Source organism: Centropristis striata, chromosome 12 (genome assembly GCF_030273125.1).
Source record: "Centropristis striata isolate RG_2023a ecotype Rhode Island chromosome 12, C.striata_1.0, whole genome shotgun sequence".
In the NCBI taxonomy this organism is placed as follows: Eukaryota; Metazoa; Chordata; class Actinopteri; order Perciformes; family Serranidae; genus Centropristis; species Centropristis striata.
The window spans coordinates 33,977,418-34,038,365 of record NC_081528.1 but is presented as its reverse complement, the minus strand read 5'-3'; the positions used below and the strand labels follow the sequence as shown (position 1 = coordinate 34,038,365).

The 60,948-nt window shown below is 38.2% G+C and overlaps 4 protein-coding genes across 7 annotated transcripts; 2 read left to right on the top strand and 2 right to left on the bottom strand.

The window, feature by feature from the left end:
• Positions 1 to 423: 423 nt before the first annotated feature.
• On the top strand, positions 424 to 12,454 carry tmtops3a (teleost multiple tissue opsin 3a). The gene is made up of 4 exons (XM_059346312.1): positions 424 to 1,045; positions 3,068 to 3,396; positions 10,226 to 10,459; positions 12,024 to 12,454. The coding sequence occupies exons 1-4, from the start codon at positions 655 to 657 to the stop codon at positions 12,246 to 12,248; spliced, it is 1,179 nt and encodes a 392-aa protein (XP_059202295.1). The 5' UTR covers positions 424 to 654; the 3' UTR covers positions 12,249 to 12,454.
• Positions 12,455 to 14,745: 2,291 nt separating this feature from the next.
• Positions 14,746 to 17,339, top strand: cd40lg (CD40 ligand). Its single transcript, XM_059346820.1, has 4 exons — positions 14,746 to 14,946; positions 15,609 to 15,642; positions 16,122 to 16,211; positions 16,297 to 17,339. Exons 1-4 carry the CDS (start codon positions 14,746 to 14,748, stop codon positions 16,680 to 16,682), a joined length of 711 nt encoding a protein of 236 aa, XP_059202803.1. The 3' UTR covers positions 16,683 to 17,339.
• Positions 17,340 to 20,906: 3,567 nt separating this feature from the next.
• On the bottom strand, positions 20,907 to 53,683 carry arhgef6 (Rac/Cdc42 guanine nucleotide exchange factor (GEF) 6). 2 transcript variants are annotated; one of them, XM_059345993.1, is made up of 22 exons: positions 53,238 to 53,683; positions 52,070 to 52,153; positions 50,054 to 50,138; positions 46,048 to 46,169; positions 45,235 to 45,439; positions 43,912 to 43,964; positions 42,002 to 42,096; positions 41,638 to 41,733; positions 40,773 to 40,895; positions 37,227 to 37,365; positions 36,273 to 36,332; positions 33,733 to 33,879; positions 30,818 to 30,904; positions 30,596 to 30,677; positions 28,992 to 29,107; positions 28,632 to 28,811; positions 27,271 to 27,291; positions 25,208 to 25,304; positions 23,563 to 23,661; positions 23,371 to 23,470; positions 23,029 to 23,083; positions 20,907 to 21,557 (listed from the first exon to the last, which is right to left on the bottom strand). In XM_059345993.1, the coding sequence occupies exons 1-22, from the start codon at positions 53,400 to 53,402 to the stop codon at positions 21,435 to 21,437; spliced, it is 2,334 nt and encodes a 777-aa protein (XP_059201976.1). In that variant the 5' UTR covers positions 53,403 to 53,683; the 3' UTR covers positions 20,907 to 21,434. The 2 variants fall into 2 exon arrangements, with proteins under 2 accessions (XP_059201976.1, XP_059201977.1); XM_059345994.1 differs by lacking the exon at positions 27,271 to 27,291.
• Positions 53,684 to 54,160: 477 nt separating this feature from the next.
• On the bottom strand, positions 54,161 to 60,011 carry rbmx (RNA binding motif protein X-linked). 3 transcript variants are annotated; one of them, XR_009395331.1, is made up of 10 exons: positions 59,695 to 60,006; positions 59,471 to 59,596; positions 58,337 to 58,443; positions 58,093 to 58,255; positions 57,814 to 57,957; positions 57,542 to 57,659; positions 57,037 to 57,165; positions 56,873 to 56,964; positions 54,421 to 54,513; positions 54,161 to 54,300 (listed from the first exon to the last, which is right to left on the bottom strand). XR_009395331.1 is itself a non-coding variant. In XM_059346529.1 (9 exons), the coding sequence occupies exons 2-9, from the start codon at positions 59,577 to 59,579 to the stop codon at positions 55,762 to 55,764; spliced, it is 1,179 nt and encodes a 392-aa protein (XP_059202512.1). In that variant the 5' UTR covers positions 59,580 to 59,593; positions 59,695 to 60,011; the 3' UTR covers positions 55,463 to 55,761. The 3 variants fall into 3 exon arrangements, 2 of the variants coding, with proteins under 2 accessions (XP_059202512.1, XP_059202511.1); XM_059346529.1 differs by lacking the exons at positions 54,161 to 54,300; positions 54,421 to 54,513 and adding an exon at positions 55,463 to 56,078 and having other exon boundaries at positions 59,471 to 59,593; positions 59,695 to 60,011; XM_059346528.1 differs by lacking the exons at positions 54,161 to 54,300; positions 54,421 to 54,513 and adding an exon at positions 55,463 to 56,078 and having other exon boundaries at positions 59,695 to 60,007.
• Positions 60,012 to 60,948: the final 937 nt, after the last annotated feature.

The window sequence follows — 60,948 nt, the reverse complement described above, 5'->3', positions numbered from 1 at the left end:
TGTGGTGTTTGGTCTATTGTAAGAGACGCTGTGCTGAAAAGAAAATGCTGAACAGGTGTGAAACTTCCTTTGTTGGTGACTTACTTTGTGCTCAGTTGAACCAGGAGAAAGTCTGGCAATGAATATAAAACGCAAAGCTTTATCGTGCAACCAAAGTTTGTATTTCTGGAGCGGAACATCCTGAACAATTCTCTCCAGTACGACTGGAAAATTATAACTTCATTTTGGACAATCACTTTATCTGACCTATATCTGCAATGAAAAGCCATTTAAAGTCGGTGTAACTATGCAAATTAGATTCACTTCTCATAGTGAGCTCAGCACAACGCCTTGAAAGGCACTGAAGTTGCTGCTGGAAAGCAATAAATTTTGGGGATTTACTGTATTTACACAAAAGATCAAAAAGACTCATTATAATAACTGGAGGGATTCTGAGGAAGGAAAAAAAAAAAAGGAAAGACAAAGAGTGGGAGTTTGTGCGCGGCAGAGAGGAGGGGGTGGGGGTATGTACATACATTATAGGGGTGCAGGTATAAGATGTCCAGAGGGCACACTCAACTCTCTTCACACTTCAATAACTGTCCTTTACCGGCCCTCACAGCGTGTCAAGCTGCAGTATAGTGGACTGTGCAGGACTTCTCTCCTCTCTCTGCCATGGTGGTCCACATACGCGGCTGCAATTTCAGCTCGACGGACAGCTCCGGCTCTCTCTCCGGCTCTGACCTCAGCACCGTCGCCACTCTGCGGGACTCCCCGGCGTCCCAGAGCCCCGGCGGGCTGAGCCGGAGCGGCCACACGGTGGTGGCAGTATGCCTCGGCTTCATCTTCGTCGCGGGGATCCTCAACAACTTCGTCGCTCTGCTCATCTTCGCCAAGTTCCGCTGCCTGTGGACGCCCATCAATGTGATCCTGCTGAACATCAGCCTGAGCGACATCCTGGTGTGCGTCTTCGGCACACCCTTCAGTTTCGCTGCCAGTCTGCACGGCAGATGGCTGATTGGAGAGTACGGCTGCAAGTGGTACGGCTTCGCCAACTCCCTCTTTGGTGAGTGACATTTGTGGCGATGGCTGAAACAGTATGCATTAACTTTTTGTCTGTTTTATTTAGTTTCACATCCACTTGTGTTGAGTGTAGCAAGTTTAATGATGAATTCAGAAAGTGAAAGGCTGATGGGATAAGTTTTGGGGGAATTTGTGGTGGTTGTGGGCAGTGGGTTTTTAGGGGGAGATAGCAGGACAACAATAAATGCCACATATGTGTATAAGCATTTATAATATTAATGTATGGCTTTCCGAAGTTACTCTGCACCTTATGCATGGAATATGCGCCAGAAAGAATGGAAATTAACTGAATTTGTTTCTTTGAGCACTTTTAAATCCAAACTAAGAGTTATTGAGGCCAATTCCATAACATGCACTTGTTTCTCATGACGTGTTTAAGGTCTGTATGTTATGTAAATATGTAACTGTATTCTGTGTTTGCTGCCTCTTGGCCAGGGCTCCCTTGAAAAAGAGGTTCTTAATCTCAATGGGATATTCCCTGGTTAAATAAAGGTTAAATAAAAAATAATAATAATAAAAAGTCAATTTCCCTGCTCAATTATGTGCCAGAAGTTGTTGCAGAAATTCTTGGGTTGATACCATTCGTTACACACATGTGCTGCTGAATTAAGTATTAAATGTATATAATGATCAAAAAACCCACCACAATATAACATCAATACACCAAGACCTGAAGGAACACCATGAAAAAAATCCATGCTGTTATTTGGTTTCAAAAAATTAAAGCATTGGACAAATTGACATTTTTACTTGAGGTATGAAAAAGTCAGGAATCACCAACTCTTTTTGAGGGAAACATGAATGTGTCATGTCAAAATACAGTAGTTGTTGAGACATCTACTCAGATTTAAACCTTATGGTGAACAGGAAAACAAAAGTCAGCAGGATTCAGTGTGTAGGAACTAGGAATGTTTGTATAAATATTAAAAGCCAAGGTCCAAATGATTGCTGAGGTATTTCAGTCAGTACAGAGTGATGTTGGCGCCCACTAAGCCACACTCTCTCTTTAAGCAAAAGGAATGACAGCTATTGCACAGCATGTGGAATGTGTTGGACGTTTTCCTTCAAGGTCTCTAGGCCTTTAAAGTTTTGTCTCAATCAAAGAATAAAGAAACAGTTTGTCACAAACAAGCCGACGAGCTGCACCAAGATGCTTTTCAGAAAGGTCCTGTCCGTCAGTAATATATGATCACAACATGCTTATGATGCTCACATACACTGTAGAAATTATTATGGAAAATCTCCTACCTGTAGTGCTAATAAAAGTCTAGATTACATTACATTACATGTCATTTAGCTGACGCTTTTGTCCAAAGCGACTTACAATAAGTGCATTCAACCTGATGGTACTAGACATAGACCACAGGAATCAAGTAAGTAAGATTAGAGTAGAGTATTAGTTAGAGCAGTCATTCTCAACCTTGGGGTCCCGACCCCAATTGGGGTCGCGTGATGATTTCGGGGGGGGCGCCAAATCATTTTGGAAAAAATCGAAATGCACAAAATGAATATTAAATTACATAATTTCAGACAGGGAGATCTTTTAGTTGTTGTCTGCTTCATTATTTATTTATTTTTTGGTCATTTTGTGTCTTTTTTGATCATTTTGTGTCTTTTTTTGGTCATTTTGTGTCTTTTTTGGTCATTTTGTGTCATTTTTTGGTCAATTTGTGTCTTTTTTTTATTACTTTGTGTCTCTCGCAGGTCGCGGACAACATGCATGTTAAATTGGGGGTCGCGACTCAAAAAGGTTGAGTACCACTGAGTTAGAGTATATCTGCCTGCTCTCCAGTATAATTAAACTAGATGGCACTTTGCGTTTTTGCACCAAACCTTTGAAAAATGTCTCTTTGAGGAAAACATAACCCAGTTACTCAAGGAAATGCACAGACCTTGGTGTGAGCAGTTTCATGTAGAAACTATGCAAGAGAATAGTTCAGGATGTGTGACTGTAAGAATTGCATTCTGATAACTTGTCATATATTTTTCTGTCTTCTCCATTAAGGGATTGTATCCCTGGTGTCCTTGTCTATTCTTTCCTATGAGCGCTACACCACAGTGCTGCGCTCCTCGCAGGTCGACATCTCAGACTTCAGAAAGGCCTGGCTCTGTGTCGGAGGCTCCTGGCTCTACTCGCTCTTCTGGACCACACCACCCTTACTGGGTTGGAGCAGCTACGGGCCGGAGGGGCCCGGTACCACCTGCTCCGTCCAGTGGCACCTCCGCTCACCCACCAGCGTCTCATATGTGTTGTGTCTCTTCATCTTCTGTCTGCTGCTGCCACTCCTGCTCATGGTCTACTCTTATGGCCGGATCCTGGTGGCAATCAAGAGGGTGAGTCCATACTACACTGTGAAAAAAGAAAAATAATAGCTACTCAATAAAATTGAGGCAACAGATTGCATGCAATAGTATTAATTAAATCTAACTATGTTACAAGTTGAGTTAATAATAACAGGAAGTGCCTGTCAATTAAAAACGGACTAATTCTATTGTGTTGGATTCATTCAAAATTCTCTTGATTTAGAATTACATACACATAAAGATTATATTTAATGTGGTCAAAATAAGTAGATTATATCTCAAACATTTTTATGTTAAAGTTACTTAAACAACTGCCTCAAAATCAAGGACGCATTTATATTTAATACATTTTATCAAATATATTAAGTAAAATGAAATGACTACTAAATTATTTATTACAGTATAATGTAGACCACTAAGTTCCTCCACAAATTCACTGACAGAGCAAGCAAACATGTAAAAACCTTATATAACTATAGAGCACATTTCAGTCGAGCCAGAAGCACAAGGGGCTGCAAAATGTGTGAGCTACCACTAACGTTGCAGCCACAAATATTATGTGGAAAGTGTAAAAGTACAAAATTAAAACAGACACATAAAGTTAAATAAAGTATTTTTTACCTCTTTCCCTGAATTGATTGTGACAATGTGATTTATTCTTGATAGATAGTGTTTATTTTCTCAAAACTTTATTAAACAGTCTCTTCCAAACATATCACAATGAAAATTAAACCACATTAACAGAGGATTAACATTAACATTAACCTTAAAACATTTTTCGATCCCCAGTTACTCCAACCAAGTATAGAAAAAAATAAAAGTACATATAAGTAGAAAAATAGTAGAAAAATAGCATAATATTACTGTTGACTTACTAAATTAACAAAATTTAAATGATCAGGATCAGAATAATTCAAATATGTTTGTTAAAACTAATTAAACAAGTAGGAATAAAAGAAAAAATATAAAATTAAATAAAGTAGTAATTCAGACCAATAGTAAAAGCTAAAAACTAATGTTTTCAGTTAAGTTTTAAAAGACGATAGTGTTGGAGCACATCTGATATGATTAGAAAATGTTGCAGAGGTTTGCAGAATAAAAGCTAAGACAGTTTTACTAGTTTTCATGGAGACACATGGGAATAACAGATTAACTGATGACACAAAACATGCATCACTTAAAAGACAACACATATAATGAAGACCCATTGTTTCTGTGGGTTTTTGTATGTGTGTATTCATTAAAAACGTACATTATTCCTTATTCATGTGTAAGTGAGAATGGGAACACACATCTGTAACAGCTCACAGGAGAAAGTCACTGAACAGCAGATGGCGGCTCAGACGTAGATCTATATTTAGATACCTGTGTCATTCATATGCAAACAGTTCGTCTTTAAGCGGCAGTAAGGAAATGTTCTTTCAATTATGTTACTTTTTCACAGTAAATTTTCCCTTTAGAATTCATGTGTTCCCATCCGTTGGCTTGTCCTGCTTTTTTTCTGCAGCATGATTTTCCCGCTGAAATAAATTCATTGCATTTGAAGAGTTTATTTGCAAAAAGAGATAAAAGGGCATTCTTGAAATGAATACACTGACACCAACTGGATTAATTTTCCCTTAAAAATTGTTTTAAAAAATCGTAAAAATGTTTACATTTCTTCTTGCAACAGCCCAAAAGCAATTTGATCAATATTCCCTGCATTGAACAAAAATAACTGGTAACACTTTACAATAACCATCATTTATAAATGGTAAACAGAAAATGATAAGAATATTAATGTTGAACTATAATTCATAAATGCCAAAAATAATAGATGGTATATTAATGTCAGTTGATAGTTACTTTACCATTAACAAACAATGACATTATAATTATTAGTTTATTAATAGTTTTGCACTCATTTTAACATTTTTAACACCATATTCAGTGTGTTAATGATTTTAAAATCATTCATATACCTTGAAGAAATTGGTTTAAAACATTTAACGATTAAATATGTATGTAAATGTTTATAAACAATCTATAAACATCACTTAGATGGTTATTGTAAAGTGTTACCAAATAACTAAATTAAAACAGAGATATTCTGCTTCTGCAACTCTTGTATTGCAAACATGAACAAAGGTTCAGTACAAAGCACGGATTGCATGCATGGAGCTGTAATTTTCTCTGGACAATGTGCTCAAAGTGCAGCCTTCCACCGTGTCCATCTGCTCTGAAGCCTTAATAGCTGTGCTGAAGTGAGCTCTATTGTGGCTCTTCCGCTGTTAAGGTGGTCTTAGAACATAAGATCATGGCTCAGGAGGTTGAGTGACGGTCATATGTTGTCGAGGTAATTTCAAGGAGCATCAGGTCAGTTAATCCTAGAATCTGTGTTTACAGTCTTACAATAAATGTATTCAGCAGGGGAAGAGACGGGGGCATCTGTAAAGAGCATGGGGTTGGTTCTTGGCCCCTTTAGTTTGCAGTGACTCATCTTTATCTGGGGCTTACATAAACCTGCCAGTCACACAGATAATTGACAATTAAGGGCCCCCAATTGGTGCTGCAGCCCTCTGTGTACTTTGAAGCGACTACGTCTATCAATGAATCACCCAGAAGTTATTTTTAGATTGTGGAAGCAACCCGTTACTATTGGATACCTGCTCTTTTTTTTTTTGTAAGCACCCGAGGGAGTCAGAGCGGAGAGCTTTGCAGACTTGATTACTGTGCAGGTGAATGGGGGGCTCAACCGCGCAGCAGTCTCCCTGAGATCCGCCCCTCAGGCTTTTATTAGAAACTGAGCAATCAGTCTGCGGAGCCTCTGCTGGCCTCTCGCTGGTGGCTTAAAGTGACACATCAGAGGGAGCGATGACATTTATAACAACAGTATCTGTGCGGCTTAAGCTTGGATTTTTTTCTCTACGCATGAACGCATTTTGATTCAATTCACAATTATGTCTATAAAGCACCCACACTCTCCAGATTAACTGTTCCAGACACATTACATAACAGAATTATATAATTTGAAAACTCTTATTTCTGTTTATTTATTTGAGCTCAGTTATAGAGCACTCCTCAGACTGATTTATCAAAAGTAAGACACTGGAATTTGTGGCCTACGGCAAAATTTTGTCAAGTGACAAGGAACAAAATCCACATAGAACTGTTTGTGTTTGGTTGGAAGTTAGTTGTGAATTAAGTTATTTGTATAACCCTCACCCTGTTCTTTTTTTTCTAAACCATAACCAAGTGTCGATAACTAAGCAAATAGTTCTTTTTCACAATGTGCAATGTTTAAATCAGTCACTAATCATGTTTTGCAGGATATCATACCAGTTCTAGTGCATTACTTTTCACAGGAAATCATGAAAAGCCATTCATAAGAACACGTTTTTAATCCCTGACTCCCTATTGTATTTATATAAAGATTTCTATATTATCCTGACGGTGGTTGGCTACATCAACACATTGTCATCTGAGCTAGTCAAATACCATCGATTTGGCACGGCCTCGGCTCTGACACTGACGTGGAATGGCTACCTTTAGTCAATTTAAGCTCTTCACTAAGATTAGGGTAAAAGAACATGGTTGGGTTTAATAAAAAACTGCTTCTACACTTAACTGCTCAACGCATCACGCAGGTTGATTCCTGATAACAACAGTGAATTTTAATTTTTCTCATACAACACTGGTCCCCTGGGTCAAAGTCCAGGATTTGTTTCACCCTGCAGCAGTCCTTCACACTCTACGTATTACGTCCGTTACTCTAGGTGTCGAATATTAACGCAGATGGGTTTACATTACAGTGAACAGAAAGCCCAGTGTGTCTCACACACACATTAAAGGGTGCTTGTGTGTCGGTATCTGACAAGTTGGGAGTGAGACCAGGTGGCGGCATTAGACAGATCATCTGTGAAAAAGAAAAGTTCCCCTGCTACTCCTGCAGGAAAACAACCGACTGTCAGTCGTGTCAATGTCTGCTTATGAACTCAAAACAAAAATAGAAAAGTTGGGTGAACTCAAAATTTCAAGGCAACAAACTTCGATAAAATTTTATGTTGGACCATTAAACTAAATATTTTAAGTTTTGTTCTTGAGTTTGCTCAACTCTGAATTCAGATTTTTGTCAACTCAACTGTAAGTTGTACTAACTTAGAATTTTACATTATAACTTATAATAACTTTTAATCCTTACTTATGCTAACTTCTGCAATGTGCTGAATTGGCACGATTGTAACGCCGCTATGAAATGTCAGCTAATGTTGTGACTAAAATTTTGACTTAGCATTGATACGCTAATGGCTACTCGTGTAGCTGTAACAAGCAGCGCCGCTAGCATCAGTTAGCCGCTAGCTTTCGCTAATGACCGAATTTCACCGCTTTCCCGCATTTCACAACAAAGAAATAAGAGTTAGCAGAACTATTGTCCCTTGTTGTGAACCTAAACTTAAAGATATAAGTAACAACAACTCACAAACTTGTTTTTGAGCAGACAACTGGCTTCCTTTGTTGTGCTAACTTACATTATTGCCCTAAATGTCTTAGTGTTCCTGCGGCTGTATAAGGAAAAAACAAAGACTCTCACACACAAACTGCAGTTATGTGCGCAGAAATCTGACTGTTATAGTCTCTAAAATGGGACAGAATTATGTGTTAAGTTGTGCTGGTGTGATCGAGCTATCGTGCCTCTCGGGTTTATTCTGTGGTGTTTTATTCCAAACAGAACAAAAGTTCAACCATGCAGAAATCATGGCTAATTGAGTGTTGTCAGAATAAGTATTGCATGATAAGGCTTTGAGGCGGGAGAGAAACAACGGTGGTGCCCTAATACCACACAAGGTGAAGTGTAATTGAGTGTGAGAAGGGCAGGATTTTCTCCTCTGGAAGGCCGACACGCTCATTTATTCATGAAGCGCCACGATGAGCGTCACAGTGGTAATTACACAAGACTGTGACCACAGGGGTATGAAATCAATACTGAGGAGGTGACAATCCCCACAGATGAGATGCCGCTCTAACCACTTAGCTTATGCTACATGAGGAAAAAGCAGCAGGACGATGTAATGGAACAGGCCGTACGGTGGCCACGCTGCTCTCGGCCAAACTTCAATCATGTAGGAGTTTTTTTTCTGAATGTTTCTATGGTTACTGTAACATGAACATCACTGCGTCATACACATTGGATATATTCTTCTGATCACAGTTCACTGCAGAGACATAAATACATATTTTTCTTCCTACCCGTAGTGCGATTAGATAATTTTGGTGCTGGAGATATTGGCCGTAGAGATGTCTGAGACTATTGAAGTGTACAGCACTTCACTTGTGGTGCTCAGAGGATCAAAAACTGCATTTGAAAACTCAACAGCAATGTCTTTTTCCTGAAATCAGCAACCTAAAGGTTAGAAAAGTGAGCTTGTGACCTGAAGGTCGCCTGTTCAATCCCTGCAGGGGCCCTTTAAGCAAGGTCCTTAAACCCAAAATGTTCCAGTGTAGGTGGTAAGTTCCCAGCAGACAAAAGATATTCCATGCAAATTAATGTTTAACTGTGTGAATGTAACTACCACAAATGAGGTGGAGTTAATTTTATGTGAAATAAATAAATGTAGAATAAAAAACGAAATCATATCCCAGTTGAATCTCCCTAAAATCATCAAAATTGATAAATAGTACCAAAGGAATGACATATAGACATAGTTAAAATGAGTCATAATTTGCCTTCCACTTCTTCAACCCCTTATAGGGGAAATAACCATATATAGTAACTTCAGCAGACATCATAATGGGGTCCTCATGCCTCTCTGTGAGGTCGTAAAACCACATGGATTTCTCCCAGCCAATCAGCAAAGATCAGGCTTGTCACGGATAGTGACACCATGGCATCTGACCAATCAGTATAATAATAATAATAATAATAATGGTAATGCTTTATAATAAGGTCCTTAATAACCATTAATTAACAAGTAATAAGGCATTGTTCTCGCTTTAGATCCGGTAGTTGCAAAAAGCATAGTTAACTTATAGTTAACTTATAATAGATGAGCAATAAAGTATATTTTAATATCAATAAGCAAACAAAATAAGATTAATAAAGGCATGGCAAAGACATAATGGGTGGGTCATGGGTGTTTGTAATGCCATTATTAACACTTATATAAGCTTATAAACACATAATAATGTTAATAAGCATCTTGTAAGGACTTACAAGGGCCTTATTACTTGTTAATTAATGGTTATTACAAGGACCTTAATATAGCATCCATGCTTCCTACTTGACTGTCTTCTTCCTTCCTGCCTTTTCTGCTCCTGCCGTTGTGCATATCTTTAGGTAAGAGACAAAACCATCCAGGAAAGCATTTGAGGACTTATTAGATGGCAAAACACTGCACAGTGTTTTCTATACTATGAGGAAGCATTTTACAACTTTGAAAGGGTAAATAGCAGAAATGCTGTATTCAGATTATAAATGAATCCACCAGGAATTAACGCTTGCACGCCGTATTGTACTGGGTGATGTTGCACTGTGTTGCAGCAAAACAACTTTTTCCAGGATGATACTACACTTGAATGGGCGAGAAAACTGTGTTTTTACGCTGTTACATTTTTGCATATGTGTAATCTTAATAGTTTAACCATATAGATCTGTTAATCCTTTAGTCCAATCAAGGAGAGATGTTACCATAATAATAACTCAATTGACCTTGATTTGCAAAATTACAATGAAACATTTTTGAAAAAAAAGTCTTGTATTATCCTCCAATAAAATGTTCAATTTCCAGGTATTTCAATGAGTGCCCTATAAAGGGATACCTATAGTATTTAAGTCAACATTAGGTAAAATGATTGTCATGTTATTCCTCTTTCATGCCTCCAGGTGGGTAAGATCAACCTGCTGGCAGCTCAGCGCAGAGAGCAGCACATCTTGGCGATGGTGCTGTCCATGGTGTCCTGCTACATGCTGTGCTGGATGCCGTACGGCATCATGGCGCTGATGGCCACCTTCGGCAAGTTGGGGCTGGTCACCCCCATGGCGAGCGTGGTGCCCTCCATCCTGGCCAAGTTCAGCACCGTCATAAACCCGGTCATCTACATGTTCTTTAACAACCAGGTGAGAGCTGGATGATGACACAGAATCACTGTCTTCACTTGCCTTTGTTACCAGATTTAGTAGTTTCTGGTTGTTGTGACTGCACAGCTTTATGGGAATATGAAGTGCAGAGGAAAAGTGTTTTATCAACAGAGAAGAACTCAATGACACCCAGGCCTCTGGCAGCTCAGTCTCAGCTATTAAAACTATTATTAGTCACTCTCATTGTCTCTTCAGCAGCACTTCTCAGGTGCTATAGCAGCACACTAGATGGCATACTTCTATCTGGGGAAGCCACAAGAGCTCTCTTCCCCCTGCAGCTGTTTATGTGCCAGATGCTGTGAGTTCTTACTGCTTCGTCTGGAGTTAAAGCGGCTTCAAGGAGTTATTAACTGGTTATGAAACAGTCTCAATTTAATATTGAGGCTTTTGTATCATCTGTATTTTATTTATGAAATGTATTTCAAGATGCGGTTTTACATCAATCTTTGAATTTTTGTTGGTGGCTAAAACAAAGTTAACTTTGTGTCACCATCATTACATTACATTGTTATTGTTATTAATATCACATAGCCACAAACAGACACATGAACTCTTTGCTATGCAACCATGCAAACAGCTGTGTTATAAAAATAATAATAATATGGAAATAAGTTGTGTTTCTTCTTTCACTTTTCTTCTAAAACAAATGCACACTGATCAAGATCAAACAAGGTGCTCATGGACGCATTGCCGCGTTTGTCCACAGGGGGCGCCCAAATCAACACAAAACGAAGGTTCCTTCTAGTTGCTTTAACCAAACTAGTGCAGTGCCCGTAGGAAGTATGTATTCCTATATTACATGCTACACTACAATGTCTGCAACTCCATAAAACACTAACTTTTCATTAGGTACGCACACAATCCAGCACATACACATTGAACATTAATATTCGCTGGAAACTATTCGAATATTATTGGAAAATCGAACCTTGTAGTGAACTTTAAAACTCCTACAGATAGGTAGGCTAAATAGACTAACAGATGAGATGAGTCAGACGTGGAAATCCAGAGTGAATTGTGTTACTATCACACAATGGGGCAGAGCTCCCCTAAAAGGCGTCCAATGGGAAACAGTGCAATGCTGCAACACGTCCTACGTAAATAATGATATTTTGAAAAATGAATTAAAAAATCTTCGAAAATCGAGGATGCACACCTTCGCACCATGCGCAAGCCATATACAAAATCTGAGGTCACACACACAGAGGCTTCTTGCTTTTATAGATAAATTAACTTTGATTAAGTGAAAATTGTCTTTGTGTAGTTAGGTAATTATCAATTCACCATCTGCTTAACATTTCTATCTGTTTTTTAGTGCTGTAAAAGGGTAAATGTAACCGTAATGTCTAAAACGTTTTCTCCTTCCAAGCCAAATAAATGTGTAATGCAATTTCAGCTGTGTATATTGTATATATTGTTCTGATTTTATATTTTTTCTTTAAATCTTACCTTATCTTAAATGAATCCCAGCTTTAACTTGACTTCTTTTGTCCTGAAAATCACTAAACTCTCTTTTTGGTTTTCTGGATGTGCACATTTACAGTTTTATAGATGCTTTGTGGCTTTCATGAAGTGCAGCCAGGATCCCCAGTCTGATCAAGGAGACGAACATCAAATTCGGAGGTCACACATCTTTGGTTTCTTCCCCGTCCACAGACAAGCCTCCCTCAGCTCTTCACAGCGTCAGATCCTCAGCGCCTCCAGAAACGCGACCTTCTGTAGGCGGCACAATGAACGCCACACGCTGGTCGTCCACTACACTCCATAAAACCATCATCTTTTCCCATCTGACAGACTGTGAAAGTTAAAACAAGTGTTTGTTTTTCTCTCAACCTTTAACATTTTGAATGTAAACAGTGCCATGCAGCTCAGCCTCTGCTTTTATATATATTTAATACCATAAATATGAAAGTGCCAAGTATATGTTTTGAATGAATTCTCTTAATATACATGTAGCCGTTTTTGCAGGTTTAATGCAGTCCCCAAATTTTCAAAGACTTTCAGGTGCATATAAGAGAATTATTTTCATTATTAATATGAAGATAATATTCACCACACTTACCAGTTTGACCAGAAACAAAACCATGTTGTGTTACTGATTTTGAAGTGTCATACTGTTTTGGTTTTTGTCTTTTTTTTGTCTGTTGTTGTTGTACTTTTTCCACAATAAACGGCAATCTCACAAAAAATGAGCATTGTATTCAATAGCGAAATTTTTGACACTACTGATAAAACAATTACAAGATCAAAACTACATAAAAGTCCACATATTGTCTGACAGGTAAAAAGTTAAGACAATAAACTGATAAAGAGATTTGTTATCAGCATTTAGTATAATCATAGTGCTTATATATTTTGAATGAATATCCTGTATGTATATATTTACAGTGAGAATATTTTTAACCACCAGGGGCTGCTGGATAAATGTCTACATGAAATATTCACATGAGCCTCTGCGGTCTTCAAATGGTGGTTGCATTACCATAATGATACAAATGATGCATATATAAGTTAATAAAAAGGAATTTATGTTACTTTTTTGGATGGCATGTGTGTCAGTCTTTTAACAGCATAGATTTCCTCTTCTTTTTTAAGGAATAATCTTTTTAGAGAAATTAAGAATATTTTTTGATGAATGCATTCTGTTGAAGTCTCTATCCAAAAACACTTATATTGTAATGTACACAGCAAGCATAAATAATGTACAGTATTTTATATTTAGGAAGTTTTAAGCATAAAATGAGTCGCCATAGTACAGATTCAATACTGTATTAATTTTAATCAGCATTAAATGGTTGTTAATACCAGATGTTATCTTTTTAAATTACTGTATTCTTAATTTAATATATTAAGATTAATTACTTTTTATTAATCCCACAATGGGGAAATTCAACCTCTGCATTTAACCCAAACCTTTTGCGAACACACCATGCAAGGAGCAGTGGTGTGCTGTGTAGCACTTGCTCAAGGGTACTTCAGTCCTTGACCTGTCAGTACTGGGATTCGAACCGGCGACTCTCCAGTTGCAAGCATGATTCCTAACCTCTAGGACACCTATATGTTCGTATATATATGTAATTAATTCATTTTATTTGGGTTTTACTCTAAAATTGTCACTAATTTATTGTTTTTATTATTGGTTATACAAAATGAAGTGCATATTATTGAGAACTGCAAAGAAATCAAGGGTGTTAACAATCAGTAACAGTAACATTACAGTTATAGAGTTAGAATCAATATAACCGGTTCATAACCTTACAATATTTTAGTAGGGGCAAGTTAGCCAACTGTAACACATAAATAAAAAGACACTCACTCTGAGCCGTTTAGTTTTCAGGCTCTGAAGTTCACAGCAGATCAAAGCTGCACTGACCTGCTGCAGAACCGACAACAGCAACTAATTCTGTAACCTCATACAAACAAAACCATCATGGTTGCATCTGCTAAGTTGCATTCCGCCTTCATGGAGCTTTAACTGACTGTGTGTGTGTGTGTGTGTGTGTGTGTGTGTGTGTGCCACATTAAAACATTTTAGCAGCTGTACCACCACAGCCAAGCAGAGCTCACACTTACTGTGGTTATTATATAAGATGGAACAGCTTGTCCTTCATCTGATTAAACCTCTTCTAGTTAAATTGAACTGGACTGAATTTGCTCAAATTTCCAACTTTCCTAATCTGGACTCTGGTCATTGCAGACTTGTTAAACGTGTCCTCTCTGACTTTCCTGTGAAGTAAATGAAAGCAGCAATATTGTGAATTTGTTTTTGGACTGCACGGTGCTCACCATCCGGTCTGACAGATAGCTTCTCATGATCAGTTAGTGAGCCATTGCATTGGTGTTCTATTAAGGGAAATGGCTCGTGTTACTTCCTGCTTCTGGTATTCTGTCGAAATGTATCTGCTACCGATGTGGTCTGAGAAAATACCCACAACTTCAAAACGTCGGTGAACAAAAAGACGTTTTTCTTGGGAACTCGGTAGCAAAGAAAATAGAGAAGTTTTGTAACACAGAAATACTGAGTAACTCCAGGCCTCATGGCACTATGTGACATTTAGGAACACATGTCTGACACAGAAAAAAAAGCAGAGGTATGTCACATAACACCCACATATAAACATGTACTAACCAGAGGTCACAGATCTGCAGCTCACAGCTTCCAGGAAGTAGCGAGAGAGAAAAACTCAGTTGCTTGAGAGCGGTGGCTCAGAAGTGAATGGGATGTCACGGACCTCAGGCCTCTCTAGGTTTTAGCACTCTGCACCATGATCAACACGTACCAGACCAGCCTGGCTGCACCGCCGGTGCCTCCGCGCCTCAACAGGTCCCACCAGGTCCTCATCCCGGGTCCACATCCATCACAAGGCCAAAGCAAACATGTCATCCACTTCTTGGTCGGTGTAGTGTTGCTGCATTTATTTCTGTCGGTTGCAGCATTCATCTATCTGTACCAGAATGACAAAATGGTAAGAATTTTTATTTTTTTATTTTATTTCTAAGTAATACAGTTTAGATGCACTTAAAGTTGTTGGCACTGCTGCATGTCTTAAATAATTATACAATAATAATAATAATATACAATAATAATAATAATAATACAAGCCATTACAAGTTAAAATAATATTTAAATATTGTACAATTGTAATAAAACATTTTTAAGCCATATTGCTATAATAATTATTTTAACTTCTCTTAAACTTCAAAATGACGTTTCTTTAAATAAAAAAAAAAGTCAAACTTTTAAACAGATTTTTTCAGTTTCATTGTGCTGAATGAATTCATTCTAAAACATGCTCATGCCTGAAGCCGGACTGAGAAGATTTTCAAAACCACACTGCACAATTTTTTGTTTTTGTATTAATATTAAAAAAGTATCTGTTTTGTAATAGTTCACACATTTTGCTCTATGTTGAAATACACTAAATGAATCAGCCCAATGAAAGTGTGGTACAGGAAGTGCTCGAACAAACAAGGGAGGTGTGATATTCACAGTGCATTGTCTTATAACAAGATGAACATTTTGTGAACAATGTTTTTGCAATGTTTAATTATGAATATTATTAAAAAGCATCTAGATTCAACATATTGTACTGCCTGTTTCTGATCTTCTGTCTTTTCCTTTCCTCAGCTTTCATTTCAGCTTCCCTCGAGTGAAGGAAAAAGTATGTTCATTTCATTTTTTTTCTTCCTGAAAGTGCTTTTATACATTTATACCAATAAGGGTAGCATGATTGATTCATAGATAATCATTAACTAATCCTGTAATAATTCATTAATATAGGATCTCTTACCCTTTAACTCATCATAAAATACTTTCTTCTCAGGAATTATTAAGAAATTATTATTGATTCATCAGTTGTTAAGATGTTTCTGATTAGTTCCTCACTCTTTTTTTTTTAACCAGGAATTGCTCATTAAATAATGGTTCACTTGTGGTTAATTCCTCATTTGTTCCCTAATCAAAACTTTGTGGACCTCATTGTAGTGCATTACTAACTCAAGTGAAGTGAGGTCAAATGTATTTATAAAGTGTGTTAAAAATAGCTCAGAGCAGGCAAATTTAAGTTAAAAAAATACAAGAAATTAAGTTGCACACATAAATGTAATCTGTCACTAACCAGATGTTTGTTCTCTTCTCCAGCTGCTGCTCAATCAGACAAGCAGGATACTTCCTACAAAGCTTTGGCACGCATGGTGGTTCTACAACCTCCACTAGATCAGAAACCTGTTGGTAAGAAACTTATAAGAAAGACAAAAATATGTAGAATTGAGGGGTAAAAGTATTCTCTCTAAAGTTGTTTAAATGTGTCCCTCAGCCTCTGCAGCGGGTTATCTCCAGTGGGACACAACTAAGGATCACTCAGTGCTGAGCAACATCAAGCCCTTCTACCAAAGCTGGCTGACCATCCTGCAGCCTGGAGACTACTACGTCTACTCCAGGGTGACCTTCTCCAAAGGCCACTCCACGCTCCCGCTGGCCTCCATAGTGAAGCTGAGGAAGAGTGAGACAGCAAAGGTGGAGAATGTGATGCAGGCCTACTGCAACCTAAACTACAACAGGCAAATCCCTAGTCCGTGCTCGGCCACGCAGGGAGGCCTCGTCAGACTGGAGAAAGGAAACCAGCTTAGCCTCTGGGTACAAGACCTTTCACTGGTGAACTACGACATAGCAGCCACAACCTTTGGGATGTACAAACTGTAATATGTGAGCACATGTATGGACCGAAGCAGAACAGTGGGAACTCATTCAGTGGATGTACTGGGATTTACGCTGTTAAATAGACTGGATCGTTTATCAAACTAAGGGATTTTGATCTTATTCGTGGGGACCAAGACAACATTCCTGAAATATAATTTATTAATCAGATACAAGTGTGTTATTATTATTATTCATTTTGTGGCAGCAATGCCAATGACTGTTCTGTATTTATTTATGCAAACAAGTTTGTATGGCTGTTAAATCAAACTTTGATATTTAATCGAAAAGATTTCTTCTCTTTTTCTCACTTTGTATTGCATCTGAAGGTTCAGAAGTTTAAGGAGGACTAGACTAGATGCCACATGTTTGGTGTTATGGGTGGGCATGCATGTCCCAAAAATGCAGAATATTTTAAATGAAGAAAAGATATGTAGAAATTTTCTGAAAGAAATCAACAATGAGGGGATCAGGTGACCTCATACAAATTAAAAATACCCAGATGCATCACCAGTATTAACAAAATGCCCAACATGATGCCCCATGGGCTACTCAAAAATCACACTTTTAGAACATTTGGTGTGCAGCGCAAAACCTAGAGCGTGTTCATCGCAGCCTAGTCTGAACCACTATGGTTTTCAATATCTAGGACACAGAAAACCACATAGCAAGCATACATTTTCTCATGAAGGGAAGCCACAATAAACAGGACCACTTAAGATGTAGGTTACCACTCGAGAGGTGGGAACGAGACTCCGCACTGACGGTCAACTACGTAAAGAAACATATGCATCAAACTGTTTGTTGTTTGCAGCGGAACAAGACAGATCTTGCAGTGTCAGCAGTACCACACCTTCATTAACTTCTTCATTACAACTATGTACACTGAATTTTGTTGTTGACAATATTCCAAAGCACGCTGCAGACGTTCCACTTTTATGATGCATGTTTTCTTCTTTCCAGACAGCCACTGATTTCCACTCATTCCATCATTCCATGAATCATATATCAAACTCTTTAAACTGATTTCAGTTGTGTAATCCATCCACTGTAAGCAAGAAAGTTTCGATTCTGTTCCTGGTCATATGGTGACAAAGTGAAAAACCTTGAGTCATACAACTTGGACTTGAGTCACAAATTTGAAGGAATCAAAAAAGATTTGCAACTCAACTTAGACTTTAACACCAGACTTGGAAAAAACCCTTCCCCAAGGCATGCTATGAAGCTACTTTATTTATGATTTAGACCAGTTGCACTTGTTCTAAGACACTTCTAAAAACAAATAAATACAAATTTCAGAAAGCATTACTGATTTTTGTAAATCTAAATTATGACTTTGTTGTTAAAATTGCATTAGAGTGATTTTATGACTCTTTAGAACTCAAAACTTATTAAGACTTATTAAGACTTACTTAAGAAAAATAGTGAGTAGATCCCACCTCTGGTTTAAATGCAGCTTGATTTAAAATATAGACATTACCTCACAATGATAATAAAACTGACACAAATGATTGTGTTGGATTACACATTTCTAGAGCATTTTTTTTTATTCTGCAAACAATTTAATTAAGACCAATGGCTCCTAAAGGGCAGGAAAACAAATTTAAAAAACAAATCTGCAACAGGGTTTGAAATATAGTAGTATATAGTAGAGCATGATTAGCAAATGGGCTAAAACATGAGCTTTAATTGTCCAGTTAAAATGCCCACACAGAGTTTAGACCTTGGTCTAGTATTGTATTTAATCACTGGATACACCTTAGTCTACAGGTATGAGTTACATGTAACTTTAACCTGCATGCTGACTAATACAAGGGGTTTAAAACTACTTGGTGAGTAATTTAAAAAGAAAGTTCTGCCCACCAAATCATCAAAGGCTAGATGCAATGCAGTGGAAGTTTGAAGCTAACACTTCAGGCATGTCAGAACCTGGCAGTGCGTGTCACATGTCAGAGGTGGCGGCGGAGTTAGACTGTATGGAAAGTTTGAATCTCTCTGGAGGTGTGTAAAGATGCAGAGGCGGCAAACTCTAACAGGATGTCATCTATTCTAGTCACTCCTTCCACCCAATGAAGGCTTTCTCGATACTGAAATGTGAACAACCTACAAATCCCTGAAGCGCACATGTGCCGAATGCTGCATGGAAAAGCCTGCCTTGGTGGATTTTCCGGTGTGAACGAGGGAACATGCAGATCAAGCTGTACGTTTTAAACCTTTGGAGTTTTCCGTTGGAAATGAAAAATGAATGTCCCTGTTTTATATTAAATGTTTAATAAAAGAATGACCATACCAAACACAAAGTACAGAGTGTCTAGAAAAAAAAAACATTACAATACTTGCAACAACAATAATTGCATAGAACAACCTTTGAAAAAAAATAATACACACAGTGGTCTGGAGATAAACAAGATGAAACTGGAGTTCAACCCCCCCTCCCACCAGGAAGTAAGTGCTCGCTGAGGCCACGGGGAATTGAAAACTACAGTATGTGGTACTTAATTAAACAATTTAGGGTACAGGAACAGCAATAATGTTAATCTCAACAGTGATATATGATGACAGAGTCACACGTCTGTACAGGAAGCAGAGTCTCTAATGCTGAGGAGACTCTGGCTGCAAACTGAGCATCCCATTAGGAATAACAATGAAAAAACAGCTTTTTTTCTTGCTGAAGTGCCCTTGAGCAAGACACCAACTCTGCTGCAGGTGTACCAGAGCTGCCTTGTACCCTACACAGTGCTCCGACCTCCCTGTGAAGAGGTGAAAAAACAGCACTTCCTGACAGGGATTGTACAGTATTATTACATTTTGGATCATTTGTGATGAAAATTAGGATCTGGACAGTGATCTTTAAACAATCATCAACACCAATAGACTTGATTAAATAAAGGCAAATGGAAACTGATGCACAGCCGAACCTGTGTGGTGGCTCAACCACATGGTCTGGCTCTTTTTTTGGTTAATAATAAATTGGGTTAATTCTTTTATTATTATTGCAATTTCTCCAAATCTGGCCTACCATGCTGGGGCTTACCCAGAGGTCAGACAGTAAAGCAGTCACTTATTGCATTTCAATAGCTGCTCTGCAGTGCAGCAAGAGTAGATAACAGTGTTGACAGTGCACACACTCAACCTCATGAGGAAATGTACCGCTGCAGGTCTTAGTAAAAGAGGCTGCATCTTAAATAGCACGCAAAACCCCGTGTGTTCCTCAGACCCGATATATCACCCATTAAGCTTGAGATTTCTTCTTGAAATATTACAACAAACCTCCTGTGACACTTTCAATATTAATCACGCATTTAGTCCCAGTCTGGTCTTAAACTCTCTTTTAGTTTATCGACCCCTTCGGGAGGCACTTGAGTTCTACTCTACACCAACAAATAAATCTCTCTCTTTATTTCCTGTCTCCATCAGCTCTGCAGGACCCTGAAAGGAGGCCGCAGAAGCTGCATAACAAAAACCTCTGAAATCTCAAGTCAGACTCATTATTATTATTAAAGTCTTTTTTTCTTTCTCTCTTTTTTGATAAAAAATTGTCTGTTTTCCCTTGGCCAAAACGAGGATGTTTTCTCTGCCTTTACATGTCAATGTAGTCTAATAAAATTCCAAGACAGATGTAAAGGCAGCAAAACTATAACTATAAGGCTAACACCACAATTAAATGATGGGTGAACAATAAATAAAGAATATTCTTTTAAAATCAAAAATAAAGCAATGCTATGTAATTAATATGTTAAAAAATTATACTTGAATATATTTTAGTAAGAAGAGTAGGGGTGACATCTTTGTCATTATTTGCACACTCTTGTACATAAATGATACATATTAAGCCTTTTTCTATTCCTATTATGCAGCTGTATCCCTGATAGCTTTGGACTATATATCTGAATATCTTGATTATCACATTTCTGATGCAGAATTCATACTGTAGAAACACTGTACATTCATGCAGTTTTTAAATTAACAGTTGAACTGAATGTAGCATGAAGAGCTAACCTGTTTAAGTTGCTTGAACACCTAAAAAAACAGTCTGAAAACATGTAATGTGAAGTGTCTAGAATGGTACAAAAATGCTGCTCATGCTTATGAAAGCAAGATGGTTTCCCCTGCAGGGTGTCCGTGTGATGAATAAAATACAACAACAATGAAAAAAAAAAAAGGTAATGATGCAAAGAGAAGAAAAACAGTCCCGTTGGTAACAGAAGTGCATGCAAGAGAACACCTATTGGACTTGATGGCTTCATACTCCTTTTCTATTTCCAACTGAAGCAAAAGAAGCAGCGGAGAACTTTGTATTGTCCAAAAATTGTTCCATTTGCTGAGGGAGTGTTCACAGTGCCAGTCGCTAAGAGGCTGCATGTTTGAAACAACCTGCTCTGCCAGCGGGTGTTTAGCTGAGCTGCTTCACGAGGAAGAAGCATATTTGTGGTCTCGTTGAGTGAGGCTGGATCAGGAAGACAGAGTAGATTTCAATAAAAAAAAAAAAAAAGTCACGCTCCAGCACTTGAAGCGAAGAAACTCCAAGCATCGTCGTCAGAAAGTCAAAACTCTGCTGTGTGTGAGATTGAAATGTGGAGACGCAACATAGGCACACACACACACACACACACACACAGACAGACACACACACACACACACACACACACACACACACACACACACACAGACACACACACACACACAGACACAGACACACACACACACACACACACACACACACACACACACACAGGCTGAGGATGATTGTGTGTGTGTTTAGTGGCCTCCGTCGTCCCAAGCACAGTCGTTCTTCTGCTTGGCCAGTTTTCGGACCACTCTCTCCAGCTCTTTGCGGGATTTCTGCTCCTCCTCCAGAAACTGTTTCATCCACTTATTCTCCTGTTAAACATTCAGAGAGTGACAGTATTTAACAAGTGCTTGCTGCTTGCAAAATGTTTACTCTACAGCTTTCAGTTATTCTGCTCCTCACCTGTGGAATAAACTACCTGTAGATCTGAGGTCTGCCCAAACGGTCAGCTCCTTTAAATCAGGACTAAAAACACTATAGTTTACTGCAGTGTACTCTTAACTTTAACACTTATCTGCTCTACTCTACTGCCCTTACTTTTTAACTATGCAATGTTTGACTTGTGCTTTTTATTATTTTATCTCTTTTTTTATCCTGCTGTATCTTATTTTATCCTATTTATATTTTTATTTATATTTCCCTGTTTTAATTGACTGTTTTTACTGTTTTCAATTGTGTCTTGCTGTTTTTAATGTGTATGTAAAGCACTTTGAATTACCTTGTGTTGAATTGTGCGATACAAATAAACTTGCCTTGCCTTGCCTTACTCTAGAGACCGAGAAATGCATCAGCAAGCCGACATTATTGGCCGATTGCAGCTTGTGACAGATATACTGTGTCTGTGTCAGCATCTTTGTTGGCAAAGTAGTAAATGATGCAGAAATAAGTGATTTATTAGTGCATATCTGACTTGATTTAAAAAGTGTGTACATGCCCATGCTCGACTGGTGGGAGGGGCTTAGGACAGAGAGGAGAGCTGTATTCTTTAAATTCTGGTGCGTTTTTTGTTGGGGTTTTTTTGTTAAATTTGCTTTTATTTCCAATATTAAAAAATTGTTTTCTCTTAAAAAATGTCTTATATCATGAATTTACCTTTACTGCTTTGCCACATTAATGAAAAACTATGATGGAAAAATGCATGTATATTTATTGGAAAAAATCATTAAAAAAATAATTCTTAAAAAAAGAAAGAAAGAAAAGAATAGTAAAACTGTCTTGAAAAAAAAAATCCAATATCAGTTTGGCTCTAGTACATTAAACCACATTTCTCTCATTGTTGCACTGGAAAATAGTTAGTATGCGGTTTAAAATAATAGTGTCATCCTTAAGAAGTAGGACATAAGAGACAGGAAGCCCCCGCCGCCTTTTTCTTGGCCAAAAGACTTTATGTCCTTGGAGAAAATCAAGTACAGTATTTGAGGCTGATCTGTTATTTTTAAAAAAAAAATGTGGGATCCTATTCTCTCCTTTGTTGGAAGATTAACACAATTTATCTAGTATTACAGTGCAAACAAGACAATTTCTAAAAACTGAAACAGAGGTGTTATGTGCGATACACTATTTTTTAATTTTCAATATTATTACTGATTTAGTTTTTCAAAAACTTTATATATATTTGTATTTAAATTAAAATAAATATATAGTGGGGGTGGGTTTTATTTCATGAAGTTTAAATATTATAAAACTGGGTGGCATGTACTCGTAAATGTAACCAATAAAGATACATATATAAAAAAAAAAAAAGAAGAGTCGACACATTACTCAAACTACAGTCACACTCACCTTTTTCAGTTCATGAACCTCATCTTTTAAAGCATACACAGCATCAACCAGGCTCCTAAAAGAAATTAAAAAAAAAAGAAATATTCCTTGACAATATCATTTTTTCTTCCCTTTCAAACATCTGCTCATGTATAAACACATTTTGGATATCAAGGTTTCCGACACAAGCTCATTATGTGAGAAGATTAATTCCTCAACACGCTAAAAAATAATCAATATCATATTTCTGAATCTAATTTGGAGAAAATCAGGATCCAAATACAAATAATGACAAAGCCCTGTTTGCCAATGTGAGTGCAAGAAGTCAATGAAAGCCCATTTCCACAGTAATAACACGCTTACTTTTCCTCAATAACTGTCTGTCCGTTGCTCTTCATCTCCTCCACAATGATCTTCTCCTCCTCAGGGAGGAGCACCTGAGGGACGCACTCTTTCCGCACCGCTGCAAACACAAACACAAATCAATGAGAAAGCCTCATTTATGGCTGTACCACATGTGTAATGTAAGAAGGTATTAAAGACATATTTCCTTACATAAACGAACACCTGCGGTCGTCTGGTGCAGGCTGGCTCCTGTGCAGTACGCCTCGATCACCCTCAGGATCTGAGCATCCTCCTCCAGAGCCACCGTGCCTGTCAGAGGAAGAGATTATCAAGATTATATATTACACACTCGGGAGGTTCATTCAGCAGATGACGGCTGGTGCTGGATACAAGCATCATGAACGAATATACACAGATAAAAATAACTCTTTTTATAATCAGAGGAGCTGCCATCAAGCCTGGTCGACATCCTGTCTTTCAGAGCCTGTAGTAGTAGTAGTAGTGTAGTAGTGAATATAATGGTATTATATTAAACTTAACAACCCAAGAGAGTCATTGGTACCAGCAATGTTATGTTTGTCTGGAAGGGGATAATAATACTTGAATTAATACTTTAAAACATTATTAAAAACCTATTTATTCTCCTTGCCGTTCAGTCCCAGCTAGGCAAGAATCCTTGGCTTTCTTTTTTTACTTTTTTGCCCTTTTGTCTTTTTTTTTAAATCTCTAACTCTGTTTTGGATTGAGCTTTTATTACTATTTTATTCTATTTTATTTTATTGTTTTACTTTTTTTAGTATTTTATTGTTTTCATTGTTTTTATTTATACCTATTTGTGTATGATTTATTCTATTTTAATAACTGTACAGCACTTTGGTCAACTGAGGTTGTTTTTAAATGTGCTCTATAAATAAACTTTGACTTGACTTGAAAATATGAAAAAAAAAATTGCACGTGAAAATGGCCATTTTCAAACCTACAACCTTAAGATATCTGAATGAAAATTGGTTCTATGGGTGCTCACAAGTCTGCCCTTTACAGACATATCCACTTTATGCTAACCCAACAGTTTAGGGAAAAAACTATGCAAGCTTTCTCATGCAGCACACATTTCGCCTATTGTATTTGAATATTTATGCAAACTGGGGTCCAGAAACAGTCTTGGAAAAGCATAAACTGGGTATGACTAGAAAGATAGACTTTTGTGGATTCAATGACTGCAATTTTAATCATGTGTGATGATGTTAGTCCCCACAGAAGCAGTTTCATTGTAGTGAGAGCATTTTTTTAAACTGATCTGTTGTGACCTCTAGAATAATCACAGCCTTGTGAAACTTTACGATCACAATCGACAGACCTTGGGCATTCAGAGAATGTATGGCCTTTCTTGGTATACTGTCAATAAGTAGGTTTCTCAGCAGTTTACAGAACCAAACTGCTCGCTATACAATGGCTGATAAAAGCAGCTCTTGAAATATCTCCAAAATGTCCGATGACCGTTTCTCAAGCTTCTCGAGGGATTTTTGACCATTTTTAATCAGTTCGAGTGGTAAAAAAATGCTGCAACAACTTATGAGACATAAATGAGCATTGGAATGGCCATCATATACTTCACCCATAGTGTTCTAAGCTCTTACACACAGTTTTATTTTGATTAATTGACGAATTTGTTTTATTTCTGATTTATGACTAGAACGACTTGACACACAGTGCCGAGTTCAAATTACTCTTCAGGTTCCCAGCTTTTAGATAATGGATAACACTTTCTCCAAAAAAGGGCAGTTGAATATGAAAAGGTTCATCAATCTTTCATGCCTCCGATACATTTCACATTGTAGCAAAAGAAAACTCGTACTTTTCCTCGTTTGAACCTCGTCATCAGAGGGCTTCCTCTCTTTCTTCCTGTTGCCTGGCAGGAACTTCTTCATGGGCCTCGGGCTCTTGCTGGAGTCCTGAAGGAATGAAACATCAAATTCAGTACAACCCTCTCTCTCTACACACGCAAACACACACTGCTGCACACACCTGTAAAGCCAAGGCTCCAAACCAAACAGAATGCAAGCTTACGGGGACGCGCATCCCTTATGAACAAACAACATCAAAAGAACAAAAATCCGTCAACAAACAAGGCAGCAAGCATGTGGTGATGAGTGTGACTCTGTACTAATATGCCTTATTATAACATTTGTTTTCACTTCACTTTTTACCCACCACTGATTACTGTCAGAGATTTAGAATCAAGTCTGTTACCTGTGGTATACAGTGTTTACAAACCCATGGGAAAGGAAGCCGAGATATGGTCACAATATTTTCTATCTTTATCTATCAAACCACAGGTCTGTGGTTTTATGAATGAAAGATTTTCCTTTTCTGCTGCAGGGTTAGGGTTAGGGTCTGAAAATGTCTGCTTCCTCTCCTGAGCACACATAAAAAGCTGAGGTGTGATGAATAATTAACACATTAACTCACAAAAAAAATATACAGTTTAGTCACGATGATGTGCTCATGAAAAAGCAGACGGCAGACATCACATGGAGTAAATTGCCCCATACCCTTCGCTGGAACGGAGAGGCTTAGTCAAGCACGCCATGGGAAAAAAGATGGTAAGCAAATGTCTGTTTTAGTAAATCATAGGACATCCTGAGAGTCTGTCACAGACTCCTAAAAGTCCCTGACAAGAATCGGGAGGAATAACCGACTTGGTCATGTTTCTTAAAACCTTTGAAGCCGCTTCAGGGATTCCCTTTACTGCAGTTGCACGTCACAAAGCGTATTTTCCTGACGTGTGCGGAGGTTCTTCCCTTCTTGGTTTGTTTCTCATCAAGTCCAACAGTGGGAGGAGAGGTGAAGTAAGGTGCTATACCTCAATCATGTTTTTTGCAAAGTGCGCACATTCGATAATGACTATGTCCATTTTCAAAGTTCAAACATGTTATTCCTATGGTTGGGGACACAATGAATTGGGAAATATGATATATACAACACTGAGAACACCTAGGGGAATGATATGAGTGTATGGGTAAACTTTCCGAGAACACTAGAATAGAAAAAATGTATAATACGGGCATAAAAAATAACATTCTGTGGGTCCAAAAAATGTCCACTTGTTGTCAATAGAGCAGCTGCAGACTTTATAATCCATTACATTTCAGGATTTCAGGCCCTTGTATACAAAGGTAAAAATCATTATTTGTTGTGAAAAGCCTGTTTCTTCAATTATTTCTAGCTTTGAGAGAGAGAGAGAGAGTAGCTCACGTTGATCGAACTCTCCAAGGCCACGGACATAACATAGTGGAAATCTTACTTTAGGTAGTGTTCCTCTTTAAAGCCATGTGATTGATTTTTAGGGCGACTTGTGAGCAAAAGATCTCAAAGAGAAAGGTCCTGTCTACTCATCCTACAGACGAAGAGGATCTTTAGCAGTTATTTGTACATTATTATGCATAGAAAACATAAAGGTCCCACCAGATTTTCCCGAAACATGTAATCTAAAGAAAAAGCATCTTCTAAACACATTTTGCCTGCTGATTTTTAAATAGACACATGCTCAAACACTTAGCGCTTAATGATAGTAGACGCGACTGTGGAGATGTCCAAAAATAGCTACCCCAGTAGAAATAAGTATGACTGTTGCATAAGAAATGGGTTTTTAATAGATAACTGATGCAATAAATGGTGAGAGCAACCTTGACTCACTACAGGGAATGAGAGAAAAAAAACAGAGCTGACACGCAGGGCCACAGAAAACAGGAAACCAACAGATGACAATGAGAGGAGTGAAGCAAACGGAGCAATGGCATGCCAGCTCAACACTGGGGCGCGCACACACACACACACACACACACACACACGCAACCCCATCCCCACCCCCCAAACACACATCCTCACCCACACACACAGAGTGATCTCTAACCTTACCTTCATGATATAAGACATCCTCTACAGAAGGCAGGATGGAGAAAGAGAGAAAAAGGGGAAATGTGCATGAAAAAATACGACGAGAGAAGGGTGTGATAGAGAGTTAATAGTGAACATTTTCGAATACATCCCCCTCTGCCATTCACCTACTCTTTGTCTCTGCAGAATAGGGTGATTACTTCAGGTAAAAAAAAAGAGAAACGTGGAGAAATTGGCAGAAAAAAGGTTATGCATCCAGAGCAGTGCAGAGAAAAAGAGATAGCTACCAGCCTGCTTGGTCTTATTCTCACAGTGGACAAGAATCAGTGTGTGCTAAAGGTATATGTGTGTAAAGCGGAGAGGTGCAATCATTTCTAGATTACAGGTTGTCGGAAAAAGTGCCTCGATGCATGTTTACTGTAGATGTGTTGATCGTCACATCACTAGACTGCCCATGCTAACTGAAAGTGTTGACTGTGTGAAAGCTTCTGCCTCCCACATGGACCACAGTGTGAACATCATCACACTCAAAGCCAAGTGGCTCATAAACACTAGTGCCAGTCACATTTGGTCATTATGCTGCCCTTACTGGAATTAACGTCCTCCGAACATAAAAAATCTGTCTCTTCTACCTTTGTATGTAAGCTGCATACAGAAATAATAATAGTATTTGTTGCTACTTTTTTAGTCACCATGCGCTTTATTGAGCTGGCCCACGCATTGTGAAAAGCGCTAATATGCATTCACGAAGGGTTTTCCTGTTATCACGACACTTTTTCGAGCCTGCAACCACATGAACTTTAGGCTGATAAGGTTTTCTTGTACTGATGGTGCATCTGACTTCTGGCACTCTGACTGCCAATATTAGTCCAATTAATGGTTTAAAACAGGGGTGTCAAACTCTGGCCGCGAGGCAATACCAAATTATTATATTATTATTGTAAATTAATGGCATTGATGTGTTTTTTATTTGAAATTTGATTTTGCATGTCTGCACTATTTAGTTATATATTGTATGTTTATAAGCGTTGCTGGTTCCATATTCAATGTTAAAGCAAAACATGTTTGTTATATATTAAAAGTTTTTTTTTTGTTCAATGTTGGCCTGCTATTTTATTCAAGTTTTAAATTTTGGCCCATTGTGTATTTGAGTTTGACACCCCTGGTTTAAAAGGTGTGTATGTGTTCTTTACTTGTTGTTATTTTCATGTTTGGTGGAAATTTCTGTGTAAAACAGGACAGTGGAGGTCTGAATAAAGTAGAGACAGAAAAGGGGGTCAGAGACTTGTAGATGAGGGGGATTTCTTGCGGATTCTGACTAACTCAGAATATACATATCAAGCTTGTGTAGGTTTTGTTTGTGCAGCTCTACAGCCTCCTACCTCTTTGTATCCCAGCGCCGCAGAGGGTTTGAGGGGAGGCGCGGGGCGGAGACAGCTGAGAGACCAGGGCTTGCTGATCTTTGGCGGTTCCAGGGGGCCACGACTGACGGCGCTGAGGCTGCCCAGGTGGGACAGGTGAGTGGGGGTGCCCACCATGCTCAGTGGCTTTCCCTCTACAGTCTACACGGGACGATCAAAACAAGGAGACAAATCAAGTGTGTGGGAATTAAAAGTGCAATGTAAGACGAGTATGATGTATTTAACGCCTCTGCATGTTGCAGGGTTCACTTTTGGTTCTGTTTTGACGCTTTACTGTATCCGTGTTAATGTGTGTGTGTGTGATAGTGTGAGTGTCCTGACCTTTGAGATGGTGCCTGCAGGGCTGCCTCCTTTGGTAAAAGGCTGAAGGTGTTCTAGCCACTCTTGTAAGTCCTGGGCACTACTGCAGAACACTGTAATGCGTTCAATCATTCCTCCTGCAGCACAGGAACACACACACACACACACACACACACACGTTCTTCAGTGAATGTTAATCGGTTAATACAGGCGATTTAGGGAAAGCATGTACCATTTGGTGACTTAGTCTCCTTCACACGTCTCCCAAAAATTAATTTATGCTGTGTAAATAATAATAATAATAATAATAATAATGCATTTTATTTATAGGCGCCTTTCAGGACTCTCAAGGTCACCTTACAATAAACAAAGAAAAACAAAACAATAATAATAAAACAGCAATGGCAGTAATAATAAACAACAATGAAACAATTACAAATTAGAACAATTAAGACAACAATGACAGTAATAATAAACAATAAACAACACTGAAACAGTACAGAGAAAAATTGTAATTTAAAAATGATGAATATTTTAGGGATAGGCTAGTCTGAACAGGTGTGTTTTGAGATGTGACTTGAAAGTTGACAGTGTTGTTAGAGAGCGGATGTACTGAAGGAGTTTGTTCCAGAGTCCATAAGTACATTATTAAATATAAAATGAACACAGTCAAAGCTGCTGACAAAGATGTCTTAAAGTAGTCGGGTTGGGTACCGAAAAGGGAGAGTGTGTGTTCGTGACAGCGAGTACAAAGGCAGCAGAGGCGATAGACGTGTGAACGATGTTCCCACGTCTTGCTGCGAAGGTATTAAAGTATCAGGGGTTAGCCCCAAAGTCAGCTCAGGCTCTCTTAAGATGGACCAACCGTTAAAATGGAGCAGCTATTCTCGTATTAGTAACAAGCCGACCCTCTGAGGTTTGATCAGCTGCCTTTATTTGATATTAAAGGTGATTTTGTTGCTCCAGAAACCTTTTGTTATATTTAAAAGACAAACTGTACAGGGTTCCCTACCCATCCCATCCCTGGTGAAGACTTCCATCTCTTACTGCAATAGTCAATGTATTAGCTGCATGAAATTATTACTAATTTTTCTTTTTTCTTTGAAAAACTAGGGCAAGTTGATAACCTTTTATCCAGCATAAATAGTTCACAAGGAGAAGCCTGCATCAACAATTAGTAAACATTTTAAATATTCAGAGTAATGTCATATAATATTTATTTTTTTATTATTAATATATATTATTTAACGCTTTAAAAAGGGTACTCAAAGTCGCTTTACATGAAACATTAAAGAAAAACAGATACAAAATACAAAGAACAAAAACAGCTTACAAAACCTGACTCCCACAGCCAAACCTATCATAAACTCCTATTTCTGTCTTGAAAAGGTGGGTTTTAGTTGACTTTTGAAGGAGTGTGTGAGTGAGTCTAAATTTCAGATACTTGGAGGGAGGGAGGTTTAGAGGTTGGGGGCATATAAATTACTTTCCTGAAAATGGAGTTACAACTGTGAGAACTTGAACAGTCACACAGCTGTTTATTGAACTAATGCTTGATCAAATACTGCATTAATGGTGTATCAACAAATATTCTGTCATAAAAAAGTCTTATTTAAGATGCAAACCTGTGATGTCCAAGGCATAGTGAGCATTTTCTGCATCCTCTGCATGTCTGGTTACCGTGGTGCCTGTCAGTGGCAATCTTCCCTGAACAAACAAAGTGAAATGAAATAGTCAGGTGAGTTGTACTGCATGTTGTTATCACCTGGAATTAATTAAATTATAAATATTAAACTAAAAACTGATACAAATGGAAAAAATACTTAAGGACCCAAGGTGCCACTCACCTGATAAATAAAGCCACTCATCCGGGGACTGGCAGAGAGCATGACTAACAGGTTAGGGAAGAGCATTAGATAGCGCTCCTCTTTCTCCTGCAACAAAGACAGAAAATAGTTAGCGGCAACAATATAGCAACCTCCAGGTCCAAGTAGAAAATGCCTTAACCCTGCATTTTTTATGCTATTATTATCAATTTATATATTAAATTGTCCCTTATTTATTTATTTATTTTTTTATTTTATTTTTTTTTTTGGAATACAGAACCAGATAAAATATGTGTAATACCCTTTACAGTGCCATTTGTGTGACAGATGAGACCCAATCTCAAGATGTTTTGATTTGTTTTCCTTTGTGATGTTAATGGTCTGTAAATGTGCATAAAGGCAATAAAGTAAAAAAAAAAAAAAAAAAAAAAAACCCTGCATTTTTTAAAATGGGCAGCAGGGGGCGACTCTATTGGTTGCAAAAAGAAGTCTGATTTTATGAAAAGGCAATGAGAAAATTACCCTTCTTCTCACTTGAATTATAATCACACTGAAAATTGTCCTAATGGGTCCTTTTTATTAGTTTAGAGTCTTCTTCAATTCAGCACGATGTTCACTTTGTGACTTATAGTCCTATATGAAGTAAAATAGATGACAAAGCAGGGTATGTGTTAGGCCGGGAGTCTCTTGTGATTGACAGGTCACTATCCAAGTGCACTTTAACCCTTTCACCGTGTTATTTTCAGTTCAGGAAACTTAATTTCAACATTGTGGTTGCCTAAAACTGGCTTGTTCAGCCCCCGGTTGCACTTATAGGCACTATAAAGTTGGCTGTCCTTTATGAATTACAGAACCATGTGGTTGATATAATAATTCTCGTCCACATATGGTTCCTTCTGGTTCTACTAGGCGTTACCACAAACCAATTGTGGTGACTATGTCAACTTAATTTATTCAGTCTATATGTGTTATGCTGCCTGTTACTTTCTTCAGACAGTGAGAGGAATGTGTCTGCCGCTCAGCCTCTTCATTATGTTACTCATCAAAACCGAATGTGTGCAAGTCTGTCAGACCTCCTGATGCGAAAACATCATTATAGCTGACATTAGTTCATTTTATTTCAGGTTAACTAGAAACCGGTTTGGCAAAGCTGCTGATTTCTATAGAAATGGAAAAAAAAACAGCTGATAAGAAGGTAAAAACAGATATGGTGACTGGTATGGTGGTTGGAAAGCGGTTAGCAGTGATTAAAAGAGGGTGAATCCAAATGTCTATCTTAGGTTTTCTTCCAACCACCGAGTCAGACTCGACCCCTACACAGAAACCACACAACAAAGAGGGGATGGTTTTCAGTATGTGCATGGCCTACATAGTTTCCTGTTATGAGATATGAGGGGGATATTGAAATACCAAAAAAGGAAGACGGAGTTTGGCATATATGGTTAATGGACTTCGGGAACCCTGTAAAACATGTTGGCTAGATAAATACTTCATATCTGTTTTAAACAATGACAAACTTAACACACGTGTTAAGTTACCATAAGTGCCCTTAACTCGTAATAGTGAGATTTGGCATTAGTCAAACAAATCTAGAGCACTTCACCTTGAGGTGCCACTCACACTTCCTCTGTCTGCATCAAACACCTTCTCAATCTAGAACCTATCACATATGAAATACAAAGACCCAATATATAGCGTGCAGGTGGTGAAAAGATTAGTTGATGGATGACTGAGCCACAACCTCAATTTAGACTCATTCAATGATTCACATCCTTAAACTGAAGAAGCTTATCTTTGGATCTTTTCACTGTAAATGACATCTGCATGTCCAACTAATATCTACCGTAGGGGCAGATAACAGGAAAGGTAACCAGTAGGCTTGACTGTGAAATGGATATATTCATCTTAATGTTACAAGGAATGAATCCACTGAAATTATTCCAAAGTTTTTTAGCTGCAACCAGTTGACTCGGTTGACAAAGAGTTCCCCAGCATTTGGCAGACACCGTTTTTGTCCAAGGAGGCTGAAATTTGGCATGGCGGTCAAGTGTTTGTGAGGTTATGTGTGTGTGTGAATGCATGATTGTGTGGATGCATGCACATACTTGGTTGCAGCTACTGCAAATGTGTGTGTCTTAGCAAATGGGATATTATATATCATATGGCATAGCATAGCCAGTGGTGGAAAAAGTATTCAGATCCTTTCCTTAAGTAAAAGCACTAATACCACACTGTGAAATTACTCCACTACAAGTAAAAGTTCTGCATCCAAAACTTACTGAAGTAAAAGTAAAAAAGTATCAGCATCAAAATCTACTCAAAGTATCAAAAGTAAAAGTACTCGGGTTATGCAGAATGGACCCACTATGATTGTTTTATATATTCTAAATATATTATTACATTATTTGTATTGGTGATTTAATGTATGCAGTGTTTTAATTTTGTAAAGATTGGGCTCACTTAATTACTTCATATACTGTTAAAAGATTTAATTAAAAAAACGTCTAATCACTTTACATTGATCATATATATTATGTTAAATCTCGACCTGAAAAGTAACTACAGCTGGCAGCTAAATCCTAGAGTAAAAAGTACAATATTTGCCTAAAAATGTAGTGGAGTAGAAGTAAAAAGTTACATAAAATGGAAATACTCAAGTAAAGTACAAGTACCTCAAAATTGTACTTAAGTACAGTACTTGAGTAAATGTACTTAGTTACATTCCACCACTGAGCATAGCATATAAAAGTCCTTGTTACAGCCTTTTCTCGGCATGCTGATTTGCCATCATTTGCCTATTTGACTGAATGGAACCCAATGGGACTCTATTCTCCAGCTTTCAATAAGACATCTAAATCCTAAGAATTAAATGGGGAAAAAATAGACAACTTGTGCAAATTTTTTGTCATCCTGGACTGCGTCAACATGTCTCTCACCTCACTGGACCCATTTTTCACGTGGACCTGGGACATGTAGGCCACGTGACCCAGGCTTTTCATGCTGTCTCCCTCCCAGCCCCGCACTGGTTCCGACAAGATCTGGAGCTCCAGGTTCTTGCGCTTCCGCAGTTCCTGGCACTGCGTCTAATAATGCACACAAGCACACATACAATTACAATCAGTCCAATCCAATCCAATCCAATCCCCTTTATTTATATAGCACAATTTTAGCAAACACAAGGTTTCCAAAGTGCTGCACAAACAATAAATACATAACACAATACAAAGAGATGTAGTAAACAATAGAACAGTAAGACAAAATAAATTAAAAATGGGATAAAAATAAATAAAATAAAATGTAAAATGTACTGCCCGCACAAAATAAAATATGCATGAATACAATAAAAACAAAAAATCATAAAATCAACATAAAATCAACACTCTACGTGGTGTTAAAAGCCAACGAGAAGAGGTGGGTTTTAAGAAGAGATTTAAAATGAGACAGTGAGGAGGCCTGTCTGATGTGCAGCGGCAATTGATTCCACAGTTAATGGAGCTGCAATGGCAAAAGCTCGTTCCCCGCCTAGGAGCAAGACCATTTAAAGCTTTAAAAGCAAATAAAATCATTTTAAAATGAATCCTAAAATGAACGGGCAGCCAGTGCAGTGAAGCTAAAACAGGTGAAATGTGCTCATACTTTCTTGTGCCAGTTAAAAGACGTGCAGCAGCATTAAGGAGGACAGTGAGATACACAGGACTACTTTGGATAGATTTCTAAATAACTTTTGGCTGATCTGAAATTGCTTTGCTATTCATGTCTTTTCCTGGATTTTTAAAATCCAAGTTACTCAATTTCAAATAAGCACCTATTCTTAAGAATAAGGTGGTTTCTCACCTTTCAGAAATACTGAGTAACGAGCAGCAGGGATTTTTCCCTCACTACTGATATAGCTTTAGAAAATGTAACCTTTATGTCAATATTTATTGTGTACATTTTTTTTTACTCATTTGTCAAACGTATAGAGTAACCTGCAACACAGAGAGGGATGTTTCAGGTGTTCGGCAGGGGCTCTCCCTCTTCAAACAGGAAAAATGACAATGCAACATCTGTCACTTTCCACTGCACATAGTAGAAAAATGAGCTTCTGTGCATGGAGCACTGCAGGGCTGTAAGTAGCATTTCTTTAGCGCCTGCCCACCCAACCACACATTCAAAACACACAAAGAAAAATGAGACTTGCAAATTATAAAAGTCAGTTTTGTGTGATGTTTTTTTTCCCGCTTTCCTGTGCAGCTCTTCTGAAGAGACATGTGTGAGTCACCTCATCTATTCTTACTAGGAACTCGGAGCTATACTGAGGAAACTGTGTCTCAGGTACACTGTGGCTGCTCGTTTCTAATCCAACTGTAATATGGTATCTCAGTTCACACCCACTGTAGGAACAACATGATCACTCAACGTGCACAGAACACTTCTTTTATTTTTTCTCCTTTTTTCCCCTCTGGCAGCTGTGTTTGATTATAAGTGTCATGTTTCTTTACACTGTTATTTGTGTGCAGCCCATCTGACAAAAAAAGTGACATCATAAAAAACAAACAAAACAAAAATAACTGACTGATTTAATATGAGAGTTTTAGTCAGGTAATTGCTACCCTGATTCCAAAAAAGTTGGGACGCCGATGTGTGTGTGAATGCATGAACATGGTTGCAGCTACTGTGAATTTGCACTTGTTCACAGATGGCAAAAGAAGCACAAAACAGTCATTGTTACAGTCTTCTCTCTAAGCAAACATTTTGTGCTTGGCTATGCAATAAATCCTGTGACAGGTTTTCCTCTACAGTGCCAATCCATCCTCTTTGACTTAATGGAAACAGTCAAAGAGGAAGGGAACTTTAATCTACAGCTTGCACATCCAAATCCTAAAACGCAAATGGAAAAAAATGACAACTGATATTAGTTCTGGTGGTCCTGGACCTCGATATTTAATGGGCCGCCTCTGAAGAAGGAGTGAGAGCTGCTGACCAGCCTCTGCTCAGCAGACAGCTGATTAACGAGCAGCTGGCAGGCAGAGAAGGAAAAATAGTATGTGGAGCCAACAGCGTTTCTTCACATCTTGCTCTGTGAATTCAGGATTTATTTCAACCAAACAAGTTAGTGCTGGTTGGAGAAATTAAGAAACTATTTAAGATGGTTTTGGTGAGATTTATCATGTTTTTGTCCAGTTTTAAATGAAGTGTGATTAAAATGTGAAGTGTCTTAATTCAGTGTTTTTTACTGTTTAGCTACAAGAATATTTACTTTACTTTGAGCTTTTTTTAAGCCTAATAAATACATTTTAAAATGCTCAAAAATATCAGAGACCTTGACACGCAATGCATCCTGGTACAGCCCAAAAAAATTAGCATGCCTGAGGAATTTATTGTTTCAATGGACTACATTTACACCGTGAGTAATAATTTGACGGCATGTCGATGGAGAATAAAAGAAAAGATATATTTTAAGGCCAGTTTAAGCATGCAGAGCTCCCCGACTTACCACAAGGCTCCTGAATGCTGCTGTTGCCTTCACAATGTCTGTGTAGTCTGGGTGGGCTTCCTGTGCAGGAAATAAACACATGAGATGAAATATAGCAGCCTGAATTATGTGCTCTAAATGTTAAATCAAGACAAATGAGGTATGCTGTGGTACACAAAGGAAGTGAGAGATTGAAAGAGATAAACTTCAAGGGTATTTAACTTTCCACTGACACACATTGTTAGACAGCGGTGGTCATTTCGTTGTTAAGTATAAATCAAATTAACAACATTTTAATAGTTAAAAAGCTGTCTAAAATGTAGTTACAAATATACAGGACGGATATAAAAATACCACATTCTGAGATTATAGATATATATATATATATATATATACACATATATACACTACTGGTCAAAAGTTTTCCAGAATTTAATTGAAAATGATGCAGTTTAATGTCTCAATGTACTCTGAAATGGATGCACATTTGCAACATTTAAAATTCTTTTTTGAGCATGATAGTGTTTTGAAAGTAAAAAAAAGATTCAAAATCACATTTTATGTTGGACTAAAGGACTAAAAAAAAGACACAAAATGACAAAAAAAAGACAAATGACACAAAATTACTTACAAAGACATGAAAAGAATTTAAAAAATTACAAAATAGCCCAAGACTCCATAGAGTTAAGTTGTTAACCCACTTCTTGTTCCCTGAAAAAAGGCTTTCAAGCTGTTCATTTGACTTGAACTACTTGAATTTCAATAAAAAACTGGAAAAATTGGGGTGTTCTAAAACTTTTGACCTGTAGTGTGTGTGTATATATATATATATATATATATATATATATATATATATATATATATATATATATCTCATTAGGTGTTAAAGAAATATATTTAATTAGATATAAATACTCAGTATACTTAAAAATACTCAGTATACATTTAGACATTGTGTTATACATTGTGCTGTACCTCCACATGTCTCTCCAGCTCCTGCAGCAGTGTGGGGTATTTGTCGAGCCTCATGAAGGGCTTACTGAGGCTGGTGGTCAGGGTCAGGATCCCTGGAGCACTGGCTCCCTGGCTCTCCATGAACTTGTCCAGTTCCTCGCTGTTAAACACACACAGGCAAACACTCTTTATGCACAGTTGTGGCTTTTATATTGTTTTTATGGGGATAAAGTGCAGAAAAATGCTGCCGCAAATACAATTGGGAATTTAATTATGGTAATTTAAGTATTTATTTCAATCTAAAGTTTAGATTTTTCATTAAATATGCCCAGATAGTACACAGAGAGTGGTTTTGGGATTAACATTTTTTGCACACGATGCTGGTTTCATGTTCTAGTCAAATTTTAGATATGCTATACACTGCAACATCATCATTTATGAGTCTTTAATCTATCTGTGTAGGCCGAGTGGAAAATAGATTTTAATAGCCGCAAAGGGGAAATCAGTTTCCACACAATCAACATTATCTCTGCCTCCAGAATATATATACATTTACATATAACACAAATATAACATGAATACATTTGTACCCTTAAACTGAGAAATAACCCTTTATGAACTACTCTCTGAATAGGTACTGAATTCAGATTTTGTAAACCAATTAATTTAAAAAAATAGCCTGCTTCCTAATGGAGGGATCCACTTTTTAAGTGCTTCCATTTATTTGTCATTGTTGTAAAAACCACAAACACTGTGATAAGAACACACATTACTGTAATGGTGTTAATGACATTTAAAAGGCATCACAAATTATCATTTTTGCACGTTTCCCTTTAACTACCACACGCTCACTTCACCACACACTTGAGAACATGGTTTTAAAAAAAAAAAAAAAATTGCACCATTCATGGGTTTCCATGTTCCAAAACTTTAATCACACGGTACCCTCTAGCAACACTGACTGGTAACATTGAGTAAATGTGAATGTCACAAAAAAAGGCTTCTGCAACTGAAATGCAAATGTGCTTACTGTGAAAAAGTGTCTCGCCTGCCTCATAAACATAACCACAACTCTATGTATCCTGTCAACAGTCAACTTCCTGTGTGTAATTTCACCTAATCTGCAGCTCAGTGTAGAATCTGAAAAGCCGCTTCTGCATTACTCAAAACTGGATCATTTAAACTTTATGTTGATATTTCATAGCAACTGGAAATATGTGTGAAAGATCCATAACTTGAAGGTCTCACTCAGTGAGAATGATGTATTTTAATAGAAACGGAACTGAAGGAAACTTTCAACACACAAGGGACTCAGTGGAACTGCTCAGACTCAGTTTAGCCTCCAGGTCATTTACAGGTGGGGAGTCTGACACCTTGTGGTTCAAAGATAAACTACAGATCCTCAACAGAAAACAACATGCAGTCCTTTCAGATAGAACACAACAATGATCCAACAGAAACAAATTTCTGTGAAAAAGAAGCATCAAGAAAGTAAGGAGTGCAGTGAGGTTGGTTGAATTAATAGTTGCCGACCTTTTTTCTTTGATTTTTCCTTCTCACACTGGTTCATTCAAATAATTTTTAGAAACAGGAAGGCAGATAAACCTATATGGCATTCCACGAGAACACAGACACAGAAGAGTCTGAGAAATAAAGTGTAGCAGACTATTGTTGTCCTATTTCCCAGCCATCCCAGGAGATCATCTCATGAGCCTTGCTGGTTTTCTATTACAGTTTGAAGGTTGTCGTTCCTGTTTTGGATAAAACCATGTTAACGACTATAAAATTATAACCAGTTACAATCAGCTGAATGAGTTGTCCACCATGAGGGACATTAAAGTAAGAGACTGAGAGTCTCCTTGAGTACCTCTTGCCCTAAGTGTTGTAGATCTCTCCATGCTCCAACACAGCTGATTGAAATGACAAAGTAGTAGTTCTTGACCTGTGTGATTTAGATCTCTTTCTCTGCTCCAATACAGCTGATTGAAATGATCACCTTGTTAAGAACTACTACTATGTACTCAGCGAGATCCAAAACACGCAGGTCAAGTGGTTCTCAAGGAGAGGTTTGGAAAACACGACTTAAGCTGAAGATACACTAAAAGAGTTTTTGCCAGATTTTGGGCAAAGTCTGCACCAATCTGCACAAATTGGGGACTGTCGGCGAGTTGGCACAAAAATCTGTTAGTGTTTGAGGGTAACAGACCCCACCCCAGTCACAGTCAATCAAACATTTGAGTTCTGTGAGCCGAATCTGGACGTAATCGGGGAGTGTGAACTGATTACTGACCCAACTGCAAACAAGTGTTGAAATGAAAAAGAGTGGGTGGGAGACAGGAAATGGCGTCAGAAGGCGATGGGAAGTAGCAGGAATATATTGACTCAGCAGCAGAGAGCCGATTGTCGCCCATGTATGTTAACTTCTTCCTCCTCTTATTCTTCCTAAAGTTTTATTGGCAGTTGGTAAACAACAAATTAGTGCATTACCACCACCAACTGGTATGTTTGTTTACCCTTTAAACCAGACCTGGGCACTGGACGGCGCCTTTTCAAAATAAAAGCATCATAACATTGTAAAACACCTAGAAAATGTACAAACATGAAAAACAAGTCGTATAATACAAAAACACTTATAGGAACCTTGCTAAAGGTCATTTACAGTTGTGTTTAAAATACATGTAAAAGTGATATAGTGATTGGAGTTTTTACTATTTTTTACTGCTATATTTGATTTAATCCACATTAACAGTCTTATCATAACATGTATTCTTATCAGTAGCAGCTCAAAACCAGATAATTTACTGTATTTTATAAAGCGATTCAATTAATATTAAGCAGAATTTAGTTCAGAGTTTTGGTCCGTCCCCCGCAACCTTCGTGACATTGGTCATGTGGCCCCTTGGGAAAATGAATTGCCCACCCCTGCTTTAAACTGTTACCCTTGCAAGAGTTTGTGCAAGAGTTTGATGCGTTCAGTTTAGTCGGTTTGACAAATCATGTAGTCTGTGATCCCACATCAGGCGCAGTTGTTAAATGTGTGATCCCCAGACTTTCAGTCATGTAGTGTGCACTCCAAGTATTTTCAAAATCTGTAAAGACTGTGAAAGTTGTGTAGTGTGACCCCAGCTTTAAAGCAACAATCTTGAAGATTTTAATTGAAATAAATGTCCTTGGCCCACAGATGAAAGCCATTGCATTTTTTCTGTAGTAGGCCTCCCTACACCCAGGTTCACACCCAGCGGTGGTTAGTCTGCTGGAGAACACTTGTGTGTGAAGGGGTGAACCTTTTTCTGGTCTTGATTAGTGTTGTGGGGAAACAGACTGAGTGATGACCATCTCAAAAGCTAGTGGAAGTAAGTTCCAAAAATATTCCACTTATTGCCAAAGAGAACAAAGCAGAGATCTTTGAAATTGTAACTTTAGCGGTTATCATGTGGCAGCAGGGCTTTAAATCTGCACCATTTATAGTTATCCAATTCTTAATATGTTAAGGATTCAGACTTGATCAGACTTGTCTTTGTTGTGGTACTAAGCTGCTGTGGTGTGCTGTTTTGTGTGCGGGCCGACCTGTGATCAGTGAGGATGCAAACAGCTGAAGGATGGCTGGAACAGTAAGCCATGTACAGGCTCTTGATCTGACACATCAGGTTCAAATAGCAGCCCGCCACTCGCTGCTGGCCCTCCGAGACTCTGTAAAGACAGACAGACAAAGACGAGGTTAGAGAGGTGAAAAGAGTGAAGAAAAGGACTGGTGGAAGGAAATAAATATATGGAAAGAGCTGAAGAGGAAAGTTTTCAGTGATGAATAACTGTATAATTACCCAGTAACTGAAAAGCTGGCATTATTCAGGCTGCCTGTAAGTTTTATCCTGTCAAAGATATTTTTCATAACCAGTAGAATACAAGACGGTTCTTGCAGCGCAGTGTATTTTCCCCCAGGGAAGCCATTTGTTTTCAGTAGGTTTGGATGTCAGTTTCCCCACCAGTGCTGAATGCAACAAATCCACGTATGCAAACATAATAACTTTGAGATAAAAACATATTAGACTGCAGGTTCACTGATGGATTTTCTATTTCAAAAACATCAATTTTTCCAAGTTATCTGTTATCTGTAAGTTATCTGTACTATGAAGAAATAAATAGGAGGAGATTTCTCGGAGGAAGGAAGTGATTGCAAAAATAGAATATGTACGGTATGATTTGCAGAATATTTGGCAATGTGTAGTACGTGCATGGTGTATAAAAGAGCTACTGTAAGACATAAATGGAAACTAGAGTTCTCTTCTAAAGGTATTTGATTATCTCTCACATAACAAGCACAGCAGGGTGTACACTGTGGTCCAAACATTGCTCTCCACTGAGACAAGTTAATTGGATATAATTGATCAAACTACAAAGGTTTTCATTGAGGTCCGTGTCCAGCATGACTTACTTGGTACAGTCCTCCAAAGCCACACACAGTCCCTGCTGGAAGGTAAGAATCTCCTCCAGGTTTCCGCACAGCATGGTGCTGTCTGCACTGACCAGCCTGGATATACACACATTTAGTATAAGAAAAGACAATAAATATTGTCCTAAAATATGCATGATGAAACAAGGTTAAAGTACAGTAAACATCATCGTCAATTACAATTTTAAGATATTTAAAAACTTTGACTTATTTCTAAAAATGGTAATTTCATATGTAGAACAAATTGTAAGAGGATCATCCAGATAAAGTGATTTCTTTGGATGATCTGCTTGGTGCCTTTTAGCCCATTACTGGATCTATCGCTTCCCCTTCTTGTTGCTCTTACTTGTCGCTGGCTTGCAGTGGTCGTAGATAACAGCTCAGCACAGTTTGTAATTCTTTGACAAATTCCCGTTCATGTTCCAAGATGTCCTGTACCACCTGCAAAAGCAAAACAATTAGCAGATTACCAACTGTTGGTAGATTCCAGAAAAGCACAGGATTCTGCTAAAAGTAAAATGTTCTATTAAAAATAGTCAACAACGTTTTGCACTCTGAACGCGCCAGAGGTGTGATGGAGGGAGCTCTGTAACATATTCAGAGGTAGTAACAGAGGTGTTAAACTGGCAAGACTGTTTGCGGTGGGATCAGTGTGAAGCTGCTTATTGTAAACAAGCTGCAGCAGCTGCACAGTAGCACATGGGTCAATGACGTCATCTAACACAGTGTCAGTTGGTGTAACCAGTCATTTTTTCCCCATAAAAATCTGATTATATACAGGAAAATAAATGTGAACTAAAATGAGAAAAAATACAATCCACGTTTACATTTCAACATTATGGTATATAACAAATGTTTTCATAATTTGTCAAAACTTTTGGAAAAAATGGTTGTTTTTAGAATATATGACGAAATGTGTAAATGTAGAAATACTAAAAAAAATTTAATTTGATGTTTTTTAAAATGAAGTAATTATATGTATAAGTCCACTTAATAAATGTTAATAAATACAATGTAGGTGGATGAAATATTTCATATTTATCATTTATTGTGGTTACACCATTTGACATCTTGCCAACCCTTATTTGTCACTGACCCACACACATACCGTACTGTACTACTGTGCTGCACTGCCGCTGCTCTGTTACAAGCCACTACTGTCTGCTCCCATCTCGTACCACAATGCCGGACTGCAATGTGAATGGACGACAATATAACACCGTCAGTATGAACGTCCCAAGGAAAATCTGTCACAGCTCGTTGCTGCAATATTTTAGTCAGAAAAGGGCTTTCAGATCGCTCACATACAGCTACATTGTGACAAGACTAACTATTGTGCTGATAGAGTGAGATTTAACCCTTTATCAGGTGAAGAACTATATTTGGTAACTTCAGTGGATATCAAAATGGGGTTGAGAAAAAAGTTGCAAATTTACTAGATTAAAGTGGCAAATCTGCGCGAAAAAAGTCGCAGATTTAAGAGATTTAAAGTGGCAAATTTGTGCAAAAAAAGTCGTAAATTTATGAGATTTAAAGTGGTGAATCTGCGAGAAAAAAGTTGCTTCCCCCCCCCCACTTCTTTCTTGTAAATCTGTGACTTTTTTCCACGCAGATTTGCCACTTTAAATCTCTTAAATTTGCAACTTTTTTTCTTGTAGATCTGCCACTTTAATCTAGTAAATTTGCAACTTTTTTCTCAAAATATTTTTATTTTGGATATCCGCTGAAGTTACCAAATACGGTTCTTCGCCTGATAAAGGGTTAAAAATGGGGACATTACTTACAAAATTAAAAAGAAAATAACTCAATAAAACTAAACAACATGAAGGAAACTAATATGAGCCGGCACACTGACTCCTTGTCACTGATGGAAGGATCCACATAGTATCTCATTAATGATTATGTCAAGGAATTGTCTTGTGGTAGCACTACAGCGATCAGCCAAGAAACCCGCCTGCACTGTCCACAGAAGAAAATAAAATGGAGAAAAAGCAGCTGATAGCAACAGTGAGTGGAGTTGAGCAAAGCCATGCTACACATTCAAAACACAGCATCCCAGATCTTCTCTTATTTATTCTCCCAGCTTACAATAATATATATTTTTACCACTTCTTAACCAGCACAATTGCAAGAAAGGCTATGTTTTGACAAATTTTAATTGATTTCAAATGAACGAAATCCTGTTTAATGTATTATCAATATCAGTTTTTGAGTTAACAAAGTGATTTTATGATGTCCTGTGTAATTGTGACTCACCACACTGAAGTAGTTCTTGGTCAGCTGAGTTCCTTTCGGAGACACTGGCTTCTCTATAGAGGAGAGAGGTAACAAGGTTAGAGCTTATCAGAGCTTTTTCATAATATATATTAAATGGATCAAAGAAAATAAATTTATACTGAATATCCAGGCAACAATAACCACCTTAGAAATCAGTTTGATTTCTAAACACCCAGTTATAGGAAAGAAGCATCTGTTTTACGTCTTTTTCAGATGAACACGACCTATAAATATTTCATGCTTTCCCCCCTGACCAGGAGGCTAAACTACACGCCTATCTATTTTGCAATAATGTCATTTTTTTAATCACAGTTTTTTGTTCTGTTTAAACAGAGCAATGCTACTGTATGGTCACACTGTTGTACACCATCATTACATTCCCAAAATAGGTCAGTGTCAGTGATAATAATCCCAATACACTTTTTGTTAAATTCAGCAAATATTTTGTTCCAGTCTGCTGGCTGTCTGTTCCGTAAATGTAAATGGTCAACAAATAAAGGCTCAGTCTGCAAAGACTCCACCTTTAAATGCAAATTACCATGCAAGTTTAGGTAAATTTCTACTTTGTATATTACAGAGGCTGTTCAGACCTGGTATAAACATCAGTCCTAGTGATCCGAGCACAAGTGGACAGCTCTGAGTAGCGGTGTGAATGCACTCAGAACTCAGGTATAAAAAGCCTCACTCAAAATGTTTTTGTTTTGAAACTTACAGCACAATCATATACACTACTGGTCAAAAGTTTTAGAACACACCAACTTTTCCAGAATTTAATTGAAAATTATGCAGTTTAATGTCTCAGTGTACTCTGAAATTAATGCACATTTGCAACATTTAAAATTCTTGATTGAGCATGATAGTGTTTTGAAAGTAAAAAAAGATTCAAAATCACAATTTATGTTGGACTAAAGGACTAAAAAAAGACACAAAATAACCAAAAAAAGACACCAAAAGACACAAAATGACAAAAAAAAGACACAAAATGACTTACAAAGACATGAAAAGAATTAAAAAATTGACAAAATAGCCCAAGACTCCATAGAGTTAAGTTGTTAACCCATTTCTTGTTCCCTGAAAAAGGCCTACTTGTATAATTCTGAAATGTACATTATTTTTCAGTTTTGGTTAAGCTTACCTTTTTTTATTTACCTCTGGTAGTTCACCACTTACCTTTGTACCCTTTCAAGCTGTTCATTTGACTTGAACTGCTTGAATTTCAATAAAAAACTGGAAAAATTGGGGTGTTCTAAAACTTTTGGCCTGTACTGTAATTCATGATCATGATTGTGTCACTCAACTCACCGCAGGTTTTGATCTCTCGGACGTAGTTGCTGGGGAACCAGCCCGTCTTGCCGTTGAGTGTGCCCTCCCACCAGCCCCCCTCCTCCTGCCGCATCACATGGATCAGGTCCCCTTTACCGAACGACAGCTCGTCCTCATTGTTCTGCTTGAAGTTGAAGCGGGCTTTCACCATCACCTGCCCACCTCCCCCGTTCTCAGACATTTCCTGTTAGCAACACAAACACAAATCTCATGTGGTGTATCAGCAAAAATATCTTTATGCATGTGCAAATACACAATGCATTATTAAGATACTGATCTAATCTATGACCTGCACGTTTTACTTTTATATTGGCTTTGTATGAAATGCTCTGTGCTTTTCTTTATTCATTACTTTTTTATTTGACAAGGGAATGCAATGTGTCAACTAATTGATTAGTTAATTAACAGAAAAATCCCTTACTTTTTGACAATTGATTAATATTTTAATTAGTAATTTTACAAAGAAAAAACAAATGCATAAAATGCCGTTTTCAGCCTCTCAAACATATCCTGCTTTTCTCTGTTTTATATCATATTAAACTGAACTGAACTTTGGTCTTTGGACTGATTTTTAATTGTTTCACTATTATGACATTTTCAAGATCAAATGATTAATCAATATAATCAAGTAAATAATCAACAGATTAATTAATAGTGAAAAAATAATCATTAGTTGCCGGTCTAGATCGACAAATTCGACATAAAATATTTGCAAAATGTGAAAAATCAAACGTGGATCAAACAGTTTCAAACAACAGAAAGAAAGAAAATATAATATAGAAAGAACCATACCACTGATTTGGATTGTCTGCGCAGGGAGCCTTTGGATTTGGCAGATGAGAGTGTGTGTGAGGATGCTGACTGACTAGGAGAGTGGCCACCGGACTGCGAACATGACCTCTCAGCAGCACAGTCTGTAGACACACACAGAACAAGGATAGAGCCTCTTTTAATTCAATTCAATTCAATTCAACTTTATTTATAGAGCGCATTTCATGCACAAGGCAGACTCAATGTGCTTCACAATGTATAGTACAGGCCAAAAGTTTGGACACACCCATCTCATTCAATGCATTTTTCTTTATTTTCATGACTATTTACGTTGTAGATTCTCACTGAAGGCATCAAAACTATGAATGAACACATATGGAATTATGTACTTAACAAAAAAAGTGTGAAATAACTGAAAACATGTCTTGTATTTTAGATTCCTAAAAGTAGCCACCCTTTGCTTACTAGAATATAAGACATGTTTTCAGTTATTTCACACTTTTTTGTTAAGTACATAATTCCACATGTGTTCATTAATAGTTTTGATGAATTTACAATGTCAATAGTCATGAAAATAAAGGAAAAACATTGAATGAGAAGGTGTGTCCAAACTTTTGGCCTGTACTGTATATACATAATTACAGTTAAAAACAAAAAACAAAACAAACAACAACAAAAAAACATAGAAAAACAAACAAAAATCAATTACAAATTAATTGAAGAGTGCAGGTAGACAAGCTATTCCATATTCACCACATATACACTTACTTACTCACACAAGTGCAACAACTCACACAACCACACATGTACACAGTTCAACCAAATGCTGTAGAGAAAAGATAGGTTTTTAATTAGGTTTTTAGGTTTTTAGGTTTTTAATCTGTTTTTAAAAATGGCTACTGATGTGGCATGTGCAACTGTGTCAGGCAGTACTTTTCTTACATTGAGGTTATCAGTTGAACAACATAACTTCACCTTAAAAACCCATGCACATCTTCATCATCATCACAGTTGACACAGGTGCACATACTTTGGGAGCTGACAACTTGATGATAATTCATGCGAGTACCGTCCATTGCTCTGCACAGCCCAAGGACATTAAACGCACACACATTTCCTCTGCTTGACAGAATCATTTGATTTAACCAAAACTGGCACTCTGCTACAAAATGAGATAACGCAGCTGCACTTTTTAGATCATAATCTGAATATGTCTCAGTGATCACTCACTGTCTATGTGTTGGTTCAGCAAATATGTTGATTCTGACTACTCGACACATATTTAACTAGATCGCCCCAACCCTGTCTCTTATCTGAAGGGCAGAAATCCAATTTATGTTACTAACACTCAGCCTCTCCACAGTGTCATCCCTGTGCTGCTGCTGCTGCAGAGGAACAGTGATTTAGAGCCAGTGGCTGCCAGCTGTCCTGCACTGTGAGTGCAGTCCTTGAGGTGCACTGACAGAGGTATCAATTTTGTTGCCAGTACTCACTTGAAAAGTGACACATGGCAGCCCTGCAAACTCCTACATGCCAACAAGCAGAAACACACTCACTGAGGACTTCCTCTTAAACGCCAGCTGGATGCAAGCCAGGTCCACTGTCTAATCCTTTTGTAAATCACAGATGAATAAGAAATAAATAACAATGCACCATTAGCCTTAGTAACACTTAATTCAGATCCAATCAGGAGTTCAGCTCAACAAGCCCATAATACTGACAAATGCTTTAGTGCACTTTCACTTATAGGCAGTAAATGTGCTACTGTAAACCTTTTTGTGCAGTCTTGATTCATCAGCAGATCATTGAGAGGACATGTAATATATGTCACGATGAAAAAAGGTTGGAGATTCCCTGCAGCTTTCCATATGCTGGGACGTCAGGGAGAAATAACTGATATGAGGAAAAATACTGAAGGCAGTGCGACAGTCCACATGTACTGCAGGTGGTCCCACATGCCACTCCCAACACACACAGAGAAGCCTAACAAGCCCTTCTGTCAGCTCCACTCGTGGTCACCACGGTTACTCTTGTATGAGGGCTATGTTCAAAAGCTTTTACCCTAAACAAATATAAATTCTGATGCACAAGTAAGGAGCAAAGCCCGACTTGGAAGAGGATCACGAGTAAAAACACAGAGGCCTCTTCTGTTTGATCATATCATAACTTGTGACTAATCCACTTCAAATCAAGTTCACTTTTGAAGATGGAAGAACAGCTGCTGGGCATAGGCAGCCTATAAAAGATTTGCATATCAAGCAGAGGCAGAGAACTGACGAAGGCTTCTGGTCCACATCTCACACTGTGGCACCGCATCTTCCCCTTTATTTATTAAGTGCACTCAAGTGATTGATCATGCATTAACTAAGTCATAGCCAGTGTTACACATCTCTAAAGGCACTCAAAATCATAAGAGTGTTGTTAAAGCAATTAGCCAATTAATAGACAGGTCAAGAACTATTTGTAGCTTTTAAGAGTAAAATTCAAGCAATTTTCAAGGTTCCTAAACCAAAAATTCCAGACTCAAAGCCTTAATTATCACATCTAAATGATTATGGTCTGTAATTCAGAAACGATTAAGTTTACAGATTCCCAGACATACCTACATATATGTATATGCATATACATATATGCCTAAAAATATAATAGTTCTAATCAAACACTTTCCAAACATTCCAGACTTTGTATGAACGCTGTGTTTACTGATTTAGCTTTGTATTTTGGACATCATTGTACAATTGTATTTTTAATTTTAATAGACTAATCAATTAATCAGAATTAGCTGTCATTAGCTGCAGCACTAATAGCATGCTCCATCTTTTCTGTCATTTGGGCAAACAGTTTACATACAGGAATGTCACAAACACGTGTTCTCCAATTGCCTGGAGTCTATTCATCATTAAGCGTGCAGAGGTGGCAGATTGGTCTAAAAACGCTGACTCAATAATTCTGAGGCTGCTGGTTCTCTGGCAGTTGTGAGCTGGAAACTAGAGGGAGACTGGTATTACCTCTTCAGTGCCCCCAAACAAGGACTCTCGAACAAAGCAATTAGTTCTAAACTGCTGTTGGGCTGCTGCACTGCGAACCATTTTGCGCTGTGTCCTGATTGAAGAAATGCTCTTGAGGAGGGTGAGAGTATGTGTATGTGTGTGTGTGTGTGTGTGTGTGTGTGTGTGATACAGTCATATTCAATTACTCTATGTTTTTAATTCCATTCTAAGCTTGAAGGGTTCTCAGATTTTTTCCAAAGTCAAATTCAAGCACTTTTCAAGCATTTCTTAAGCTTTTTCAGCACCTAACAGCTGTGTTAAATTACACACTTAAATACAATGCATACAGCATAGCTATTGTTTCACATCTTCATCACTTTCAATTAGATGTTATTGTATTATAAACAACCAAAAATACGTAATGTTTTAACAAATTAAAGGAAATGTGTCATGTCTTAAAATGTGTCAGTTGTTTGTAAATAGAATTAGCATCCTATTTTCAAACCTTAAAAATATATATTAAAATTCAAGAATTTGCAAGGATTTCCACCCACTTGTAGGAACCCCTCTAAGCAGTAAAGACACATAAAATGAACAAAAGAGGATATTATTCAGGGGTGTATCAAGCTATGGATGCACATGAGTAAATATGGCTCCCAGCATGACACAAACACACACTGCCATGCCAGCTGTCCATGAGTAACACATTCAGTCATGATTTTGGATAGCTGCATGGACAAAGACCACCATCTTTGCACGTACATGTGGAAAAAGGCATCACCTGGCCACTGCTGAGGATGTAGATGATGCATCTATATGTACTGTTATTCACTTTTCAAGGCTTTTAATTGGGATATTTGCATAAAGTAAAAGGGGAGTGATGAGCATGTTGTGCAGTATTTAATGTAATTTAAAGACTTTCACTCCATTCTTGATTTCTTTTCACATATCAGGATACTGTAATGTGAGACCTAATACTACAACTCTCTGCTACTTGTTTTACTTTCAAATAGGACATACAAGTGCAGTATTCTTACCTTGTGTGGCAAAGTTTACTGCCAGCAAAGTGGTCAGCACCTTGCTGAAGTTCTCACCAGTGTATAACCACTCTGGTTCAAACCCCTGGATGGAAAAGGAGAAGAGAAGATAGCATCAGACCAAAAACCACCAAACCATCTGTTCATACAAGCTGGAATCCATCAGATGTGGAAGAAGTCAAAATTAGAAGTTTGTCTACTGATGGCACAGATATGAGCAATGAGGCTCGCCAAGTGTCTCCAGACACAGAGACAGAGAGAGAGAGAGACTAATTTCAGACTGTTGCACAAACAATAGACAGACAGACACACATTGAGAAACACACATACACACACACGCACACACACACACACAGGGATTTGAATAAGCTTATAACAAGACAGAGATAAAAACTGACATGTCGAGCATGACCCATATTTTGTGACTTAGTGGTTTGTAATAAAACAGACAGTGCCAAACTCATTTGCAATTCTCTGTGCACACACATCGATTTGCGCGCTCTCCCTCACGTGTGCACACATGCACGCACGCGGACACACACACACACACACACACACAGTCACACTGCCCGCTCACAGTGTCTCAGACAGCTATCTGCTTTCTTACAGTGGATAAGGTTACACATTTTAAATAAAACATCTTAAATATAGAGTTTGAGTAGTAGCGCGTTGGTCATGAGTTGTGTACGACCTCATCCAGAGTTAAAGCAAGTGTGACCATGACATCTCTAGGTACGGGATCAGCCTTGGGGTCTACATGACGACCAAGATTTACTCAGGCTGCTTCTCATCACTTAAAAATAGCTGGAAGACACTGTTAGCTTTATGCATGATGATTTTGTACCACTGGATTCAAAAGTATTGCAATTTGCATTGATAAAATGAAATGGAGTCCTACATCACAGTATTGATACATGATAACTGTTGCCAGTATTGACATCTTGGCCATAGTTAGAGCCAGTTGTTTCACTAAGCCGTATTATGTTCCTCTGAATGACTGTAGTAGAAGTGTTTGAAATCAGAAACATAAATCATCCCGGGCGGTTTTTAACGCAGCAAAAAATCAGCTGCCTAGAGCAGTAATTGCTGCTTCCTCTTTCTGCATCTCAGGGCAGAAGTGAAAGCAGAATGACTGCTCTCTTTGTGCAGTCACAGGACAAACAGGCACTATTTTCTATGGCAGAAAAAGACAGAAAAAGTCCATGAACCGTGATCACATCACTGACCAAAAGGATGGGTAGGGCTTGTCCTAGCGCCACAGACATCCCTCGACTGATACATTTGACAGACGCTCCACAAAAACTTGCTGCCCATGAGCTACTGGCTGGCCACAAAAGGTCTAATTATGGGGATGTACGGCAGGGTTGGTGAATAAAAGCAAAGGGGACCTCCCAGACATAACAAGCCAGCTGGGCAGAGCTACCGAACCACTTGACTTTGCAGTGAGCCAAGCTTGCTGACTCAATTAGCTGTTTAAAGAAACCAACTGATGTGACTCAAGACCAGAAAGGATTATTTATAAAGCCGGAGTAGAAAATTACTGTCCAGTGTGGCGGTCACAAACAGGCTGGTACAGAGACAGACAGGGAAAACTCCCAACATCTGTGAGTGATTTGGAGATTTCCAGTATTAGGACATCTTGGAGCAATACAGCACTGCAATGTATGCTCAGGGGATTGTTTTAACCTGCAGCAACACAGCACACATAGTAATGGCACTGCAGTATAAAAGAGAAAGGGGATTTTAAAAGGAAGTAAACACTGTTGAAAACTAAGTTGTGGCTGTTTAAAAACAGCTAGTCAGAACAGTTCCCTTCCTGTCTGGTCAGTGGGAGTGACTGACAGCATGGACGTTAGAGGAAAACATATGCCAGCAGGGTAAGAAGATCACAACACATGCAAGAGTGTGTTTAAATCTTGTCTGTAAACTGCGACGGCTGAGTAAAGAGATCATGAAAGAGAGAGGCCAGGCCAGGTCAAAACATCGGACTTTTTATACATGAAACTTCACACTTACCTCCACTTTCAACGACGAGCATCCTTTTAAAAACTCCTTGATGTTGGTAATGCAGTCGGTTTCAGTTCTCGGGTCCTGGCAGTACTGAGCACACACAAAATAAATATATAAACACAAACCACGGCTTAGTATAGCAGACAGACATCTGACACAAGCGCCCAGCTGGAGCAGACGTCACTGTCATTTCAGTTATTACAGGTAAAAAGCGCATAAAGTAACATTGTTGTAGCGAATCCGAAAGTGGTAACCTACAGTTCACAGAATAACTGGATTCTTCCAGCGTCCCCTTCATGCATACATAACCATTAACACCACAGAAACGTCAAAGTAGACACATTTAAGCAAAACATCCGCTCACTTTCCAAACTTTCAAAATAAAGGTCTTTATTAACGCTCGTGTTGCAACGTTCGGAAAAAAATGGAGGACGTTTGGTGATTTTTTTTTCGCTGCTTGTAAGTAAAATACAGACTGTTTTTTAATGACAACCAAGCAGAAAGGGCAACAAACAAGACGGGTTGGTAAATCATACAAGAGAGAAGTTACTACTTCCGGTTTTACTCTAGTTAAAGTTGTATTGACGCCGCTTTTTTTCAAAGGGGGAGGTCGCACCGGGAAGAGCCTTTCAAGAGGAAGTGACGAACTGTCTTTGCAACTGTTATTTGTCATGAACAACTTTGTCATCTTTACAGCTAAGTGTGTTGTTAAAGCTGGCTTATAACGCCCAAAAAGTTGTGTCAAAGCTAAGTCACGTGTAACCCCCCCCTCTCTGCTCGATCCCTCCACTATCACCTGTGTCCAATGGTTCATGCGTCCACTCTTCCTGCCGATTTTGTCCTGTTTTGGTGGGTGTTCACACCGACTCACTCATGGCAAGAATGCGGAACATTTTCCTCGGTTCACAGGAAACAACATATTGAAATCTCACATATTAAAACTCAACAAATGCAGCTGTAACTCGATGCATTAGGGGTCACACAGAACGCGCAGGTGGTTGTTAAATGTAACAAGCTCGAAGTGCCGTGAGCTACATAAAAACGAAAGGCCTGAACTGCTGCAGGGAGAAGTTCTTGTCGGACACGGTATCATTTTCATCAAACCCCTCCCTTCCCCTTCACAGGGAGCCGTCGATCATTTGGTATTTGTTGACTTAAGTAAAGTTAAACTCACCTTGGGAGTGAAACCAGGTATGAGTCGCTCCGTGAGCTTGCACAGGACGACTCCATCCTTCAGCGATGTTTTCAAAAACTCCTCCGGATCCGCTATGTTCTTTTTAGGCGAGCTGAGCACACCTAGTGATATCAACCACGTTACAGTCTGCTCCTCGGGATTCATAGCTCCACAATATGATCATTGCCTAAGCACGCATTGCTAAAAAAATAAAATAAAAAAACTGGCGGCCTGTTCCGTATCAATATGCAACTCACATCCGCACTTCTGCTAGAAGTTAAAAAAAGAGGCGGTGGGGGAAGGACGACGCTGTTTCTACACGTAAAACTGATGATCACCCCTACTGGCAAACAGGCACCTCAACAATAGACAGGAGTCGGTTTCCTCTGCAAAGTAGCACACGGTGGCAGAGCGCATTCTCTCTAATATTGTGTTACAAGTTAAAATGCAGCATAGATGAGGAAACGCCACCAGGGAGGGAACTGATATCTGACTTGCATCAGCACGTTTTGCAAGAGATGCAAAATGTACCACATACTGAAGAGATAAGTCATGCCAGTGGGCCTGGCGTGTTTATTATTACACTATGAAAGCCATAGCATGAGAAAAGTTTTGGCCAAGATGCAAATTGGGTCATGTTTACGTTTTGGCACAGCAATACAAGCTGTATGAATATTGATGTCAACCAATTTGTGTAGACTTGTGATAAATGTGATTGGATAAAGCTAAAAATGTATTGAGTAAAAGCTAATCATTAAATGTTTATCACAATTGGACACAGAAAAGGGGGTTAAAAAAAACAAAAAACCCAATTATACAAGAAATGACAACTTCACCCCCTTATTTTCAAACTAACTAGTGATCAATTAATAATTATGCAAATTGAATTATTAGTTAATGACAATAAAGAACTGAATAAACAATCAAAGTTTTTAATGTCTTTATTGAAAACACACAAAAAAATAATAATTTGAGTGAATCCTCTGCCTGTTTTCATCCCACTTTCAAATCGCATTTCCACTTGAAGATCCAACGAGCTCTCAACAGAAGCCTGCACCAGCATCTGAAAGACGGAACAAAAAATGATTGCAACGGTTTCATTTTACAAGATCATATCCCCAACATTTTGTTTATTTTGCAAGAAACATGTATGTGCACCACAACTAGTCTGGGAAGATTATACCTGCACTGGTGCACTGTGGTTTAATTGGTCCAACAACTTGTGGACACAATTCAGGTTAGTTGCAAGGGCAGTTGCCTTGGAGGGGTGTTCATCCTGAAATGAGAACATTAAATTAACATGTTGACCTTCTTCTAATGATGTATTCATAAAACATCTGAAAATAATTGTAGTCCTTTTTTCCCCCGATTGCGTGTATGCTTCAGCGATTGTTTCCAGTGTGGCAGTTAGGATGATGGCGGTCTTCCAGAGGTCTCCATTGTTTGGATTGGCATGCTTTGTGGAAAAGGTTTTGGTTCTGAGAAAATGGCTCTTAATTTAAAATAGGCTTTTTAAATGTTTACCAAAAATGATCTTACAAAAAATTAGAACGTCTTTACTTACGATTTAAAAATGCACCGTTGCCAATCATTTTACTGAGGTTTGACGATTGGTTAAGCAAAAAAGGATCATTTTCAGGGCTTTTCAGGTTGGCAAAATGGCAGTTAAACTTTCATTGCTGAAAAGGGACGAAACTTCTTGGGGATGTTGTTGCACTTTTGACAATGTTAGCTGATGAAAACGGACTACAATGAAAAGGGACATTCTGTTGACCTCCTTTTTCCTTTTGTCCTTTGAGGCAAAAGTTGTCTTGAGTATCAGCCTTTTGGGGGCAGATTGCAATACAGGACAATGAGAAACTCATTTATAGATGAGAAACAAAGAGGTTTGCTTTGCTTACCAGCTGTTGGCTACCAGTCGAGTTGCATTTGGTTGTTGTTGCCTTTGGTTTTGTCGTTGCATGCCATCAAATGGCTCTAGGGTGATGGATCCATTTCCAAGGAAACTACATTGGAACATCTGACAGTAACATTGGCCTAACGCTTGAAAACAGTAGCGTCCAGTTGATGGCACATTTTTGATAAGGAACTCAAGTCACTTGACTATTTATAAGCATGAGCAGAGACTCACCTATGCTTTGCAGAGAACTTTGTAAAGGAGATCATGTTGTAACTTAACATTCATGTCACAGACTGGACTCGTTTTGAAAATCGATGAGCAGTGGTCAAGGTACAACTAAAAGCTTTATTAGAGTAGGAAAGCCAGACTGATAGGGCATTGCAGATTCCAACACGTACAAAAACTAACACTCACTTGGTAACTGTACGGTTACATGAGCAAGAAATACTAAAAAAAACAAAAAAAACTTTTACACATAAAAAACTGGGAAAGTCAAGATACAAGTCAAAGCTAAGCTTTATATCCCATAGACATGGCTAGTTTTTCATGTTGTCATATTTCTTCCAAAACACTTGACTGTGCACGGACAGTAACGTTTGCTTTAATGCGATTTCCAAGTCCAGTTTAGTATCTGCTGCGAGCCATTCCTCTATCGGGTCGATTACCACCACGGCCACCACGTGGCCCTCCACGACTTGAGCTGCTGTACGAATCACGAGGAGGGTAGCCTCTCTCAACAGGGGGAGCTGGGCCCCTCTCCTGCCTGCCCATTCGCTCACCACGGCTAGGTGGATATGGGTCACTCCGACTGCTGGGGTAACTGTCACGACTGCCATAGCCATCCCGGGAACTGCTGCCATAGTCATCGTAACGACTGCTTCCACTGCTCCCACCATAGGATGGTGGGGGGCCCCGTGAAGGTGGGGCGCTGCGAGAGTTACCTGCAGGGTCAATGGGTCAGGTAATTGGCAAGGTTCAATTTATACATGTTCTTGCACTGTGAAGTGCTCATCTTTTTTGCCAATAGAGTTTATTCTCTGACAAATAAATTTAATGGACGACATGTTTAAATGTCCCATCATGTTATCGACCTTTAGTTTAATATGGATATTTAGGTGATACGGGCAGTAAACATATCCAAGCACAGGGAATAAATGGGCAGTGTTACCCATTTCAGCATGCCATTGATTTGAGAAGCCATTTTTCCTTCTAGAGCTCCAAGTGTTAGAACTGCAGGTAAGGACGAGGTTTTCAGAGTTGTCTTGAAGGTTTTTTGAACGTTACTCCTTGAGGGAGTGCTTTGCTATGCAACACATACTGAGTGGTCAACGGATGTTTCCATGGACTTTTTGGGGTTCCTTACGGTTGCAAACTCTCTGCGGCACATTAAATATTCTGCATTATATTGCCACAGACAGCGGTAACTTGGACTGATATGTCGACTCATCTTTCGAATATAATTTGGCTTTTCAGTTGAGTTGCCAATGGTTACTTATCACTAATAGCATGAAAATATGCAACTTGGATTGCAGGTCAGGGTTGCAGCAATGTGACAGAAAAAAGCTTTAAGAGGCTGCCTCGAATGCGGTTTCCTCTGGGAAGGGGATAAACTGCAGGGTCTTGTGATTGGAGATTGCGGTAGTCAATCGTAGGGTCTGGTTGTTTATTTGTGCAGCTCTTCTTTGTGCCACATTATTTCATCTCGCGTCATTACACTTATAGAGATATATCTTACCGTAACCATCATATGAATCTCTGTAGGAGCCACCGCTTGAACGGTCCATATAGCTTCTGGGTTCCCGGCCTCCACCATAACCATCACGGTCACTAAATGACATAAACAATTGTTATTCAAGAACCAGGTGAGATCTGATCTCAGTATGTAGTATCGACTCATACCTGTATCCTCTTGACATTGAGCCATAGTCATCTCGGGAACTGGAATTGGAGTATTCTCTGTATGAATAATCTCTTTGAGGAGGTCCATAGTCCCTTGAATCTCTGGAAGTATAATCCCGACTGGAGTAGCTGTGAAACAAAGCACAATTAATTGCATAACTGTATCTATCATATTTTAAATATTTTATAGATAAACCACATTATTTTCTTTAAAAAATGTAATAGTTAAGTTCTCTGTTATCTTGAAAAATGTATAGATATAAAACAGCTCAGACTTGGCTGCTGAATTTCCAAATAGAATAAGAAATTATATTTACTTATTGTATTCCAATATTTTTCTTTACAATTACCAAGTCTTTTGTCACAATTAGTGGATGATAAAATGCTGTAGATATATTAGAAAAATATTTATATATTTTTTGTTTCAGCACAATACATGCAAAAATTGGGTTATTACTCAGGTAAACTTTACATTATATAAATTATTAAATATGAAATATCCCACCTATCTTTGGAGTTGTAATGGTCATCTCTTGGTGATGGATAATCATCCCTCCTGGACATCATTGAGTCTCTGCGAGGAGGGGGTGGACCGTAGGGATCCCGGTCCCTTGACATGGGGGCTGTACAGAAAAAAAGTAATTAGAAACTGGCACCTTAATCACTAAATCACCCTGAGATGCTATCAGACCATATGGGTTCTTGCAGGGATCTACATAATAAGTGACAATTGGAGGCTTTAAAATCAGTTGACGCCTACACAGTCTGGACCCTTACTTCTGCTCATTGGGCCAGATGGGGCAGACCTCTTTGGCGGGGGACCTCCGTTACGTACTGGGGGTCCTCTCTTCATGGGAGGGGGGCCTCGGGATGACATTCCTTTAAAGTAGGAATCTTCATTCCCTGAATTATCATAGTAGTCTATTCGCGGAAAAGAAATGTAGATGTAAACACACTAGGCGCCAAAATGTATAATATAAACTAAAACTTAATATAAATTCATTTCATTAATGTTTTTTTAAAAATCAACTGATATGGAAAAAATAAGGAATTTACCTCTGGATGGTGGGCCCCTCATACCAGGACCTCCCCTGGAACCACGGGGACCTCTGGGTGGACCACGACTGCGGGAGTGCAACGGTGGCGGTCCTCGTCTGCCAGAACTCTCAAACTGAGGCTTTGTTGCTTGCTCCACCTTGATAGGCTTGCCATCAAGAGACTGTAGGAGAAGAGTTTCGATTAAATTCACAAATCCACACCGATGTTGTAAAGAATACCGCAAATCAAGGGTTGAATTTACCTTTCCATTCATCTCGCGTGCTGCATCTTTTGCATCGGCTGGACTTTCAAAAGTAACAAAGGCGAATCCTCTTGATTTGTTTGTTTCACGGTCTTTCATCAACAAAACTAAGGAAGTACAGAGGAAATACAGAGTGAGTGGAGATTTTGTTTTGTAGCTGATAGTATAAACTGATGAGATTAGGGTCTGACAAGGGGCAACAATAATCTATCTTGCAATTGTTTCAAGTACATAACTTCCCTGATTTTACGATATGGAAACTAAGACATTCATTTCATGGTTTTAACCTGGACGGTTAAGAGATTTTCTTGTTGCTTGCTGCAAGATGGAAATGCACCAATAAGTAAACAAGGTCCATAGCTCATACTACGCTTCAAGTTACGGAAAAGGGGGAATGGAGTAAAGGGCGAATAGCTTCAGGTAAATTGATTTTTTTTTTATTAAATAATGCATTTACAGTTATTGACAGTTTAAATGCGCCAGTCGGCATAAAAATATCGGTAATTTTAAGAAAAGCCGAAAGACCACAACAACCAAGTTCACTGTTTAACCCTATAAAGCCTGAACCGTGAAATAATTGCCAGAAAATTCTAAATTTTCAAAACTGGAGTGTTTGTTGAACCGGCTAAAAAATTTTTTAATTCAATATCAATTTTCATATATGAATTTAATTTGAATCATATTTGATACGTCAGGTCTTTTTGTGCAATTTGTTGCTCACAATTTGCTTTTCTTGAACTAACATAATCATATAAAACCTAATATTTTTAACCAAATAAAACGTTGACTTTCCTTTTAACATTTTCCTCAAACATACAAAATATTTTTTTCCATATAAAACAACATCACACATCTGCTGATATGAAGTTTTCACGCAGTAATGACAGATCCACCAGTGGAACCAGCAAATCATTTTTGTTACATCTGGTATTTTTGTGAAATTTGTTGCTCAGTTTTTTTAATCATCAATTCATGTATTCATCAGGTTTTTCAGGAAAAAAATATCACACTGATGATGTAGAGGTCTCAAAAACTTATGTATCAAATATGATACACTTGGCTTTATAGGGCTAATATTGACTTAACGATACGAATTTTAAGAATAAAATTGCCAACATGCCGCTATGCTCAAACCTTCAACAATCCTGCCATATTTGCTGAAGTACTGCTCCAGGGCCTTCTCGGTGGTTTCGGTGTTCAGCCCACCGATGAAGAGCTTCCCCGGTCGGTCTGCCTCTGCCATGCTACAAAACCCACCTTCTGCAACAAAACACATACAGTCATACAGAACTTTAAACAACTGCAAACATGCTCAGTTGTATTTGCTCTCGGTACCCAGACATTTCTGCAGCGCTTACCTTGCTGTTGGCTAAAGTCTTGGGCTGTGAAATGCGCAAAATGGCGATAAACGCGCCAGCTGTTTTAGCTAGTAATTTGGCTAACGCTTGCTAGCAAGTGTTCTTGCTAACAACAGAGGATTCGCGCTTTATAAATGCCAAAGGCCTACTTTAAAACATAAAAAACAACAAGTTTAAGTAATTTATGTTAAGTATGCCTGCCCACAGCCAGCTGTTACCGGACTGTACTACGCCGCGGCTGTGTGTTAGCTACGGTTGTTCTTTTTCTTCCTTCCTCCTCGCCTTCTTCTGCTGTTGCGTCTTCTTCTTCGTCCCTTCTATTTTCGGCAGACCAAACTCCCCAAGACCTGACGCTGCCGCCTACAGTTCACAACCGCGAATATCCCTTTTACATGATAGGGCTGTAGCCCACAACGATGCTCTGTTTAACACCCTTAATAGATAGATAGATAGATAGATAGATAGATAGATAGATAGATAGATAGATAGATAGATAGATAGATAGATAGATAGATAGATAGATAGATAGATAGATAGATAGATAGATAGATAGATAGATAGATAGATAGATAGATAGATAGATAGATAGATAGATAGATAGATAGATAGATAGATAGATAGATAGATAGATAGATAGATAGATAGATAGATAGATAGATAGATAGATAGATAGATAGATAGATAGATAGATAGATAGATAGATAGATAGATAGATAGATAGATAGATAGATAGATAGATAGATAGATAGATAGATAGATAGATAGATAGATAGATAGATAGATAGATAGATAGATAGATAGATAGATAGATAGATAGATAGATAGATAGATAGATAGACTTTATTTATCCCAAGCTGGGAAATTACAGTGTAGCAGCAGCATTACACACATAGACAATGACAATTAAATAAAAAGAACAATCTAGGCATACTTCAAGCAATAAAATATAAAATACAATAAAAATACAATAAAATATAAAGTGTCTAAAGAAGGAGTATGTATTAAGGAGTAGAATAGAATTCCAGTGCAGAATAAATATAAATATACAGTATAAAAAGACCTGTAACATCAGTTGTAAAAACAATACATTTAAAAAAGGCTACTTTGGGAAATGTAGGTTGCTTAATCTCAGTGGATTTTTGACCGTTGTGTCCTCCAAAATGACATCAAACTAAAGTTAGGTTTTGTGACATCAAACTAAAGTTAGTTTGATGTCACAAAACCATGATTGTACACTAGCTGCTATCAGACTTT

Bases quoted from the DNA above. Each gene is read 5' to 3' on its own strand.
- tmtops3a (XM_059346312.1), top strand. From the start codon at position 655: ATGGTGGTCCACATACGCGGCTGCAATTTCAGCTCGACGGACAGCTCC. The intron at 3,397-10,225 runs GTGAGTCCATAC...TCATGCCTCCAG, and splicing joins TCCTGGTGGCAATCAAGAGG to GTGGGTAAGATCAACCTGCT. The intron at 10,460-12,023 runs GTGAGAGCTGGA...GCACATTTACAG, and splicing joins ACATGTTCTTTAACAACCAG to TTTTATAGATGCTTTGTGGC.
- cd40lg (XM_059346820.1), top strand. From the start codon at position 14,746: ATGATCAACACGTACCAGACCAGCCTGGCTGCACCGCCGGTGCCTCCG. The intron at 14,947-15,608 runs GTAAGAATTTTT...TCCTTTCCTCAG, and splicing joins TGTACCAGAATGACAAAATG to CTTTCATTTCAGCTTCCCTC. The intron at 15,643-16,121 runs GTATGTTCATTT...TCTCTTCTCCAG, and splicing joins TCCCTCGAGTGAAGGAAAAA to CTGCTGCTCAATCAGACAAG.
- arhgef6 (XM_059345993.1), bottom strand. From the start codon at position 53,402: ATGAATCCCGAGGAGCAGACTGTAACGTGGTTGATATCACTAGGTGTG. The intron at 50,139-52,069 runs GTAAGTGTGAAG...TTTTCCATCCAG, and splicing joins GCTCGTCGTTGAAAGTGGAG to GGGTTTGAACCAGAGTGGTT. The intron at 36,333-37,226 runs GTACAGCACAAT...TTTCCTGCACAG, and splicing joins AGCTGGAGAGACATGTGGAG to GAAGCCCACCCAGACTACAC.
- rbmx (XM_059346529.1), bottom strand. From the start codon at position 59,579: ATGGCAGAGGCAGACCGACCGGGGAAGCTCTTCATCGGTGGGCTGAAC. The intron at 58,256-58,336 runs GTAAATTCAACC...CTTCTCCTACAG, and splicing joins CACGCGAGATGAATGGAAAG to TCTCTTGATGGCAAGCCTAT. The intron at 56,965-57,036 runs GTATGAGTCGAT...TATGTCATTTAG, and splicing joins TCAATGTCAAGAGGATACAG to TGACCGTGATGGTTATGGTG.